Raw genomic sequence first — 72,089 nt, 5'->3', positions numbered from 1 at the left:
CGGAGGCGGATGCTTTGACAGTGGTGGTCACGCGAGACGAAATCGACAGCGCAATCGACAAGGGTGCAGCCACCAGATCGCCGTGCCTTCCGAGACCTCATGGCACAGCGGTGGACGAGTATGTATTGAGAACTGATGACATCTGACCAAGAAATCCCACCCGCCTTTGTTGAGGTCATCATCATTCCGGTCCACAAACCAGCCCGTGGTTCTATGGTCACGAGTTACAGACCGCTCATCCTACTCAATGCCGACTACAATATTTTGGCTCGCTTACTGGCAATGAGTCTCCGAACAATATTCCCTCACATCCTCTCCCCAGAGCAAGCGACACCTGGGGAACAGTTAACATACAGACTGCCACAGAGTAATGCCGCGACTTAATTGCGATGGTGGCGGTCTGCAGACCCCGTTCAGCGGTTGTCGCTACAGACTTCGATAGGGTCTTCGATAAAGTGCGACATCGTTTCCTGTTTTCGATGGAGGCCCGAATGTGCATCCCCCCCTCCGTTCCTCGACGTCTTCCGGCATCTTTACAACAGTGCCAGTTCACGTGTCCAAGTCAATGGATATTTAGCAGGGCCAGTACCCATCTGCTGTTCCATACGGTCAGGGTGCCCCCTCTCTACCCTCCTGTATGCCATTGCCCTTGAGCCCCTCATTGGAGGCCTCACAACCTTGATCTCTGGCCTCACCCTTCGCCAACACACTTTTCGCTGTTGGACATATGCTGGTGATCTCCCCCTCCTCATTCGCTCCAGATCTGAGATTCGAGCAGTCCCCGAATTGATCACATGTGATGGGGCTGCCGCTGGCAGTGCCATGAATGCCGCCAAATCTTCTGTAACGCACATTGGACAGGGCCTCCAGGTAGGTGAAGCGGCATCCCTGCCGCTTGTGCGGACTTTCCTGTACCTGGGCATTACCTTTACCCTCACGGTCTCAAGCACAGCGGCAACGAATTTCCATCGCCTGTTATACGTCATCCGCAAAGACGTCCGCCTTCTCTCCTGCGCCGCCAGGACACACGTCAACGCGTTGAGTTTCTTAATCGTTATGTTGCGTCAAAATTGGTCCACATCACGCAAGTTCTCCATCTGCCGACGGCGATTGGGCGCAACCTTCTGGCGGCCTTTGGCTATTTATCATGACTGGTTTCATGTTTAAAGTCCGTTATGAGACAATTACCCTGTCTCCAGCAGATGGTGGCCTCGGGCTCGTCAGTGTCCATATGCGAGCTGCAGCCTTGTACATGAGTACCATGAGAAGACAGTGGACCGGACGGGGCACATCTCCAATACGCAGATTGCTTGAGTTTTTCCTGCTTGCTTCTACGTCACCACCAGTGTCTGTCGGGCACATCGTGTCCCATTTGTCTCATATTTTGTCCTTTTTCGTCACTAGAGCTCCCAGATACGCGCCCACCCAGGACTAAGGATTTTTGTAGCCTATTATTGCGCCGTGTTTCCCACAATGTGATGGAGACCAAACATCCCTCCATCCAGTGCCCCATATGGCGGACTACCATCCACCAGCCCTTCCTTCCTACGGACGTCCGAGCACTATCACATAGTCAACAAGAAATTTTCCACGAAACAGCGACTGCACAACATTGGCTTGTCAGATTCCCCACTTTGTCTCCTTTGCTAGCAACTGGACACTAATGACCCCGTCTGACATGCGCTTCTTCGCAAGCTGTCTGGCGCTTCGTGCAGCAAATCATTGCCTGCTATCTCCGAGTGCCACCAGACACAATCGAACCTCGAATGTGTCCATACCCGGAGGACAAAAATTTTCGAGCCGCCACACTTCATGTGATTACGTGTGTCAAAGGATGGGCGGTCGCTTATCTCTTTCATAATAAGGGACCTAAATCCCGCCTGCCCACCTATTTACGAATAGCCCATGCAGCTCTCGAAAACACGCCACGTTAACGAACATTAGTTGCTAACTATCTTCGAGAGGTATTTGTTAGACCTCCACTAAGTTGGGTCGGGAGGGGCAGGAGCTGAGGGCAGCTATCCGAGTTTAAGCCGCCTATGATAGATTCTACATCTGACCTCCGCGTGTGGGAGAACGCGTCGTAGATTGCGCGGGTTTTAGTCCGCCGGGCGGATTCGATCCAAGGCCGGCGCGCCTACCCGAATCCAGGAATCAGAGCGTTAGTGCTCTCGGCTACCATGGTGGGTTCTGTCGCTGATGTATGTTCCACATAATTTCATAATAACAGTGAACATTACAAAAACAAAATGCAAAAAATAAACAACAATAACGGCTTCCACTTCTCCCTGTGTCTCCCACTTCCTGTGCTCCACAGGCTCGTTAATGATGAGGGGGACACTGTGGCCAGGCCTTGGGTTCCGATCCCTGCCCACTTTCCCCCTGAGCCCCCACCGGTCCACTGTCCGAAAACCAGCAAAAACAGCGGAGCTCCTTCCTCAAAATCTGGTAAACTGACAACAGGCTTGTACAAAAAATATTCAACTGATGTGGTGAAAAAAAAAGTGATCAGCGCGACGGAATGCCATGCATAGGAGGCCAGGTTCGATTCCCGGCTGGGTCGGAGATTTCCTCCGCTCAGGGACTGGGTGTTGTGTTGTCTTCATCTCATCCCCACCGACGCGCAAGTCGCCGAAGTGAAGTCAACTGAAAAGACTTGCACCAGGCGACTGGTCTACCCGACGGGAGGCCCTGGCCACACGACATTTCATTAAAAGTACATACACATCACTATGTAAAATGCAATGGTCTGTCTGTCTGTCCCTCAGTCAATATGTCTGTCTCTCTTGGTCTCTCTCTTCTTTCTCTGCTCGCACTTCTTTTTACCGGATTTGTTAATGTTCTTGTTTAGGGCACTGTGGACACGGAATATTACTAACATCTAAATGCAAGGGTGAACAACCATCTTGGTACACACTCTCACATAAGATGAACTCACCATACTTTTTTCTCCTGGATACAATACCAATGACTAAGCGACGTATTAGCGCCACAACCAAAAAGTTTGCGAAAAAAATCAAGACACTTTTGTTGCGTATGACTTCGTATACAATAATAAGGAGAGGTGGGCTACAGAGGGGTGTGGTAACTGTAGGAAAGCCGAATAGGAGCAGAAATGATTAGCGAACAGGTACCACAGCGGACAGAAGATTTACGCAACTTGTATTTCGCCAAACGACGGAGATCCATTACAAACGATGCAACAAGAAACGGAGTCCAACTATCAATGTCTGCTAGGAAGAGACTCTCTCAATTACAGCATAAATGACGGAGCAGCGATTAGACAGGGTCTGCATAGCAGCACGTGGTGAAGTGGCCCATAGCGCAAGCAGGGCTGAGCGGCTGCCGCCGTCCGTACTATACTGCGGCAGCAGAGGGCGCTTGCGGTATGGAGCCGTCGGAGGTGTGGCTTAGTGTGCAACCACTATTTGGTCCGCCTGATCCCTTCCGACCACTACCAGGGCCAAGCGGAAACTTGCAATACCTTTACCAACGATAATGACGCTTGGGGTGTGGTATTAATACACGATTGCACGCTTTCAGCTTCCTGTGTTTCGTCTCTGAGGTGACAAGTGAAGAAAACAGGACCATCAACGATTTCCATGCAGAAAGCGTGCCTCCTAAAGTATAATAAAGATATGAAGGTTATTATTACTTTGGTTCCCCATTAGTATTCCACACCAATCTTGGGAATGCCCATCTGTCGGTTAAGGATGTTCTTTCCCATTCATTTACCATCATTAAGGTTTATAAAATTAATTATCTTCTCATATAAATGATTATTATTATCTCCTGTTTGGGATTCCACAGTTCAGCCGTTTATTACTTAATGTCTCAATTTGTTCTTTTAAAGTGTTGTAGATACGTGATGTTACTCCTGTTACCTCACTATTCATAGCTACCACGCTATAATGATCGCCCAGGTGTTCACACACAGTTCTGAGAAGTCTGGAAAGAAAAAATAAGGAAGATTAGGGTTTAACTTTAATCGACGATGAGGTAATTAGAGACAAAGCAAAAGCACAGATTGGTGAGGGATGAAAGAGACAGTGGCCTTGTTCAGGAATTGCTCCAGTATTCGTCATAAATGCTGCAAAGAGACATCGTTTATTTATTTAAATATTTGTTACATTATAGTCTGTTGTCTATAATTTAAACACAATGTGTATTCATTCTGACGCAAATTATTACTATCAACAGCAATTTTTTCCTACACAGCTGCAACTATTGATACAATGAGCATTATTACCTCAACTATCCATCCATCACTGTCACTTTTCCTACTATTAAAGAACATGACATCTACTACCATATATACCAGTGTCTACCTCTATTATTGCCCTACAACTTGTTTCCTTCCTATCTGTTATTAGTAAACATTACAGCAAACTGAAACAAATTATAAACAGTAATAAAATGGTTCAAATGGCTCTGAGCACTATGGGACATAACATCTGAGGTCATCAGTCCCCTAGAACTTAGAACTACTTAAACCTAACTAACCTAAGGACATCACACACACCCATGCCCGAGGCAGGATTCGAACCTGCGACAGTAGCAGTCGCGCGGTTCCGGACTGAAGCGCCTAGAACCGCTCGGGCACCGCGGCCGGCTAAACAGTAATAACACCAGTTATTTTCTGTCACATTACACAATGCTCTCCATCGATCCTCGGCCCGTAGCGACACAGTGCCAGTTCCTTGGGCTTTGCAGATGGCATTCTGATTGGATGTGTCCCTTTGGCATCTGGAGACAAGACAACAAAACCTAACTGTGGATGGCAGGCAAGGTTACATGCAGACACCGTCCTCCCGTATCCGAGATATGTGCTTTAGCCAATGTACCTCCTCGTTCTGTTGAAGAAACAGGAGTACATTATAAAGTATATATCACCATCAACAGAGTTGTAAGAGGCAGACAATCTGAGACTCATAAAGACCTTTTATTTATTTATTTCCCTTTTTCAGGAAGTGTACTCAGTATGAATAGGGCTTTATGAATACAGCTGTCAATGGAGCACCAGCAAAAAATCGTACCATACGACCAGCACCAGTCACCTGATGAACTGTGCCGGGGTGATGCCTCTGCCGTCACGTGACCAGGATGTACCCTACAAGATCTGCTTTCTAGGTCAAATGCGGCACTACGCAGTTGCAGTAAGCACACAGTATGTGTAACACATTTTCCTGCTATCCTCCATTTTATGAAAGCAGATATTTTACCGTCTCAACATGCAGGGCCAGATTTATTTTTTTAACAGGCGGTAATCATCTGTCGATACCTTGATTTCGTCGTAATTGGTGACATGCGACAAGTAGCAACGATTTGATCCATTTTCTAATGAAATAAGTTGAGTGTCCCAAATGCTGCCCTTGCGCTTAACATCACTTACTCTTGTTCTGAAGACATTGCGCAGCTATCTTTGATTTCTTGCGGTCACCTTTGAGCTTAGGGGTGCCACCACACTGGTCGAATTACCTAAAATTTAAATCGCAAATATTGCGTAAATTGAAAGTGTTGCTGACGTGTGATTCTCACAGAGGGGATTGGAATTTTTGTGCAGACATACACTTTTTTAAATGGAACAGTGTCTTTTGACATTAACAGACTAAAAGTAGAGTAAATTTTGTCAGTGGTGTTCGACACTTGTTTGTGTCTTTCAGCCTCGTAGTTGCTGGCCACGACGCTCTTATGTTTGCCTACAGCGTACTTGTGTGTTCCTACAGTGCACAGAGACTCGCTAGCCAGTTAGTGTCTCACAGTCAAACCAGTACGTCGTAAGTGGACAATGAGATTTACCAATTCAGAAAAAGCCGACATGTTCGTGGTATATGGAGAGTGTAGGAAGAATGCACTTCGTTCTTGTAAGGTGAATGCTGCAAGATATACCAATCGGCAAATTATTTGTCAACACCTTCAACCACTTAAGTGAAAGTGGTAGTGTAAAGCATATAGAACGTTACACAAGGAAACAGTTGACGACAGAACAGGCGGAATATAATGTTTCTGTTGCTGCTGCAGTTGATCCGCACGTTAGTTCCAGCGCAGTCGCACGAGGAAGTGGCATGACTCAAGCAAATGTCCTACGCAATCTCCATCGACATAGATTTCATCCCTATCAGATCTCTCTCCATCAAGAGTAGCTTGGAAAAGAATATGAGACTTGTATCAACTTCTGTACATGCACATTAAGAGAGGTTACCCCAGATTATGATGTATCTTGTTTAGTGACGAAGCTACATTTACCAAACTGCCGAAGCATGCACTATTGGTCTCTGGATGTACCCATTGGCTTTATAGGGTGGAATGTCAGCATCAATTGAATGGAAAAGTGTGGTGTGGGTTAGTGAGCCTTCATCTCATAGGCCCGCTTTTAGTAGATGGAACACTGCAAGCCCACAAGTATCGCATCCTGCTGACAGACCATCTTCCACGGATGCTAGAAGACGTACCACTGCAGTCTAGGAAGAACCTGTGCTACCTACGTGCTGGCTGCCCAGCCCGTAGTGCGCGAAGTATCACAGTATGTGTTCATGAACTGTTTCCAAATCGCTGGGCTGGGCCTGCACCTCAACCAGCCCGTTCCTCGGATTTGACGCCTGTAGAATTTTTTCTGTGGGGAAAGTTGAAAGACACTGTCTGCAAGGACACACTAACGACACCCGATAATATGCAACAACGTAATACTGCAGCTTCCTCGGACATCTCCTCTGAAATGCTAGCACGTGTGCAGCGGTCGTAGACTGGAAACGTGACTTGCCACTGCCGGTAGTCATTCTGAACACAACCAATGATTGTCGGTTGTCTCGTTACTGCTCAGAATTCACTTGCGTTGCTCTTTCAGTGTGTGCTACCACAGGTATTGTTCAAGTGTCCGTGTGGGACGTTTCAAAATACGATATTTCGTAAACGAGTCGCACTGGAATCCTACAACAGACACTAGTGAATTGTAATTTACCCTAATTTTTGTTTATTAATGTCAACAGGCACTGTTTCATTTAAAAAATGTATGTTTGCCCAAAAACTACACTAGTAAGTATTAAAATTACAATATGTTGATTGCCTGCCAATATGAGACCCTGGCTGCCAATCCATTCTGTGAAAGCCGCACATCAATAACACTCCCCACTTTCTATTTCCGCAATACCTGCGGTGCAAGTTTTACGTGATTCACCCTGTAAGCGGTGCTACCATCGGGCTGCTTACTAGTCATAAGCAACAAAGAGATCTTTCGAAGATAGTTTATCATTATCTTTCCAACGGCGAACAACCTGGTAAGGGCAACCTAATCTTCCTTCGAGATGGTGTTATATGGAGAATTCAACTGTATAATCCTTTAGATAAGAAGCCTGAACATCTGTTTTATGGGTGAGTGTACTAACTACGTAGTGTGCATAATATCACCTACCAACATGTAACCAATGTCACCTAGTGACGGTATTAATGGCACTAATATCGTAGATCATGTGCTACCTTACCCTTCACTCTTTCAGTTATTTTATGATGGTGATGCTGCGCCCTTTCCCTAGCCTTATTGCCTGAATGTACCAGATGAAACCAGTACCAGAAGTGATAGAAACAACTTGTAAACGGATGGTTGGAGAGAGAGAAGTACTCAGCATCCCCTCAGGAGGAATGATAAATATTCATAGTAATTTGCCGTATGAATAGTAGAACTTCCATTAAAGACTGATAATTCTTTTGTACTTTTTATGTTACAGCAAATTAGTGCTTTACAGTTTATTACAACTCTTGTATTATTCAAAATACAGTACCTTCCTTTCAAACATTTTGGGATATATTTTATGAAAGTATAAAACATCTCTATGTTAGCCATTCTCATTTACTGCACAATTAAAAGATCAATTTTCGAAAAGCCGTAATTGCCTCCCGTTGCGACGTAGAAGTTTCAAATTTGACTCAAAGCTCCCTGCAGCCATCCTTTGTAACGGTGTTGAAACAGCGCCGTACGTGGTCATCCTCGGGCTCGACAGCACTTCAAGACTCCATGCTGTCGACATATGTGAAGAAAAAGCCACAGCTCAGGTCACGTGAGGCGTATTGTGGGTTAATGGTGTCACATTTGCACCATATTAAACCATAATTCTGCTCAGTGCCACAATGGGCGTGACACGTGAAGGGAAGATCGTTGAACCCCCTCCCCTCTTATCCACATATGTCCCTTCTTTTGGCGCCTATGCGCCGGAGGTCAGAGCCACGGCTGGCTGAGAAACACATTTCAGACGCACCGCCGTTCACAATCGACATGAAAAGGCCTTACAAAATGGCTTAACAGGCATCAATGAAACCACTCATTTTGTTGGGGCGTTGATTTCCACACATTTCGCAGTCAAAAACGATAGTTCACAGTGCAATGACCAGTAGTATGATATTCTTGACAGCCTTTGACACTGATGACATCCCCAGGCACGTCAACCTTTCTCTATGAGGCTGGAACCACACTGAACGTGGTCTGACACATGTGGAGTCTAGTGCGGCCGCAAATTTTGCTCTGGTATACGCGCTGCAACTTCCAGAGAGCATTCAAAACCATTCGACGAAATCTGAACTCTATCCGAAGCAGCAAAGGGTTTTTATGATTTATCAGCACTCCTGCTCGCACCCTCTATGATGTGATCATGAAGGGATGCAACATTGACACATGTGTGATTAAAATGGCCACCTAGTTTAGCAACACTCTTGGTCACTTCTGCCCACCTTTGTTAAGCGCTTTCAAAATGTACCTGTACAGAAAGGAAATGTGATGAGAGAGTTAGGTGCCTGGAAGCAGGCTACACTGCAGCTCTTGTGCCAGCTAGTAGGGATGCACAATAAAACACGTGTCAAGGAGTTGCCTGCTTGAAGGCGCAGACCATTCTCGTCACAGTTTGTCTCTGTAAAGATATATTTTTAAAGTGTTCATCAAAGGCGGTCGGGCGTTGTCGAAATGGGAGGTCTTGTAGGGACCTTTTGCCGTTTCAGTAAAGCATCTGTCACTGCCGCACCCCACTGTAATCACATCACAGCATGGTGCGAAACAGGAGGGCCAAAATACCATAAATACCTTTTGGTGCATCACGTTCAGATTTCGTCTAATGGTTTTGAACGATCCCTAGTGGGTCCATTTTGTCCACCAGAGCAAGAAACTGCTCTCTAGAGGCACTCCAAAGATATGTGATCGTGTTCAATAGGGTTGCTGGCTCACGACGTCCTTATAAAGGATTGAATAGTGTGGGGAGTGTCAGCAGTGTCAAAAAGTTCTCAAGAACGTCCTTCTGTTGCTCATCACACTGTTGTCGTCATACCCCGAAATGTGTGGGCATCCATCCCACCCAAAGAAAAGTGCTGGTTTCATTGATGCCCTTCATGCCCCCTCCTAAGGCCTTTTCGTGTCGATTCTGAAAGGCAGTGCGTCTAAAATGTTTTCGTCGGCCACCCATGAGAAAACAGTGTGATTTAGACGGTGAACATCGCGATACTGACGTCCATCGCAGACGAGTGAAAAGAAGTGGAGAAATGTGGGTAAGATGGGACATGACGACCTTCCCACTGCGTGACACTTCCACGGTGGCATTGGACTGAACAGTGGTGAAATTTGGTGACAGTGTGACATCTTTAACCCCCCTTACACTTACCAAGAAACTTCTGAGGTTCGCATGTGTGGACACCTTTGTGTATGAAGCGTCGCCGATCTGAAGGGTGACGTCGCAGAGTGCCAAGCTATTACGGAAGAACCTTCTATGCTCTTTTGAGCTTAATTTCAAACTTTTACATTGCAAAGGGACACAATTACAGCGTTTCTAAAAAGTGATTCTTTAATTAAACTGTGCATTGGAATATAATGATGGAAAACTTTTATAATTTTATGATTGCTGATTATTTGGAACCTAATACTTCAATAACAGATACTCTCAAAATGGTTCAAATGGCTCTGAGCACTATGGAACTTAACATCTGTGGTCATCAGTCCCCTAGAACTTAGAACTACTTAAACCTAACGAACCTAAGGACATCACACACATCCATGCCCGAGGCAGGATTCGAACCTGCGACCGTAGCGGTCGGGCGGTTCCAGACTGAAGTGCCTAGATACTCTCAGTTTTGGCTACTAAGTAATAGTGCAAACAGTATTAAGCTGAGTCAGAAATGGTTTACCGAACGTTTCCATTTTAAGTACTTTCATTTCAGTTGACCGCTACAACCTAGGAACGGATTGAAACGTAAATTATTCCTTAAAACTGTAACGCGATACTTCCGAGTAATATTTTTGCATCTCTCTTGACAGAAGGGAAGCAATACGGTTACCGATATTTGAGATCCTCATCCTCTTCCGTCGTCACCGGGTACTACAAGGCGACAGTCGGCGTCACACGCGTCGCCCCCTGGACTTGCACTTTGTCTGCAGCAGACAGACAAGAAAGGAGCCGGCGCTAGCAACGGTACTGGCGAGGCGAGGCGAGCTGAGGTGATCGCAGTGCAGGCAGAATGCGGAAAGCAGCCGCAGCCGCTTCCCAGGAGCGGCACGCACTACGCACCGCACGCACGTGGCCGTTAGGCCACTGTCTGTGCGCGCTGGCTGCTCCTTATGACGCGCGAGGCCCTCGAGACACCTACCTCAGTGTCCACAGCGGCCGCTCAGTCAGTGGAGACAGAACTCCCTGCGAGATTCGGGAGGAACGTGGCGGGAGGGGAGGCACCTTCCCTGCTGCCACGTGAACTTCGCAGCAACGGCGGACTGTTTACGTTCTCCACGCAGTTCAGTCTGGATCCCGCTGCATACATATCGCAGTAGGTACAGGGTGTTTCAAAAATGACCGGTATATTTGAAACGGCAATACAAACTAAACGAGCAGCGATAGAAATACACCGTTTGTTGCAATATGCTTAGGGCAACAGTACATTTTCAGGCAGACAAACTTTCAAAATTACAGTAGTTACAATTGTCAACAACAGATGGCGCTGCGGTCGGGGAAACTCTATAGTACGATATTTTCCACATATCCACCATGCGTAGCAATAATATGGCGTAGTCTCTGAATGAAATTACCCGAAACCTTTGACAACGTGTCTGGCGGAATGGCTTCACATGCAGATGAGATGTACTGCTTCAGCTGTTCAATTGTTTCTGGATTCTGGCGGTACACCTGGTCTTTCACGTGTCCCCACAGAAAGGAGTCACAGGGGTTCATGTCTGGCGAATAGGGAGGCCAATCCACGCCGCCTCCTGTATGTTTCGGATAGCCCAAAGCAATCACACGATTATCGAAATATTCATTCAGGAAATTAAAGACGTCGGCCGTGGGATGTGGCCGGACACCATCTTGCATAAACCACGAGGTGTTCGCAGTGTCGCCTAAGGCAGTTTGTACCGCCACAAATTCACGAAGAATGTCCAAATAGCGAGATGCAGTAATCGTTTCGGATCTGAAAAATGGGCCAATGATTCCTTTGGAAGAAATGGCGGCCCAGACCAGTACTTTTTGAGGATGCAGGAACGATGGGACTGCAACATGGGGCTTTTCGGTTCCCCATATGAGCCAGTTCTGTTTATTGACGAAGCCGTCCAGGTAAAAATAAGCTTCGTCGGTAAACCAAATGCTGCCCACATGCATATCGCCGTCATCAATACTGTGCACTATATCGTTAGCGAATGTCTCTCGTGCAGCAATAGTAGCGGCGCTGAGGGGTTGCCGCGTTTGAATTTTGTATGGATAGAGGTGTAAACTCTGGCGCATGAGACGATACGTGGACGTTGGCGTCATTTGGACCGCAGCTGCAACACGGCGAACGGAAACCCGAGGCCGCTGTTGGATCACCTGCTGCACTAGCTGCGCATTGCCCTCTGTGGTTGCCATACGCGGTCGCCCTACCTTTCCAGCACGTTCATCCGTCACGTTCCCAGTCCGTTGAAATTTTTCAAACAGATCCTTTATTGTATCGCTTTTCGGTCCTTTGGTTAAATTAAACCTCCGTTGAAAACTTCGTCTTGTTGCAACAACACTGTGTTCTAGGCGGTGGAATTCCAACACCAGAAAAATCCTCTGTTCTAAGGAATAAACCATGTTGTCCACAGCACACTTGCACGTTGTGAACAGCACACGCTTACAGCAGAAAGACGACGTACAGAATGGCGCACCCACAGACTGCGTTGTCTTCTATATTTTTCACATCACTTGCAGCGCCATCTGTTGTTGAAAATTGTAACTACTGTAATTTCGAAAGTTTGTCCGCCTGAAAATGTACTGTTGTCCCAAGCATATTGCAACAAACGGTGTATTTCTATCGCTGCTCGTTTAGTTTTTATTGCCGTTTCAAATATACCGGTCATTTTTGAAACACCCTGTAAATACACGACTAGAGAGTGAAAAACGATGCCACGGAATAATGATTCTCCTACCCTCCGCCGGCCGCAGTGGCCGAGCGGTTCTAGGCGCCGCGCGACCGCTACGCTCGCAGGTTCGAAACCTGCCTCGGGCATGGATGTGTGTGATGTCCTTAGGTTAGTTAGGTTTAAGTAGTTCTGTTCTAGGGGACTGATGACCTCAGAAGTTAAGTCCCATAGTGCTCAGATCCATTTCAGCCCCCTATTCTCTCCTCTGCAGAAATCAAGTTGATCCCGAAAACAGCGATCGTGAGAGACGCAGCTCGCTCTGTCTGTCCACGATAGGCGGCCAGGTACGTGCCCTCTTCCTAGAGTTCCTCTGTAATGGCACAAAAGCTTGGCGTCTTACGACGTCAACCTTCAGCTTGGCGACGCTTCAAACAGCAAGGTGTTGACACATGCGAACCTCAGAAGTTTCCTGGTAAGAGTAACGTGTGTTAATGACATCCATTGACACCAAATTTCTCCACTATTCTGTCCAACTCCACCATTGATGCGTCACACTATGGAAATAATCACACCTCATCTTACACACATTCCTTCTCTTCTTTTGACGCGATGGACTTCAGATACAATTCCGCTCAGCCGCCTAATGAACAAAATACGATCTAGGGCATTGTCAGAACAAATGTGTTACTGGAGTGAAGAGCCTCTAACAACGAGAACACATCCCATCATCAATGGAGAGAAGTCTTCAGACATAAAAGTGACTTTGGGCATACCCTAAGGAAAAATTAGAGGTCCATCACTTTTCACAGTATATATAAATGTCATAATTCACAGCATCGGAAATTCCAGAAAACATTTCGCGAATTTACAATTATATTAATATCTTCAGCTGCTGACGGGCGTTGTTATATATCAACGGAGACAGGTGAAAATGTGTGCCCCGACCGGGACTCTACGCCGGGATCTCCTGCTTACGGGGCAGACGCTCTATCCATCTGAGCCACCGAGGGCACAGAGGAGATCGCGACTGCAGGGAATATCTCGTGCTCGACTCACGCGAGACCCACATTCTCACCTTGTATGTCCACACACTACATTCGTAGCGTCCCACCCCAACAGACTCATTACTCGTGGAAGACATTCTCACCAAGTCCCGTAAGAGTTTGGGGAATATGTGTGCATCCGCACAGAAGTAGATGGTCATGGCCGTTATCGCCAGAACTATATACTTATATGGATATGGCGTCTGTTCTTTCTGACATGTCCGAACTCTTATGGGACTTTGTAAGAATGTCTTCCACGATTAATGAGTGTGTTGGTGTGGGACACTAGGAATGTAATGTGTGGACATACAAGGTGAGAATGTGGGTCTCGCGGGAGGCGTGCGCGAGATAGTCCCTGCAGTCGCACTGTCCTCTGTGCCCTCGGTGGCTCAGATGGAAAGAGCGTCTGCGATGTAAGCAGGAGATCGCGGGTTCGAGTCCCGGTCGGGGCACACATTTTCACCTGTCCCCGTTGATAAATATCAACGCCTGTCAGTCCTTCGGACATGTCCGAAAGAACAGACACCATATCCATATAAGTATACATTTCGCAAATGTTTGTTGTTGTATACAGAGAAGTCACGACGACGTAAAATTGTTCTGAAATGCAGGAGGATCCTCAGAAGATCGACGCTTGGTGCAGGGAGTGGCAATTGACCTTCAACATTAACAAATGTAGCGTGACGCGTATACATAGACAGAGAAACCCAGTACTGTATGATAACACGATTGTACAATAGTCACTGGAAGCAGTTATCTCCATAAAATACCTAGGAGTATGTGTACAGAGTGATTTAAAGTGGAACGACCACATAAAACTAATCGCAGCAAACGCAGAGGGAAGACTCATGAGGAAACGTAAACCATCAACAAAGGAGGGAACTTACTAAGTCTTCGTTCGACCAGTACTTGAATGTTACTCGTCAATATGCGATCCGTACCTAGTAGAATCGATCGGGGAAATGGAGAAGATCCACGGAAGGCGAGCACATTTCTTTACATGTTCATTTAATAATGACGGAAAATCCACAGGCACAATCACAAACTCCAGTAGCAGACACTGCAAGAGAGGCGTTCTGCATCGCGCTGTGGTTTATTGTTTATGTTCCGAGACCGTGAGTTCCTACAAGAGTCATCAAATACAGGGTGTTTATAAATGAATATCGGGGTTTTAACGCTTTATAATATTTATTATTTTAAACTTACAGTTATAAATGCTATGTCAAATGAAAGAGCAACTCAAACAGTTTTACCATGAACCTTATAAATGTTCAATGTGAGCGCCATTTGACACACGGCACACATCAAGTCTACAGCCGAGTTCTTCTCAAACGTTGATAAGTTTGTCTTCAGTGATTGTAGCAACAACTGCTTCACTCCGGGTTCTTAATTCAGGGAGGTCTGGTGGTAGCGGAGGCACGTACACACGATCCTTGATGAAGCCCCAAAGGAAAAAATCTCATGGGGTTAGGTCGGGTGAAGTTGGAGGCCATGCAAAGCAAGCCCTGTCATTGGACCCCTTGGGGCCTATCCAGCGCTTGGGTATAGACTTGATGTGTGCCGTGTGACAAATGGTGCTCATATTGAACATTTATAAGGTTCTTGGTAAAACTGTTTGAGTTGCTCTTTCATTTGACATATAATAAATATTAAAAAGCGTTAAGACCCCGATATTCATTTATAAACACTGTGTATAGTTCTTCATCCTACGTATATCTCGCAAAAAGACTACGAAGGTAAAATTAGGGAGATTCGAGCACACACAGACACTTTCCGGCATCACTCTTCCCGGAGAAATTAGCAACTGGAACAGGAAAGGGCGAAAGTGGCAGTGGTACACAAAACACCCTCCACCATACACCACAAGGAGGCTTGTAGTGTATAGATGTAGATATGGATACCAATTATATCGGATGCTGCATACTACCAGCGTCACAGCACTTTCAAAGAAAGGGTGTTGTGCAAATGCTGATGTGAAAAAAAGGAAATCGGTTCTCGAAATGAGTGTGCAATCATTATGAAGTTTTTTAAGTAGTACTGTCTAGAACAGTTGATGGGTAATAAAAGAATGAAAACGTTATCTAGTTCAATTAATTAATGTTATACAAAGTACTTAACAAATTGATCTTGACAGAAGCACTCGTAAAAACAGCTGTATTATAGCCTCCTTCGGGCGGAATTCAGCGATGTTGTCGTATATGGATAACGTCACTGCAATGTCGGCTCTTATCTTGAGAAGTATTTCCAAGTATAAAAATACTATCAATAAATGACGTCAGTCCCACTTCCCCAGCCCGCCGCTGTGGCCGAGCGGTTCTCTGGAACAGCGCGACCAAATGGCACTGAGCACTATGGGACTTAGCTTCTGAGGTCATCAGTCCCCTAGAACTTAGAACGACTTAAACCTAACTAACCTAAGGACATCACACACATCCATGCCCGAGGCAGGATTCGAACCTACGACCGTAGCGGTCGCGTGGTTACAGAATGTAGATAGCGCGACCGCTACGGTCGCAGATTCGAATTCTGCCTCGGTCATGGATGTGTGTGATGTCCTTAGGTTAGTTAGGTTTAAGTCGTTCTAAGTTCTAGGGGCTGATGACCTCAGATATTAAGTCCTTTAGTGCTCAGAGCCATTTGAACCATTTTGAACCACTTCTCCACTCACGTCTTCCTCTCAAGAACTGAGAATTCAGAGAGGTTCTTGAAATAACACTAACTTTCGGCCAATGTTAAAACTATCCTTCGGAAGGGTGTAGTGCTTAATATTGGAGCAGTGTAAGTACAGATTTCACGTACGAGGGCGCGCTCAAAACTAGGGGCTGCGAATTTTTTATGTCAAAATTCTTAAAACTTTTTAAATAAAACAAAGTTTATTGACAGTTTACATCTTTATTTCTCATGTCTACATCATTATTTCTCAAGAAAATCACACTGGCGAAGAACACATCTGTCCCAACGAGAGACCAGTTTGTTGATACCGTCACTGTAGGGTGCCAGATTTTGGGGACGTACCACAACTCCACCTATGCTGCCATCGCTTCACCCATATCAAAGTGAAGTCTTGGAAGGTGTTCTTTAAGTTTTGGAAGCAGATAAAAATCTGATGGAGCCAAGTCGAGACTGCATGAAGCATGATCAATGGCAGCGAAACCAAGGCGCCGGATTGTTTGCAGTCGCAGTGTTCGAGTATGGTCTGGAATTTTCGTGCTGAAGGAGAGGGTGCTCCATTTGTGGACGATCTCTTCGAAATCGAAACACAATTACAAAATGCTATTTCTCACTCTCCGAGGTAGTTACATTACACACTGCAATGTTACACGCTACAATTCGCAGCCCTTCTGCAAGTATGCGGACATGAAGAATAAAAATGTTGAATGTTAATAAAGTTCGTTTTAAGCGAAAAGCTTTAAGAGTTTTGACATGGAAAAAAATTGGAGGCTTACTTTTCAGTATGCCATCGTACTTGAAATTGTATTTGGCACACTTCCACTAATAAATACTCCATCCTTCTGGAGGACAGTTATAACATTGGCCGAAGAGTGCCAAATGGTTCAAATGGCTCTGAGCACTATGGGACTTAACATCTGAGGTCATCAGTCCCCTAGAACTTAGAACTACTTAAACCTAACTAACCTAAGGACATCACACACATCAATGCCCGAGGCAGGATTCGAACCTGCGACCGTAGCGGTCACGCGGTTCCAGACTGTAGCGCCTTCAACCGCTTGGCCACCCCGGCCGGCAGGAGTGCCTCTACACAACAATGTATGGAAGAGCTCACATACCAAGGTATGGTTACTTGATGACAGAAAACTTATCTATCACTTCTCGCCATCCTAAAGAGTTTTCGGGGGCAGTGCCGACAGGATAAAACACCACCCAACTGTACACTGAGGAACAGGACTGGTGATTCAGGCGAAGATGTACATTTTACAGGGTGCATTCGATAATGCGAGAAGTGTCTTATCGGACATTATGCTACCTGTAGAGAATAGGTCTCTGATGTCGGAGGAAAAGCAACAGAATGACTGGACGATATCTGGATGTATTCTGTATTGTTCAGTGTTCTCTCAACAAAAACCTGTGGCGTATCCTCATCTTCATTACTAAACAGCTAAAACGATTATCCTGCCCCACTCGTTGGCTGTAACTGCTTGCAGGTGCAACAAAAATTTGATTTTCAGTAATTCATATCATTATCGACCGAATTTAAAAATGTGAAATGCTGTCATAATCTACTCATTAAGAAGTATAATCTTATGTTAAGGGTTAAAGACAATAAGTCAAGTATTAAAGTTGGCAAGTGTGTATATGTCTCGAAACAGCCTAACTCACAGCCCGCAAATAACCCAGACTATATCCATCCAGTATTTGAGAATGAGAGCACTAAGTAACTCACAACGATCTTAACATTTAATTACAAGCCTTGTAAAAACTTCTTGTCACTGATTTCTGGGTTTTCTCCTTAACTTCCCCTGAATTGTATCACATGGTACATGAAATTTCCTTATTTTTTGGTAGTCTCCATTATCTCTTTGTAACATACAGTCTAGCTTACATAGCTAAAACCGCGAACTTGTTCTATGATTTTATCACTTACGGTTACTTTCGTTCTCAAATGTGTTTTCCCTTGTAAATGTATTGACTTGGTTTTTATTAGTTATATCTTCGAGTTGGAAGGCTTTCATGGCCACTTCTACAAAAACTGCCCGTTGGCTACTGTCTCGGGTTCTTCGGCCGACGCTTATTTGCTGATTTTTCTGAGTGACTGTCATTGTCAAAGCTTCACCCTTAATTACTGGTGGTGGACTCGAGCCGACCTCGCGGTCACAGATTATATGTACCTGGCGTGCCAACGTCCAAGGGCTTTTCCGTGGGCATTTCAAATGGATGAAATGACTCTAAGCTCTATGAGACTTAACATCTGAGGTCATCAGTCCCCTAGATTTAGAACTACTTAAGCCTAACTAACCTAAGAACATCACACACATCCATGCCCGAGGCAGGATTCGAACTTGCGACTGTAGCAGCAGCGCCGTTCCGGGCTGAAGCGCCTAGAACCGCTCATCCACAGCGGCCGGCATGGTCATTTCTTCGAGTTAAAATCTGTGGCTGCGTTTTCCAGCTAAATTGCTGCCACCGGGAGAAATAGAGCAGTGGTTAGCATATTGGACTCGCATTCTACATCTACATCTACATAGATACTCTGCAAATCAAATTTAAGTGCCTGGCTGAGGGTTCATCGAACCACCTTCACAATTCTCTATTATTCCAATCTCGTATAGCGCGCGGAAAGAATGAACATCTGTATCTTTCCGTAAGAGTTTTGATTTCCCTTATTTTATCGTGGTGATCGTTCCTTCCTATGTAGGTCGGGGTGTACAAAATATTTTCACATCCGAAGGAAAAAGTTGATGATTGGAATTTCGTGAGAAGAATCCGTCGCAACGAGAAACGACTTTCTTTTAATGATTTCCAACCCAAATCCTGCATCATTTCTGTGACACTCTCTCCCATATTTTGCGATAATAGAAAACGTGCTGCCTTTCTTTGAACTTTTTCGATATACTCCGTCAGTCCTATTTGGTAAGGATCCCACACCGCGCAACAGTATTCTAAAGGAGGACGGACAAGCGTAGTGTAGGCAGTCTCCTTAGTAGGTCTGTCACATTTTCTACGTGTCTTGCCAATAACACGCAGTCTTTGGTTAGCCTTCCCCACAACATTTTCTATGTGTTCCTTCCAATTTAAGTCGTTCGTAATTGTAATACCTAGGTATTTAGCGGAATTTATGGATTTTAGAATAGACTGATTTATCGTGTAACCGAAGTTTAACGAGTTCCTTTTAGCACTCATGTGGACGACCTCACCCTTTTAGTTATTTAGGGTCAACTGACACTTTTCGCACCATTCAGATATTTTTTTCTAAATCGTTTTGCAGGTTGTTTTGATCTTCTGATGATTTTATTAGTCATTAGACTTTATTACTCATTAGAGTCCACTGACTGGTGACCCCATGGAAAACCCATCTTGTTGTGAGAACTGGTTATCATACGAGAAATAATGATTAATTTAAGAATGTTGGTTATTTCATTTATGTGGGGTTTGGTAATATCTTTCTGTTGCTTTAATTGCTGTCTGATCATGTTGATGATTTCTGTGGTGGGAGTACTGGTGTACATTGATGTTATGTCGACTGATGTGAGTGTGGATGTTGAAGGTATGTTGATAAGTTTGATCTTTTGTATCGTTCTTCTGTGTTGCGCATGCTTCTGTTATTTGCATCTACATAATGTTTCTGTAAGTATGTGTTTATTTCTCTGACTAGGTGGTACGTAAGTGTATTTCTGAAATTTTTAACTGGGTGTGGCAATGTATCCTGCTTGTGGATTCTTGGTAGGCTATTTAGTGTGAGTGACTTTGGGTTCTTTCGTTTTAGCCATTTCACTGTTTTGTGAATACATGTGAAGTACTGTTTCGAAGTATCTGTGTATTTTTCTGTTCTCTTCGTATTGGGTAGCTGGTTATCTGGTTAGCTCTACTGTGTTGTTGTCTTCTAAAGAAGATGGATCACATCTAAGGACAGTATTTATTTCTAGGCAAACACAGACATAAGAATGGGTTTCAGAAGCCATGTAAGTAATGAAAATCTTGTCAAGTAGCTTTTGGAGCGTACTGTGTATGGACTGGATAGACAGTCAGCAGGGAGATTCTCTTTCTGTTTGCAGTGAGACAGGTGCTAGTGAATATGAAGTTAGTGACTGAGAAGAAACTGACGCTAATGTGCATTCTGCTACATATGATTAGAACTGTTGTCTTGAGGCTGATCTTTTGGGGTCCCAATAGGCTGTAGACAGCAGGGATTCACTTTTCATCAAATTGCTCGACCAACATTGCAACTCGAATTTTTCCAGTTCTTTTTTACAGACGATCTGATTAATGGAACTGGGGCTGCAGGTAACCATTTCGTGGCAGAGAAATCACAGATGTGACTTCGCTCACAAATCATTTAAAATGGCGCTTAAAGAAACATTTTTAATCAGAAGGAGTGAAGGCATCTTTTGGCGTTATACTGACCGTGGCTTTGAATTTGAGGATGGAATTAGGTGGTTATTTTACCAATGAAAGCTACATTGAAACCCGTTCTTCGAAGATGTTTTCACTCGTTCCACCAGCCTTACTTTCCATCCAAAATGAACAGCATCTGGCGCAGGACCGGACTTGCGCATCGTCCAGATAGACCCACTCTTAGGATGTCGTGAGGAAATACTGCGCCGAGAGACTTCGATATACTCTTCGGTAGACAAAGAATATCGTTCGCTGTCTAAGCTTACAACGTTTGATGTAATTGAAATATGTCAAACAGCTAAAATATTTTAAGCAGCGCTCTCGGGTAATTTGAAAATGCACGTAGAGTATATCTACGTTGCATTTCGGAGGTACTGTGTACAAAGATGAAAAACTAACTTCAGGGAAGCTTTTGTTTTTCCTATAGAAAAAAAAAACTAGACGAATTACATGCGTATGTTCTGGCTGCTCTCAGAATTAGGGTGTCAGGTAGTATGCAACTAATCAGCGGAAAGGTCGTTTTCAGGTTTGAAAGGAATTAAAAATTACTTGTGGACTACTATTTTGCAAGACAGAATTAACACAGTACCTGTACCCCAAAATAGAAAGTGAAATTGTAAGCAAGGTCAAATCTAGTGCTATTACTAATACATCTGATGAACAGAAGTATTCACGAAAAGATTTCTGTTTGTAATGCCAACTTTTTAGATTAATATTTACACTAATCATTGATTATCAACAAACGTCTACTTCTTTTCTTCCCCTTGTGTGAATGAAGAGAAACAGTTGTATGTCTATTAACTTTTTTTTTTTTTTTGGTATTCAATGAAAGTGACGTGAGCTCTATTTTTATTCGATGTGTAGAACTTCACATTTTTAAACAGAATATTTAAAAAAAGTCTTCAATAGTCGATATTTTACACCATAGAGGTTCTGAGTACAAGCAACGTGATCTTTGTTCGTCTGTGGCATTGTCGTTTTCAGAAACATTGAGTGAGTCAGTCGAGTATTGGTCACGCTACTGAGCGGTCTGGAAGTAGATAGCAGAGCACAGAAATGCAATATAGAGGACGCTGAATTTTCGTAATATGATTTAGTAAAGACTGATTCGCGAAATGTGAAATTTTTCATGTAATATCACACTTAATTTGTGATGAGTTTGTGAAAGGAAAATTTTTAGTGGTTTCTCTTTATTGGTTCGAGTCAGTTAGTTCGATTGTTGAGAGGTTGTTTGTTACATAAAATTATCCGTTCACATGCCTTGCACTCAGATTTGAAGATATACCGCTCCTTTACCACTTCAGAACCTAATTTTATGGCAGAGTCATATATTTAATAAGAAATGATTTTTGTAAAGATGGTTGCAGCTGTCAATGAATGAGTTTCATTATTCACAATACAGTTTTTGAATGTTCCTGTCTTCTACATCATTGAGTAAATGCAGTATCTTCCACCGCCTTCTCACGAAAATTTTGTTTTGAAACTGTATGTCACCGCATTGGACTTCGCGAAATACAGTGGCTATAACTGAAGCATGACCAGCTTTAAATAGTGGCTGGTCCTTGCACTGAGCTGCTCAAGGCTTTCTTTTCTTTAGCTAGTTTGCTATTGCGCTGCATTTTTTATTTTCATCACTCTCTATCAGTACCGAATTTCCGCTTCCGCAAGCAAGCTAAGAAAACTTTTTAGGGACAGTTTAACGCCATAGATAGGACACAGAAATATCATTCACAGTCAAGCATTGTATTTCAGATCTGTTTTCAGGTTCAGTCTAGTTTACATCAGATGTCATTTACTTTGTCGCACAGCCTTATTCTTGCAGTGCAGGGCTACAACTGCGTGTGCATCATTTAAAATTTGGTATTTTATTTAGTAAGTTTCGGTACATTATATTTAAGGGCATTTTTGTAGAAGCATTCTCGATAGTTATTCTTTGTAATTTTGTGTAAATTTTTTATTCTGCTACTTTGGTGTGATGGAACTGCAAGCCATTGTAGCACTGCACTGCATGACACAGAATTTCACAGGACGGTTTCTTTAGAACGTAGTTTTAGGCTTCGTAATTTATTTTATCAAAAATTAATTGTAACACAGTTATTCAATATCCGACATTTGACGATTCTTTTACCCGATACCGTTTACGTAACCGTACCACTTCTATTTTTCATGTTAACATTACAACGCAGATATGTACGAAAACTAAGAATAAGAAATCAGTTTTGTTTGCAATGCACAACAAAGAACCCAACAAGTTACGCAGTGTGACTTGTCTTGTTTTTACTTTAAGGTAAAAATGGGAACTGCGTCCCCCTGCTACGTACTTCTTCCTATACCAAAACCCGACGTCACGTAAGTTGTTCCTTGCCTAGCTTCGATATACGAGGCGGTGCTGTCAAGTAAAGCCTCCGAATTTTTTAATACTGTCTCAATATCGGTTGAGGTATTGTTTGACACGCATATTACTCGGTCGACTTTCCCGCTTCGCTGATGCAAGTTAGAACCCTCTGCTGCTAGAGGGCTCCTTGTGGCGTGCAACGTGGCGGTGTGTTCCGTAACTGCGCTGATTAGCCACAACATTACGACCACCTACGTAATAGCTGGTTTGTCCACCTTTGGCACGAATAACAACAACGACGCGTCATAGCCACGGAAGCACTGAGGCGTTGGCTGGTCACTGGAGGGAGATGGTACCACATATGTACACGCAAGGAGTGGAGGGATTGGCAACTGACCTTTAACACAGACAAATGTAATGTATTGCGAATACATGGAAAGAAGGATCCTTTATTGTATGATTATATGATAGCGGAACAAACACTGGTAGCAGTTACTTCTGTAAAATATCTGGGAGTATGCGTGAGGAACGATTTGAAGTGGAATGATCATATAAAATTAATTGTTGGTAAGGCGGGTACCAGGTTGAGAATCATTGGGAGAGTCCTTAGAAAATGTAGTCCATCAACAAAGGAGGTGGCTTACAAAACACTCGTTCGACCTATACTTGAGTATTGCTCATCAGTGTGGGATCCGTACCAGATCGGGCTGACGGAGGAGATAGAGAAGATCCAAAATAGAGCGGCGCGTTTCGTCACAGGGTTATTTGGTAACCGTGATAGCGTTACGGAGATGTTTAACAAACTCAAGTGGCAGACTCTGCAAGAGAGGCGCTCTGCATCGCGGTGTAGCTTGCTCGCCAGGTTTCGAGAGGGTGTGTTTCTGGATGAGGTATCGAATATATTGCTTCCCCCTACTTATACCTCCCGAGGAGATCACGAATGTAAAATTAGAGAGATTCGGGCGCGCACGGAGGCTTTGCGGCAGTCGTTCTTCCCGCAAACCATACGCGAGTGGAACAGAAAACGGAGGTAATGACAGTGGCACGTAAAGTGCCCTCCACCACACACCGTTGGGTGGCTTGCGGAGTATAAATGTAGATGTAGAAGTCACCTAATTCCTTTAAATTCCGGGGAGGGGGGCGCTGAGCTCTGACGCCACAATCAGTAACATCCCAGATGTGTTCGATCGGGTTCAGATCTGGCGATCTGATCATTATGTTCCTCGAACCACTCCACCACGCTCCTGGCCTTGTGACATAACGCATTATCTTGTTGAAAAATGTCACTGCCGTCGGAAAACATGACCGTCATAAATGGGTGTACGTTGTCCGCAGCCAGTGCACGATACGCCTTGACCGTCATGGTTCCTCGCACGTGTTCCAGTGGAGCCATTGATTCCCACGTGAATATTCCCCACAGCATAATGGAACCGCCGCTAGCTTCTCTCCGTCCCGCTGTACAGGTGTCAAGGAGCTTCTCCCCTGGAAGACGAAGGATTCGCGCCCTCCCATCGGTATGGTGGAGGAGGTATCGGGATTCATCAGACCATGCAACGCTCTGTCACTGCGCCAACGTCCAGTGCCGATGATCACGTGCCATTTCAGTCATAGTTGCCGATGTCGTGGTGACAACATTGGCACATGCACGGGTCGACGGTTGTGCAGGCCCATCGTTAGGAGTGTTCGGTGCACTGACTGTTCAGACACACTTGTACTCTGCCCATCATTAAAGTCTGATGTTAGTTCCACCACAGTTCGAAGCCTGTCCTGATTTATCAGTCTGCCCAGCCTACGACGTCCGACATCTGTATGGAAAGTTAGCTGCCCACCTCCACTACGTCGGGACGTGGTTTCACATTGGTTTCGCCACGGATTGAAGACACTCACTACAGCACTCCTCGAACGCCCGACAAGTTGCGCAGTTTCCGAAATGCTAGTGCCAAGCCTCCGAGTCATCACAATCTGCCCTCGGTCAGGCTCAAATAGATGGCGAGCCTTCTTCATCCTACACGTGGACAGTACGCTACATGCACCGTGCGTGCGTCTGATCAGCAGTCATTCTTTGCCATGGCGCCAGACGACGCTGGTATAGTTTGGACGGGTTGATATCGATAGTAGTCGGTGGTCATTATGTTCTGGATGATCACTGCATATCGGCGCGTGACAGACCCTCAAAAAACTGAAAGCACCAACTCGAAGAGTTCGTTTACACACGGAGCACCTTCTCATTCAGCAGTAGAATACCAGACCACACACGACCGCTGCATCAATACGACGCCCTGGGCTCACTCCCTTCGATCATCCTCCATACAGCCCCAATTTAGACCCATCCAATTTTCATCTGATTCAAATGTAAAGAACGCCTTCGAGGACTTCACTTTGACAGTGATGGAGCAGTGCAAGCAGAGGTGCGGTTGTAGCTCCGTTAAAAAAGTGAAACATTCTACAGTATCAACAAACTGATCTATCTTTGGCAGAAATGGGTCCGTCACCAAGGTGACTATGTCGAGAAATAAATATGCACACATGACGAATAAAGATGTATAATGTTAATAAAGTTTGTTTTATTTAAAAAGCTGTAAGATTTTTCACATAAAAAATTCTGAGGTATTACTTTTGGGCACACCCTCAAGTTTTCCTTCTCACACACAAAAGATAACTGTAAGCAGAAGGATAAATTTTAAGCGCGCGGTCTGTGAGATCTTTCAGTTATTGATTACCTCCTATTTCCCGGTGTTCTCGCAGTCTACGATTCACTTTTATACAATGCTGTCCTGCAAAAATACATTCTCACAAATTTCTTCCTCAAATCAAGAGCGATGTTAGGAGGGGGGAGGGAGGGGGAGGAGTGGAAGATCATCAGTTTTCTGACTGGTTTGTTGCGGCCATCACGGCTTCCCTTCCTGCGCTAACATCCTCATCTTAGAGTAGCACTTGCATCAGATGTCCTCAGTTGTTGGTTGGATATAGTCCAATCCCTGTCTTCTCCTGGAGGTTTTACCCTTTAGAGCTTCGTCACGTCTCACAGACGTTATGCCTTCATGTCTTAACCCATGTCCTATCATCTTGTCCCCTCTTCTTTTAAGCGTTCTTCATGTTTTCCTTCCAACACTGCAGAGAACCACTTCACTACTTATTTAATCAGTCCACTTTACTTTCAACGTTATCCTACGGCACCACATGTCAAATGTTTCGATTTTCTTCTTTTCAGGTGTCCTCACAATCAAAGATTCACTTTCGTACAAGGCTGTGCTGCAAACGTACATTCTCACAAGTTTCTTCCTCAAAGTAAGGGCGATGTTCGATACTAGCAAACTTCTCTCGACCTGGAATGCTCTCTGGAAGTCTGCCTTTTATGTACTGCTTGATTCGTCCGTCATGTGTTATTTTACTTCGAACGTAGCAGTATTGCTTCACTTCATCTACTTCGTGGTCACCAATTTTGATGTGTAGTTTATTACTAACCTCATTTCTACTACCGCTCGTTACCTTTATCTTCCTTCGGTTTACCCTCTCTCCATATTGTGTACTCATTAGACTACTTGCTCCGTTCAACTACTGTGGTAATTCTTGTCTTTCACTGATGATAGCAATGCCATTCGTATATCTTATCGTTAACATCATTTCGCTTTTAATTTTCAACCCTTTACATTTCTTTTAATGCTTCTTCGATGTGTAGACTGAGCAGTATGGACAAATCATTGCACTCCTATCTTACACTCGCTTTAGTCCCAACAATTCCATCTTGACCTCCAGTGTGTTCTTCTATCGGTTTTGGTATAAACTGTGTGTTATTTGTCTTTCCCTGTAGTTTACACCTATTTTTCTGAGAATTTTGAATATCTTGCACCATTCTACGTTGTGGAGCACATTTTCTTGGCCGACAAATCCTATGAATATGTTTTGATATTTATTAATTCTTGCTTGCATTATCAAGCACGACGTCAGAGCTGCCTCATTGGTGCCGTAACTTCTCATAAATCCAAACTGGTCGTCTGCCAGTTCCTCATTTTTATTTCCCATTCTTCTGCACATTACTCTTGTCAGCAACAAGGATGCTTGTACCGTTAAGCTGACAGTGCGATAGTTGTCTCACATTCTGTCTTTGGTATTGTGTGCATGATGCTTCTCCGAAAGTCTGATGGTATGTCTCTGGTCTCATAGATTGTATAGAGCGATCACAAAGTCCCGTTACCCCCTATCGCGTGTCTTCATATTCACAGATGGTTGCATTGTATTAATGTGCGATCATGGCAGACGACAACATTGACATAGTGTAATTATTCTTTTTATTATTTATTCAAAATGATTCAAATGGCTCTAAGCACTATGGAACTTAACATCTGAGGTCATCAGTACCCTAGACTTAGAAATACTTAAAACCAACTAGCCTAAGGACATCACACACATCCATGCCCGAGGCAGTATTCGAACCTACAATCGTAGCACCAGCGCGGTTCCGGACTGAAGCGCCTAGAACCTCTCGGCCACAGCGGCCTGCATTATTTATTTCAGAGTGTCCCTGTGTACACCATAGTTTTCACAGGAGTGTATGATTCTGCTCCATATACGATGCGGAATTCTCTCAACATTTCCGGCATGATGGCAGTAAATGCATATCGAACAGCATGCTTTAGTTCGTCATCTGTCTCGTAAGGCGTGGCAGCAGCCTTCTCTTTAATGAACCCACATAATGCATTATTGCAAGATGACAGATCAGCACTTTTAGGTGGCCACTCCAAGATGCAGGCAAGTGGACAGAAGCATGTCCAATCCATTTATCAGAAAATACCTCACTGAAACATCCCTTAACGGCAGTAGCATAATGGGCTTGTGCTCCACCCTGCTGGACCAACACACGACTGAGCAGTCCCCGATTTTGCAGATATGGAAAAACAAATCACGTAACACGATGATCTACGCAGTGTGATTTATGGCACTGACAAAGATATAAGGCCCTCACAAGGGGTTTAAAACATTGCGTGTAAGTTTTCTTTACTCCAGAAGTAAATGTTCCTCGCTTTCGCACTGCGATTGCACACTCGTCCGAGAAAAACACTTCCATCCTTGAAGGGAGAGTTGTAAGGAGATCGACCATTCACTCACAAGCCTCATGACGTTTCTACATGTCATTATCACTGAATTAGTTCACAAACGACAGTTGAAATGCCTTTAATTCAAATAATTCTTGAAATGTTTTTGTAATGTCAAGTATGGAGCTCCTAACTTCTGTTACCGCTTACGAATGGACGTTATGGCGTACGTTCGGCAGACGCTGCAGTCTCCACACGCCTTTAGAGTCGCATTGGTGGCCGTCCAAAGCCGCGCTTATCTTTCATGCAACCAGTTTCAAAGAGCTCAGTCTCTCACCATAAAATTGCCATAAAATTGCTGGTTTTGGTCGAGAAGGTTTCTGGAACGTTATAGTGAAATACTGAATATCTCTCGTTGATTTTTCTGTATTTGGTTGCTCGTTGGCCCACGTGCTCATTAGCATCCGTTCCACCATTGTGAAAGTTGACTCATCAGGCATGATTTAGATGTACAGGGTGATTATAATTAAAGTTAAACTTTCAAAGTGCTATAGAAATAACACAACACGTCAGAATGACGTCAAATTGCAACAGAATATTATCGGAGAAGGGGGAAAACGTATGGCAGAAGAAAAATAAATAGTTACAAAATATAGAACTAAATGGCGCTGTAAGCATCATAATTTAATAGTGGTTGACAACAAATGACAAGTGAATCATACAACAATGCCTAAGGTATACGTTTGACGTTAAACAAACTGTACTATTCAGTGTGTATGGGTGTACAGATGTGATACTGTTAGTTACATAATCCCATCCATCACGGCAAGGTCATGTCACATCGGATGCGAAAAATCGGTTTTTAATTGTCCTGAGGCCAAAAACTGCATAAAAATCATTATTCACATCTGTTTTTAAGTGTCCTGAGACCAAGAACCGCATAAAAACATCACTCCCATCGGTTCTTAATCTTCCTGAGGCCAAAAGCCGCATAAAAATCACAAATAAAAATCAAATAGGATTATTGATTTCCATGTGACCGTCGCAAAACATGTACAGTATGCTGTCCACCGTTTCCTGCAACAAGTTGAAACCGAGAAACAGCATGTTCCGCAACTGATCAAAGTGTTTCTAGGGTCACGTTCAGAATGTGATTGCGCAGTGCGTGCCTTCAATGCAGCTATGTTTGCAATCGGAACACTAAACACAACATCTTTCAGATAGCCCCACAGCCAGATGTAACACGGATTAAGATCAGGTGATTGGGACGGCCAGGCTGTAGGGAAATGGCGGCTCATAATTGTAGAATTTCCGAACTGGCGCTTCAGCAGCTGCTTAACTGGATTTGCAATGTGCGGAGGTGCGCCATATTACATAAAAATGATCCCATCCTCACATCCACGCTGTTGGAAAGACGGAAAGACGTGGTTGCGCAAAAGACACTCATAGCGCTTACCAGTGACGGCACAGGTAACAGGACCGGAAGCACCTGTCTCTTCGGGAGGACGACGGTTCAATCCCGCGTGCGGTCATCCTGATTTAGGTTTTCCGTGATTTCCCTAAATCACTCCAGGCAAATGCTGAGATGATTCCTTTGAAAGGGCACGGCCGAATTCCTTCCCCATCCTTTCCTAATCAGATGAGACCGATGACCTTGCTGTTTGACCTCTTCCCCCAAACAACCCAACCCAACCAACCTGTCTCTTCGGAAAAATATGGCCCTTTGAGAAATGATGCCGTAAACCGGCACCACGCAGTTACCTTTTCAGGATGAAGGGGTACTGGTTCATTTGCGTGTGGATTTTCCGTCGCTCGTATTCGACAGTTCTGTGTATTCACATATCCTGTCAGATGGAAGTGGGCTCCGTCTGTCCACAAAATCTTCCACGTCCATGCGTGCAAGAAATTCTAAAACAAAGGTCTGTCTTGTTGGAATATCAATAGGAAGCAACTTGTGCGCATGGGTAATTTTGAATGGATAGCACAGAAGGATGTTTCGTAGGTTCAAAAATGGCTCTAAGCACTATGGGACTTAACATTTGAGGTCATCAGTGCACTAGAGTTAGAAGTACTTGAACCTAACTATCCTAAGGACATCACACACATCCATCTCGAGACAGGATTCGAACCTGCGACCGTAGCAGCAGAGCGGCTCTGGACTGAAGCGCCTACAACCGCTGGGCCACAGCGATGTTTCGTAGGATTTTATGCACCGTGCTCACGGGTATGACCAGTGTTCCGGCAATTCTCCGTGGACTACACGTTTGCATACCAACACTCGTCTCCTCCTGCACTGCTGTAGCCACTGCTTCCACTGAAGTCGAATCAATTCGTTTCCTCACGCTACCAGGTTGCTCACCAAAAAGAACGCGTCTTTTCGAATTTCCAAATCCTTTTTTCTCCAGACCCACGGCAGTCATCGCACCAACGCCATTTTTGAAACCCTTAAGTGTCCGGAACTTCTGCAGAGCGACGTGTGCACAGTCATCATTCTTGCAATACAGCTTTACAGGCAGAGCACGATCCTGAATTGGAACAGTCATGGCGAATGTCGTAGACGCGAAAGGAGGAAACGCCGTGTACCCGGGGTGCTTATACCGATTTCAGTCGGTTAAGTGCATTATAGGTGTTTCATTTACGTATTCTGACACATACAGCGCTATCTATTGACCAATTTTTACACTATTTTCTTCTGACATACCTTTTCCCCATACTCCGATGATACTCTGTTGCAATTTGACGTCATTGTGACTAGTGGTGTCATTTCTGCAGCGGTTTAAAAATTGAACTTTAATTACAGTCACCCTGTATATTAGCAGCCGCAACAATAAGAAACAACAATTGGTCAACATTTATGTAATACGCATGCGGCTGGTTTTACGTTAGCCTGTTTTTCCCTCCGGTTATGTTCCATGTTTTTACCTTCAGTGCGGCATTGCTAGGGGATGCTGTGGATACTTCTATCACTACAGTCTTCTATGCATTAATCCAAAGTCCAGTCTAACTGGCATTTTTGCTAAGGCACCGCCAGTTTCCGCCATGTCTTCCTCTGATTCCGCTACGTCGTCTGCAAATCCCAATATCTATATAATTCCATTTATCTTCACATCTTTGCCTTCTCTTTACATTTTCGGAATTACATTCTGCCGCGATAGCTAGCCGTGCGGTCTAAGGCGTCTTGTCACGGTTCGCGCGGGATTAGCCGAGCGGTCTCAGGCGCTGCAGTCATGGACTGTGCGGCTGATCTCGGCGGAGGTTCGAGTCCTCCTTTGGGTATGGATGAGTGTGTTTGTCCTTAGGATAATTTAGTAGTGTGTAAGCTTAGGGACTGATGACCTTAGGAGTTAAGTCCCATAAGATTTCACACACATTTGAACATTTTTTTGTAATACACAGGGGTTAAAGGGACTGTACGATCGCTCCGTACACAACAGCTTGAATAGTTTTTAGGTTGCCACTTCATTTAATGCTTTCAGAAATTCCGAAGGATTGTTGGCTATGTGTTGTGTACATAGTTCCACGTAGTCACAACTTTGCCACTAGAGCGCGCCCGGCTAAGCACAACAGCGCAGGCGCAGCGCTCATCCGTCTCCACACTACGAGATGGCGCTGCCTTAGAGACGGACCAAATTCTGCTTCCGCCGATCCGCGTATTAATATGTAACGCAGCCAATGAGATTGCTGCCGACGTAGAACCTTTTCTCCACACGGATCAAACTTGCGGAGTGATACATGAACGTACGAGGTATTATAACGAGTGTACAGACCTCCGATTAGTCAGTCTGCATTTGTCTGCACCAGTCTGTACCAGTCTACATTAGTCTGAACGAGTCTATAGTCAAGTTTCAGTCTGGGTCTAATATGATTATCATATTCCTGTACATAGCCATGAAGATAAATGCATAGACACTTTGTCAAGTATTAGAGATATGTGAGAATAAGATTAACGTACCAAGACCAAAGGAACTTCAGATTGTCAATTGTAGACAGCATCCAGAATCAAGTTTCGTAATGTCTATGCTTTTTATTCTTTTAATAAATGTGTGTGAATATTAATCAAGTTCTGTTTAAAGTTGGTCACGGTCAATCTGCTACTCTAAGCGTGCAAGTGGCATCGTCTGACCTAATGGCAGAAGATAAACACGCCACGATATGACCACGAGACATATTGCTGACACTCGCCTACTTCGTTAGAGCGACAAGTCAAATAATCTGATAGTGTGTGTACCGAAGGTCTTAAGTACGCACAGCACACTATGCCTTCTGCCTTATTTATTCTCAGAGTAATACTGAATCTTAATTTCGTAGGAAAACAAAAATATTTATAAAAACTAGACACGTCGGAAGCCGGTAACAAACGACAGGAGGGAGTGACCGAGTCAAAAGAGGCGCCTAAAAGTGTCTGGCCTAAGGCACCGACGTCCATATATCCACCCCTGATCTGAGGAACAAAGGATAAAAAAGTGCTTAAGGGGCTCCGGAAAGGCTCAAAAATCATGAAAAGTTCAATTTTTACTTTTTTACGTTTTCTGAATCTGTAGACTATTACCTTTTAATAGATATATAATTTATTCAATTCCGAAGACTACAACTATTTTTAAATTTTTTTTGAAATTTGTTCTAAATGGGCGTGACCCACTGTGGCGCTGTTAAACTGCTGTCAAATGGTGTTATTATTAACGTCCGTGTTCATCAGGTACATTTTAGTGATGTGAGATAAAGTATGTGTTGTGGCTAACCTGTGATGCTTCAATATATATCGCTGGTGTGAGTGTCGATTGTTTCATGTTTATTTACTCTGTCGTTATCTCGAAAATATTCGTAATTAATTCTGTTTCTTGAGTCTCTGTTTTGTTGAAGTATAATAATGAGTAAAAGTAAAGTTATTAGAAATCCTCTGAAGGCTTTTAAGAAAAGGAGAAATGTTGGAAAGCCAAAGGTATTTAGAAATATGGGAATGAAGATAGGTTCTAACATGGTACGAGCGATGCTTGCTTTAGACAAGGAACGCCTTCGGGCTGCAGACAGGGCTGTAAAGAGTCTAGAAATACAAGCAAGAGTAAACAGGAGGAGGAACAAGAGGAAGCTGGAGGAGGAGTTTGCAGAGGATGAAGATAATCCATCCTATGGCACTAAAAAGTTAATCCAATCTTTGTCGCTCGATTCCCAAAACTTTTATTTTCTCATACTAATTACATGTTTTCTAAGGATCTTCCAAACATATTTGTTTCAGACTTTCAGTAAATGTTACACAGTACCTTCTGCATAATTTACCACAGCCTTTTTCCAAAAAACTGTATATTTTTGAATATATAAATAAAAAATTGCAAAAAAAGTTTTGAATTTTCATTACAATTGAAAAAAAATCATCTTTAATAACTGAACTAAAATTTTGTAAAATTCCTGTGTTAAGTTGTAGCCCATATTCCAGTAAATAATCTGTAAAAAGTTCAACTTCCTACCTCAAATACTTTGTGAGGAAAGATGTAATTTATAAGCGTTATTTTAACATTGCAAGTATAGGGCGTTCCGGAGCCCCTTAAAACGTTCGCCGGAATTTGGCTACGGTGCTGCGAGAGCAGTGCAATGCAATTAGGATCCGCTCGCGCTCGTGTGCCGGAGAGCCCCCGGTCCTGGGCCGGCAGACGGAACAGAGACGCCAGCCCGCTGTCAGACGGCGCAGCGCGCGGGCGGCCGCTGCGACAAGTGCGGAACACCTCCGGCGGCGCATTCCGCGCATCGCCGCTGCACTGGCCCGGGCGGGCTTCAACCGCCGCTCCTGTGTGGTCCTTTCTTGCAGGCTGCACTTCCCAGAGGCTCGCTGCCGCCGTAATTGGCCCTTCTTTACTCGCGCCACAATGCATTTTTACCGAGTGCCGCGCGCAAAAAGGTCGGTGACAGTTACCATGTCGGGAAGAAATTCGAGCGGTCAATTCCACCGCTCGGCGACCAGTGTTTTGCGCTGCGCGCAGCAGGCATGCGTACGCACGCGGGCCATTGCCGCTTCTTGCCGGACGCGCCGGGGATTAATGCATTAAGTCGGCACTCGGTGCTCGCTGCGCACCGCCAGGCGGAAGAGCGTCCGCGAAATGGTGCCGCCTTCTCGCGCTAACGGGACGCCGACGTTGCTCCTGGGGTCTCGTACCACGAGTTCCCACCCTTGCCCGCACCGACGTAGGGAAAGATAAACTGCGATTGCGTGGGTGACACCATCGGGACAATGACCGCTGTAAAAGCCGCTATCATTGATTAAGCAACGCTACAAGCTTGCCGTCACAAATAGGAGATAACCGTTTGTGCTATATCTCGTTCAAACTATGACCTTCCTTCAGTATCAATATCGGTAGTAAACGTAGATCTTGAACACTAAGATATCGTAGTTGATGTACGAGGACGTTTACTGGTAGCCAGCATCACCGAAATTATGCACGCATTAATTATATTTACACCAATGATGTTCAAGAAAGGCAACGGCCTTGCCGCAGTGGATACACTGGTTCCCGTGAAATCATCGAAGTTAAACGCTGTTGGGCGTGGCCGGCACTTGGATGGGTGACCATCCAGCCACCATGCGCTGTTGCCATTTTTCGGGGTACGCTCAGCATCGTGATGCCAATTGAGGAGCTACGCGACAGAATAGTAGCGGCTTCGGTCAAGAAACCATCATAACGACCGGGAGAGCGGTGTGCTGACCCCATGCCCTCCTATCCGCATCCTCCGCTGAGGATGACACGGCGGTCGGATGGTTCTGGTAGGCCACTCCTGGCCTGCAGACGGAGTGCTTTTTTTATGTTGAAGAAAACCACCAACGGCCAGCGCTTTGCTTTTCTCTTCTCTCTCTGTAGCATCGTGTCTTCTGGCCCATGGCGTCAACATCGTCCTTTATGCCATTGTATATCTTTATAACTTCAGGCTTCTTTACTTGTGATGATGCACCCGTTGGATAGTCATGAAGACAGCTAAGAACGGTAACAACTTTGATTTTCTTAGGAGCATAAGAAGCTACCATCACATCTGATTGAAAAGCAAATAATGTAGAATATACTTCCCGTTCCTTAGGTGTACTAAAACCGTCAGATAGTTCATCTTTCTTTTTTCGGATAGTACCGGCTTGGATCAGATCTTTTGACAACAAATAAAGAGCTAAATCGAGAGATATAAAAAAAAGTTATGGCAGGTGATATTACGACCAGACTTTTCAAGGTCAGTCACCAAGGTTTTCGCAACATTCTCTCCAAGTCGCACCGCTCCGGGTTCTTCCTCTATCCCCAAATACACTTTTATCTTCCAGCAGCAGCTCGCTGCATTATCACAAATTGTCCAGAACTTTATTTCGTATCTACCAGGTTTTGATGGATGCATTGTCGAAATGGACAGCGACGTCGAAATGGGACCGACTGTTCATCCACGGTCTTGCACCACCCTGGAATGCAGGCTTTCCTAAGAGTAATCATCTCAAAAACTTCTTTAATTGATTCCAATTTGTCATTCGACCTACGTTCACATCGGACTGCTGAACTATCAAAGAGAAGCACCTTCACAATAGCAAGGAAGCGGTTGCGAGACATAATTTCATTGAACAGTGGTCGGCCATTCTCAGCACACCAAAGCTGGCTGATATCTTCATTTCTTAACTTGTAAGCTCCAATCAAGACCGGATCAGCAAGAATTTTTTTTTTCATTTAATACATATCTATATCTTCACAGTCCTCGCAAACGCTTAGACTTTCCTTGATGGTCCACATAAACACTTTGTCAATGAGGAGTACACGAAAAAACAACATAAGACAACATTCACCATTATCACAGATCTTAATCGAATAACTTGTAGGTCCCTGGTCTTTTTTCAATTCATCCTTTCTACTCCACCTACCAGAAATTCCAGCTTGAAGAAAACTCATCACGAGGAAACGTAAGTCACACTCAACAGAATTTGTACTAAATTGTTCTTCTCCATCTTCATAAGGCGATTATTCATAATCATCATCTTCGTATAGTCTTGTGTTTTTAGCAAGATTTACCTCATTATCATCATAACCGGACGAGTCACATTCACTGGGTGGATTGCTCCAACAATTCCCTTATTTCCTTCTCTGATAGTCCTCTCGTCTTTAACATTTTCAGTTTGTAGAACAGACAACTGTTATGAAATACTGCACCAAAATAAACATGTACGTACCACAAGGAGGACTGTTGAACGACGAAAAGAATAACAGCACGAGTCAACAATGGCAAATGACGTAACAGACGTTGCGTAGTCAGACATCTGGTTGAGGAAAAGTTGCTTTTGATTCCACTGGCCTGCGAGGTCCGTACGGGAGGAAACGTGCACCAAAGTTTAACAGAAAGCCGTAAGTAAATATTTAAATTTTTTTTCGGAAATTCTGACTACCTTCGCAAATTAAGAGAAGTCATTAAATTTCATTTAAATAAAATGTATAGGTGCTAATATAGTAGGTATTAAACATCACGGGTGGGCTAGGGGGCTCAGTGTTAGGTAAAGGGTTACGTTTTGGAAAGACCGAGTTTTTTCACACACGTTGAGGTTAGTCCCACGTTTCCTTCAATAAGAGCACGGACAATCCAACGTCGCACATTAGTCATGTCTGTACAATCATCACCGTACACAGCTTTAATTCTTCTGTGGATTCCAAATGGAGGCACGTTTTCTTCGGCTAGAAACTCGTTTACAGCACGCTGTTAACTCACACAATGGCACAGTTAGCTACACACCACTTTCTTACGTGCTACAATTCGGAACCCATTAGCGCCAGAGGGCTGTAACTTGCGTCAGTGAATCGAGAAGGTCGTCCAAGTACTATGCCAGAGATGTAATACCTCAACCGATACTGAGAGAAGAGTAAAAATTTTCGGAGGTATTACTTTTCAGCACACCGTCTTACATAGAATGTAAAGCTGTAAATAGCCCAAATGGAAGAGGGTTTATTATTGTATAGATATTCTTTTTACATCATTCAATTTCTAACTAATATTTCCCCACTACTTAAGTTTAATTAGTTGCATAGCTGGATCCAAAACGTACCTATAAACATTCAAATACGCAACGCCAATACCTGTCCAACTGTCATAATTTTGCACAGTTTATGCTAGGGAAATACAGTATTACACGTCTTAATAAGTTTGCTTTGCTACAAACATTTCGACATTGGCGCACAACACGCAACACAAATGTATGCACTTTCTGCTGGGAGTGAGTTATTGCCTTCTTAACCACAAACCCTCGTACAACATTAACTAAATGTAACACCTGTTCAAGCACTTTCACCTGCTTACTTGTCCTCCCCGATAGCTTAATGGTCAGCGTGATGGACTGCCGTCCTAAGGGGCCCGCGTTCGATTCCCAGCTGGATCGGGGATTTTCTCCGTTCAGGGACTGGGTGTTGTGTTGTCTTCATCATCATTTCGTCTCCATCCGGCGCTCAGGTCACCCAATGTGGCGTCGAATGTAATAAGACCTGCACCAAGGCGGCCGGACCTGCCCCGTCAGGGGCCTCCCGGCCAATTACGCCAAACGCTCATTTCCATTACCTGCTTACTTAACTGAAGACCTCAGCCACGTTTTTTCGTCTGCATGTGAAGGCTAATCTCAGGTACCACTGTAGGGATGTTGATATAGTTTTCACTAATAGATTGACGTTTTCAAGACAATATAATCTATTATCGCTACGCCAGACAAGTCGTCCGGCTGTAAATACTTTGCGGCAGAGCTTACTTTCAGAAATTTTAGATGCCGGAGCACACCTCTTCAGATAGAACCTCCCATCTGCGCCATAAAAATCACAAGTTTCTATTTTTGAAAATTTGTGATAAAACGTACAATGAGAAATCATTGTTTACAACACACTCTTCTAAAAGTCTGTTTTTAAAGTATGGTTTCTTACAATCACAACAATAAAACCACAAGAGCAAATATAAGCAGGAGCAACCGTCGGTCCCTGTAGCAGTATCATTTTGATCGCTAGTTCTGCTCGACATACCGCGAAAGTCGGTAGTCTTCGCCATAACGTCATGCTTTCCACAGATGCCAGCCGCAGTCGCATTGTAACTACTCGGTGAAGAGAGAGTTTCTTGGGTGTAAACTTGTATTCCTAGGTTGTAGAAAAACTCACCATAAATTTTCTAGAAACTTAAATTTTCTGATTGAAATATTTCGTTAACTAACATGTTATTCTAGTTAGACAGTACCTTTCCAAAATACCTCCCCATTTCCTTAAAGAAAAGTTTCCCTTAAATTCAAAAAACTATATATATATTTGCGATGCACTTCCTCCAAGCTATGGCGAAAAATAAGAGCAGATGCAGTTTTATTGAGGTAAGAATTTGAGTTTAATCAGGGCCTAAAGATAGACATTTCGGTCTATTTGTGTTTTCATTGTCACTGAGATTTCATTTTTTTTATTCAATTCATATCATTTAAAATAATTACGGGGAGGTTACACTTGGCTCTATGTCCATTGACATTTAAAATATTTTCAATAGCATTTTTCTTGGGAGGTTACACTTGGCGACCCTGCCAGGATCGTATTTCGTTGAGAATCTTCTGAAAAGTAGTCAGAAATCTGCTCTTATTTGCTTTAATATAATTAGCATTTGGCGCAACGCTTTTACTAATTTTGTGAATTTCTGTCTTCAGATCATCGGCAATTCTTTGCTCTGTTGTATTTGTGTTTGTTGCTTTTTGCATTGTGCTTATTTCTTTTGTGAATAATTGTGATTATAGTAAAAATGCCGCGAAAGACTGTGAATAGTGTATCGCGAGGTATTATGAATGAATTTACAGACTTAAACAATTTCAGCGATAGTAATTGTGATACGCAGAGTAATGATGACAATCCTGCGTTCACTGACAATCAGTGCGTTCCAACCACTAATAATGATTATTATCTTAATGATGAGCAAGCGAAATCAATTGTCTCCTCTGTTAATTTGACGACAATTGATGATGCGGGGAGCCCTATTGTAATGAGCGCTGCCCAGCTTAACACACCCGGTTTGGAAAATTCAAATAACGTACAGACAAATTTTTCTAATGAAAATGGACAGTGCACACAAAGTAGGACAGATTTATTTAATTCCGATTTTGTGAATAACAGTGCACATCCGACAGGCGAACCTTTTCAAGAATCACAGAATAACCAAATGGTTACACAAAACGTGACAATTGCAGGTATGTCATCAAACAGCACAGAGAATAGAGCTGGTAATATTGGCTTGGAGCAAATGATGGCACTATTGCTACAACAAAATAATAAAAATTTCAAACAGTTTAATGAAAAACAAGACAAACGTAGTGAACAGGTCAAACAACAGAGTGAAAAACAAGACAAACTTAGTGAAAAATTAGACAACAATTCGAGACAGCTTAGTGAACAGATTAGAGCCGTTGCCGCGCAGTGTCATGATACTAAGGAACAGTTACGCAAGGAAATTGAGGCTTGTTCAAGAAAAAGTAGCGAAGAAATTAGGTCTGTTGCTCAGGAATTAAGGGAAATGCAGACTGCTGCAACAGAAACACTCAGAGAGGAAATTAGCGGAGTCGCTAAACAATGCTCTGAAAAAGCTACACAATTACGCGACGAGTTTAAAGCAATGACAGCAGAACTATCGCGCACAGTGGATGAAAATATTGACGCGAAATTCGAGCAACAGAATACACAGATTGACGAACGTTTTAATCTTCACATACAAAACAGTGATACGCGTTTCCGCAAATTTATTCAGGATCAAAATAAAGTAAAACGTGAAGTAATGGAAACAATCACTACGCAGAGGCAGGAAGACAAACGTAAATTGTTCGCGAAAGTGAAGACATACACTCCTGGAAATGGAAAAAAGAACACATTGACACCGGTGTGTCAGACCCACCATACTTGCTCCGGACACTGCGAGAGGGCTGTACAACCAATGATCACACGCACGGCACAGCGGACACACCAGGAACCGCGGTGTTGGCCGTCGAATGGCGCTAGCTGCGCAGCGTTTGTGCACCGCCGCCGTCAGTGTCAGCCAGTTTGCCGTGGCATACGGAGCTCCATCGCAGTCTTTAACACTGGTAGCATGCCGCGACAGCGTGGACGTGAACCGTATGTGCAGTTGACGGACTTTGAGCGAGGGCGTATAGTGGGCATGCGGGAGGCCGGGTGGACGTACCGCCGAATTGCTCAACACGTGGGGCGTGAGGTCTCCACAGTACATCGATGTTGTCGCCAGTGGTCGGCGGAAGGTGCACGTGCCCGTCGACCTGGGACCGGACCGCAGCGACGCACGGATGCACGCCAAGACCGTAGGATCCTACGCAGTGCCGTAGGGGACCGCACCGCCACTTCCCAGCAAATTAGGGACACTGTTGCTCCTGGGGTATCGGCGAGGACCATTCGCAACCGTCTCCATGAAGCTGGGCTACGGTCCCGCACACCGTTAGGCCGTCTTCCGCTCACGCCCCAACATCGTGCAGCCCGCCTCCAGTGGTGTCGCGACAGGCGTGAATGGAGGGACGAATGGAGACGTGTCGTCTTCAGCGATGAGAGTCGCTTCTGCCTTGGTGCCAATGATGGTCGTATGCGTGTTTGGCGCCGTGCAGGTGAGCGCCACAATCAGGACTGCATACGACCGAGGCACACGGGGCCAACACCCGGCATCATGGTGTGGGGAGCGATCTCCTACACTGGCCGTACACCACTGGTGATCGTCGAGGGGACACTGAATAGTGCACGGTACATCCAAACCGTCATCGAACCCATCGTTCTACCATTCCTAGACCGGCAAGGGAACTTGCTGTTCCAACAGGACAATGCACGTCCGCATGTATCCCGTGCCACCCAACGTGCTCTAGAAGGTGTAAGTCAACTACCCTGGCCAGCAAGATCTCCGGATCTGTCCCCCATTGAGCATGTTTGGGACTGGATGAAGCGTCGTCTCACGCGGTCTGCACGTCCAGCACGAACGCTGGTCCAACTGAGGCGCCAGGTGGAAATGGCATGGCAAGCCGTTCCACAGGACTACATCCAGCATCTCTACGATCGTCTCCATGGGAGAATAGCAGCCTGCATTGCTGCGAAAGGTGGATATACAGTGTACTAGTGCCGACATTGTGCATGCTCTGTTGCCTGTGTCTATGTGCCTGTGGTTCTGTCAGTGTGATCATGTGATGTATCTGACCCCAGGAATGTGTCAATAAAGTTTCCCCTTCCTGGGACAATGAATTCACGGTGTTCTTATTTCAATTTCCAGGAGTGTATGTAGACAACAATATTGCTACAGTGACCGACGAAATTAATACCATCAAACAGTTGAACATAGAATTACGTGATGAAATTTCTGATCTTAAATCAAAAACAGATACACACACAGTAGATATTCAAACAGTGACAGACAGATTCGAACAATTAGAACTAACACAGGATTGCGAGTCATCAAAGCTGATGTTAAAAAACTGAACGAAACTACACGTAAGTTGCAAAAACAGATTAATGCGTCTGATTCTAAAACCGATGATCAGGTAAAAATACTGACTGAAAAATGTGATGAACTGGCCAGTCGTATTGACGTTATTGAAACTACTAATGACAATAAATCAGACGATATTTCACCGGTTTCATTTAACCAAACACCTGAATTCCAAAATCTACAACAGACAATCAATGAAATCGATTCATCTAATAACACATTGCATAGAAAATTGTAGAGTTTACAGCAAGAGGTAGCAGAGATAAAAAATATTTCAGCTAATAACACAGCACAGCAGACGCCACTTAGCGAACATTTGTCAGATTCACGCAGTGCGTATAATTCGAGTAATCCACAGAGAGTACGGGACTTAGATTCCGAACAACCACAGTTCAACAGATTCTCTTACAATCCAGAACCTGCTCCATCATACAGAGACGATAATTTTGATTACAAGCATTTTCTGTCAGTGAGAAAATTTAAAGTATTTAAGAACGATAGGACACAGATTCACCCCCTGGATTGGATACAACAATTTAGCTTTGCCTTTCCACCGACGTAGCCCGTAACACACAAACTTGAATTTATTTGCAGTTTTTTGGAAGGCGAGCCGGCAACTCGTATGAGACCGATCGCGAGGCAATGTTAATCAGTAGAAGAATTTCAGAATGCTTTTCTGTCAGCGTATTGGTCGAAGACGACACAGCGCGGAATTAAAGATCAGTTAATTAGTTTACCAAATTATGAGAACACAAATTTTCCCAGTGTGACGCAATTTTTTGAGCACATGGTCCAACAAAACCAGTACTTAAGTGAACCATATAGTGAATCTGCACTCATTCAATTATGTATTTCTAAATTGCCACGATCATTAAGAGTGTCACTTTTAACGGGTCACCAAAAAGAAAATATTTCGGCATTCAGGGATCTGCTGCAGCTTTTAGAAGTGCAGCAATCAGATTATTCTTTCGTAAACAAAAATTTTTCGTATAACAACCAAGGCCAACAAATGTACAGCAATTATGATCAGACACGTAATTTCAATAGGAGAGGTAACAGACGCTTTAGGACCGACAACCTCCAAAACTTTAATAACAGGCAAGATTCTAATTATCAATATCGTCAGAATTTTCAGCAACAGGAGACATATTTTGGTAACAATAGAAGCTTTCCACCGCAACAGCATGAAAGTCAACCGGTTAGAATACCTAACCAACAATGGAATGCACAAGGTCAACCAAACTTTAATGTTTCGCCGCGTGCATGTATAGTCCCTGGTACAACAAATAGTAACGCACGGCAGCAAAGAAACAACTACGTACAGAAAACACAGTATTTCAATTCCTATCGCAATGCACCGTATAGGAATGACTATCATGACAGACGAAAACCGATGAGCACAATTATCAGAGTACATATAATAACAGTCGGTCTTACCAACAGCAAAATCATCCGCAAGAACATGTTCTCATGAATGAACCCGACAGTAGATTTCATCCGGAGCGTAATACGTCTGGAAGAAGTAATAGAACAGTTCAAATAGTCGAAATGCCACAGAATCGTCCTGAAAATAATAACACGTCAGATAGAATCTGACTAGATACTGTACAGGTCGCATCTTCCAATAACACAAGCACAACTTTAGACACGCAGAATGTTGTTCACGAAAATGTAATTACTTTTGACGACATCAGAGACACTCTTTTACAGGAAAGACCAGTTGTTCAAAAAACCATTTCACACCCTGTCATCGAAATTAAAATTGGTTCATCGAAATTTTCAGCAGTAATCGATTCTGGGTCACCTATGTCAGTCATTAATGAAGAAACTTTTAACGAGTGTAACAAAGATAATACCTATCCTACATTACCACTAGGCAAAATGAAAGTGAAAGGAGCAGTATCGAGTAAAGGAGTAGACGTTAAATTACAGACACATTTATCATTTTGTATTGCAGGTCACACATTTCACTCAAATTTTTGGATTGTTCCTTTATTGACAACAGACGTTATTTTAGGTACTAATTTTCTCGTACAACACGACGCAGTGGTTGATTTTCAGAATTCCTATTTAATGCTAAAGAATGAAGATGTACAATTGGCTTTAGAATTTCAGCACTCTTTATCTGCGGAAGAACAGACAATTAATCGCACAGAGGTCATTTCCGTATCACGAAATATAGACAATAATTCCACATGGTTCACAGATACGTATGTGCATAACTGTAATACTCCAGACGAAGCTGACTATGATGTAATACAGATGATTTCTGATAAGGTTAAACAGAGTTGTGCAAATACAGACGACGAACGCACGCAACTACACAAAATTCTTTTACAGCAAGCTCCAGTTTTTGACAACATTCCTGGTACTATGTCCGGTTTTATGTATGAATTTCAAGTCAAACCGAATGATACATTTAAAGCAAAGCATTATCCCATTCCATATATCCATAGAGAACAAGTTAAGAAAGAATTGCAGGATATGCTTGACCAAGGAATTATTGAACCAGCAGTTAGTCCGTACATAAACCCGCTACATATTGTTAAGAAAAAAGATGGCTCACTCCGCCTTGTACTTGATTCGCGTCACATTAATGATATAATTATTAATGAAACAGATCGACCACAGACACTGGAAGAACTACTACAGAAATTTCACGGTACTGCAATTTATTCTACATTAGATCTGAAATCGGGATTTTGGCAAATTCAACTTCATCCGAATTGCAGAAAGTATACAGCTTTTCTCTGTTTTGGCGACTGTTATCAATTTTGTAAATTACCATTCGGTTTAACTATTTCATCTGCAGCTTTTATTCGCGGTTTGAACACAATACTTCCGACTGAACTTAAAGACAGAATCACGACGTACGTAGACGACATTCTTATTGCAGAAGCTACCTGGTCTGAACACAATATGATTTTAGAACGACTGTTGCAAACTTTTCATGCGCAAGGACTTACAGTTAATCTTAGTAAATCGCATTTTGGCAAAACTTCTATAAAATTTCTTGGACACGTAATTTCAGCAGAGGGCATTGCGCCTGATCCAGAAAAACTTCAAGCTCTACGTGACATTACTGTTCCTACAACGAAGAAGCAATTACGCAGCTTTTTGGGGTTAATTAACTTTTTTCGTAAATTTATTCATCACTCTGCTTTAGACACACCTAGATTATGTCAATTGACAGGTAAAAACACGATTTGGTCATGAGATAAGCAAGCACATTATGAATTTGTGAACCTGAAACATGCTTTATTGAATGCTCCACTTTTATCGCACCCAGATCTTACCAAAAATTTCTCCATTGCCACCGACAGTTCTAACACCGCTTTAGGCGTACATATTTTCCAGGAAATTGAAGAAGATGGTTCTACAGTAATTAAAAACATCGCATTTGCAAGCCGCATTTTGTCACCTGCTGAACGAAATTATTCTGTTACAGAACTGGAAACGTTATGTGTTGTTTGGGCTTTTACGAGATTTAGGCATTTTCTTTATCGAAGACACACCACCGTTTACACAGATCACAGAGCGATACAATTTTTACTTTCGGCTAAATTTACACACGACAGACTCAGCAGATGGAAACTTTATTTACAGGAATTTAATTTTACAATAGTTCACAATCCCGGAACACAAAATGTTGTAGCAGACGCATTATCCCGTTCTCTTAGCATCAATCAGCAAGACGTCGCAACCAACTTCTGCAAAGCAAATTTCAGCGTCATGTTTATTCAACAAGTCGCATTTGAAAATTTTATTTCGTCGTCATTACAGGACATAGCAAAGGAGCAAAGTAAAGACAATGTGTGGAAAGAAATTAAACACCTCTGGCAAGATAAGAATAATGTTACGATTAGAAACCATTACACTGTACGCAATAACATTCTGTTTCGACGCTCTCATCCTGACAGTAGCAATTGGTTATTATGCATTCCTGATGAACTTGTTAACAAATTAATCTGGTACACTCATTTAAGTTATGCACATTACGGAGCAAGAAAATGTTTTCTTATGCTGAGACAGAACTGTTATTTTAATAACATGGAGAAACGTATACGACGAGTTTTAGCGTCATGCAAAATTTGCCAGAAAGCTAAGTCAGACACCACTTCACATATTCCTCCGTTTCACGGTACTGCAATTTATTCTACATTAGATCTGTACCTATTAAATTAAGACATATGGCCGCTGTAGACATTTTTGGTCCGATTCCGAGAACTAATAGAGGTTTTTGGTACATCTTTGTCGCTAACTTCAAAATTTGTTACTTTCACTCCGTTACGCAAAGCTACTGCCAAAACTGTTTCGAAAACATTTGTAAAGCATTTACTATTTCATGTAGGGCATGTGATGAAAGTAATTTCTGACAATGGACCACAATTTCAATCTGCTATATGGACACGTATGTTACGAGCTAGAAACATTTCTCCGATCTATATATCCAAGTACCTTGCTTCTTCGAACCCTTGTGAGCGATTAATGAAAGAAATTGGTAAACTGTGTAGAATATACTGCCATAAAAAACATATTGATTGGGACACACACATACACTCATTCCAGGATGTAATTAACTCCATACCAAATGAATCCACTATGCTATCTCCGTCTGTTATAATGAAAAATGTTGAACCACCTAACAAGATTAAAGAATTAATAAATTTTCCTGGATCTCATCGACTACGACACCGTGAAATAATTGACATTGCACTGAACAACATCAAACGTGCCGCAGAGCGCCGGAGAAGACAGCAAAAACAGGTTTGTACACGCCGAGACTTTCACGTGGGACAGAAGATATTAGTACGTACACACTATTTATCCAGCAGAATAAAAGGTAAGTGCAGTAAATTTGAACTTCTATACGCAGGTCCATATCGGATTCGCAGCATTCATCACCCCAATATAGTACACGTCGAAACTTTGAGAACGAGAAAAAGTAAAGGCAATCACCATGTCTCAAATATTAAACCTTTTATTCAGTGAACATACTTTATGATTTATCACACTGTAATGCCATTTCCTAATTTTTTTGACCGATTATGCAATTACATTCACATGAACACCTACTGATGATTATCGTATTTTTTCTTGGCAAGTGCCCGGCAAGGTAAGGTTAGCAGGTCGCTCCTCTTGTCGATTACACATTAGACCGTGCATATTTTTCCAGATGAACTTACACATTTTATGACCACCTATGCAATTATATTTATGTGATTACCTATTGTATTTTTTCTTGGCAAGTGCTCGGCAAGGTAAGGTTAGCAGGTCGCTCTTCTTGTCGTTACACATCAGACCGTGCATATTTTTCCAGACGAACTTACACATTTTATGACCACTTATGCAATTATATTTATGTGATTACCTACTGATGACTGTCGTATTTTTCTTGGCAAGTGCCCGGCAAGGTAAGGTTAGCAGGTCGCTTTTCTTGTCGTTACACATCAGACCGTGCACATTTTCCATTTTTTTGTATGTATGATTGTTTTCCTGTTTTGTTTGTATGCACTATGTTTGTATGCTTTAAGATATCTCAACATCGTGACTACTTTACTTTCTTTTTTTTGCTGCTGCACTGTGATATTCTGTGTACATTTTTGCCTTTGAACACTATCTATGTTTTTCACATATTACGTTTTCTGTCATGTTATGCTGTATGCTTAATTATGTTACCATAAACCAGTCATTATTTAGTGGGTATATGATGTAAATGCAAGACATTAATTTTTGTTCATCATTTTCAGAAAGAAATAACGTGTAAAGGAAATAAATTAAACAGAAATGGGAATTTCACCTACGGAATAAACGAAAGAGGATACAAAAACCTTATGAAGAAGAGTAAATGGATCAGAATTAACAAGCATTAACAAGAATATACAATTCACATCGCAGAATAGCAGTCTTAACTAATTTTTTTTTCTTTCAAAATACGAGGCGATTGATGCAGGCTGTCAGACAGAACTACACATCTTAGTTTTAGTGATGAAATATGATAGAGATAAGGAATAATTGTATAATGAATAATGAAGTGATATTTTTTTGCAGATGATAATGAGTGATGATGAATAATGATGAAGAATATGATAATATGGATAATGAAGTTTTTCTTTACAGGTGATGATAATGATGGAGTTATGGATAATGAAGTGATGGATAATGAAATTTTTTTCTTTGCAGATGAGGATGATGTTGAAGTTTATGTATTTATGCTATGTAGTTATTTAAGTATTTGTTGCAGTTTGCTTTGACAGCAGGTGTTATATTGCATAGTATGATGAATGAAGGTTTTGGAAAGGACAGCTATGGAACATATTTCTTTATACACATTTCACTACCTGTTAATTCGAAGTTCACTACTTTTCAGCATAGTATACGTTTCTTCTTTCAGCTCAATAATCCATTTTGTATTTTTTCCAGCAGAAGCTTTTCATGATACTTACTAAACCGGTTACTTATTATACCTGTACTAGCACTTACATATTTTTTACCCATTTGTGTCTCTCATTTATAAATGTGATCACATATACCGCCTTGTTTCATAACCTTGCTACAGCTGACTCATGACGAATGACGTTACCTATCCTCATTTGCAGCAATACGTCAAAAGCAAATATTGTTATGCCTCAGCAATTAATTATCGATCCCAACGCAATGCATTGCTAGAAAAAAAATCTATTACCAGTCCCAAATAATGCTACTAGTTTAAGAGAATTCTGAATAATACTGATTAGCTCTGAATAGTATGTTACTTCAGTATTGACTTCTTAATGATACAAAAAATATATATATAAATTAAAATAATGCTTTGTAACTGGCTAATAACTCCACTGCTTATTGTAATGAGACTACTTATAATGCCCTTGATTATTAATGCCATGACTATAATTAACTGATTTTTAATAATGACTTCTTAGTGTGTAACACCAGTTTTAAATAATGCTACTCATCTGAGAGAGTTCTGAATAATACTGAATGATGAAAAATGTTTTGTACTATTTAATACCTGCTGGACACTAAGTGCCAATAATTAATGTAACTAAATAAATTGTTAATAATTATGCCATTAATTAGCTTCTGTTTTCAATTATGACTTCTTATGATAATACTGAATGATGATAAATCTTTTGTACTATTCAATACTTGCTGGCCACTGAGTGCCAATAATTAGTGTATCTAGATTAATTATGTTAATACTATGCCATTCATTAGCTCCTGTTTTCAATGATGACGTCTCATGTTTTGTAACTGGCCAATGACTGCCAATAATTAGTGTAATGTTTTGTACTATTCAATACTTGCTGGCCACTGAGTGCCAACAATTAGTATAACTCAATGAATTATGTTAAGGCTATGCCAATAATTGACTCTCCTTTTCAATGATGACTTCTGATGAACATTATTCTGTCATACTAAATATGCTTTGTAACTGGCCAAGGACTGCCACTGTTTATTGTAATACGATTACCCATGATACCAATAACTTAATTTTATGAACATTTTTCTGTAATACTACATTCATGGTACAGAAATGTCCAATAGTTGGGCTATGAATGCCGCAAACTACTAATGTAATTACTAATGACGACTTGTATGTGACTTAATGTCCTTCACCTTCTGAGCTAACTACCCTGAATTACTGTAATATCCATTTGTCCTGTCCATCCTCATGATCATGGAGCACTATATTTGGTTTTTGCACTAATTCTACGTTGGTGTGCTTTGTAAGAGCGTGGTGTTGACACGACATGCTGTCCACCACCGTGAGCGATGGAGACGTTATTATGGTCCCACTATTTGGTGTACCTGAGGTACTGCTAAAATGATAACTGGGAATATTACTACGACATTTCAGTGTCTTGGATACGCTGATAAATACTTCTGGGAAAAGAACTGCAAATTGTCTCACTTGGTGTTGTATTTCTGTGGAAAGATATGGACTTTCAGTGCAGCTGCGTGCAACCTAAGTGCTACAACCATGACGCAATCCTTCCTATTCCTTCCCTAATTATTGTAAAATGAAAAAGTCATATACAGTGCGTGTGCACTTCTTTTCTTTTGTTAATGAGATCAGTTATTACTAAAGACTTCTATAGTGCATGTGGACTTTATTACACTCCTTGATTTGTTTGTTTGTTGTAGAAAAATATCTTCTGTACTACAGTGCGTGTGCACTTATGTAATATGTTTTGTACTATTGTATATATTTTTGTCTTTGTCTGAAATATTTTGTACTCGGTGCATGTGCACCATATATATCTCATATTGTAAAATTAATTAGTTAAGAAAAAATTTTGCCGCGCTTGGCAAGTCCAAATGACTCACCATCGCTGCCAAATATTTGCCCCCCCCCCCCCTCCCCAGTGGAGGGTTATGAAACGCGTACGTTTCATAGGAAGCGATGGCGAGCCACAGAATCTCTGACCAGAGAGCATGCAGTCAGCTCAGTTGCGAGGCTGTCAGTGCTAGTAGCGCGAGAGTTCAGTTTGTTTGCAGTGCAGTTGCATGTTGGGAGTCGGTAGTTGCAGTTGCGAGTTAGCTTGTGTGACGAGTAGGCGGGCGTCGACATGGCATTCTGGTCGAGATTCAGGACGAGGTATATTGTTAAATAAGGTAATGAAGCAGCTTTGCGCTCAGCTAATAATGTATTGTAATGGATCTTAAGTGTAATTAATTTGTTCAAGAATCGCCCCAATAATAATTTTGTTTTTAAAGCAACCATTTTTAACAAAGAATCCTTTTTTGAAATAATATTTCCCTTGCATTTCCTTAAAGAAAAGTTTCCCTTAAATTCAAATATATATATATATATTTGCGATGCATTTCCTCCAAGCTATGGCGAAAAATAAGAGCAGATGCAGTTTTATTGAGGTAAGAATTTGAGTTTAATCAGGGCCTAAAGATAGACATTTCGGTCTATTTGTGTTTTCATTGTCACTGAGATTTCATTTTTTTTATTGAATTCATATCATTTAAAAATAATTACGGGGAGGTTACACTTGGCTCTATGTCCATTGACATTTAAAATATTTTTAATAGCATTTTTCTTGGGAGGTTACAACATCTATGCCCGAGGGAGGACTCGAACCTCCGCCGGAACCATACTCGCTAGTTGCTTCTAAAACGATTTGTTTCATTACATATAAGATGGAAGCCCGTATAGTAATCCACAATGTAAATTCTTGTTACATTTTGCATGTTCAGGACGCCCATTTTCTTTTTCTTTCGCTTCTACTGTCTGTTTTCTGTGGTAAAGACGTATGCAAATGAGTTGCGCTTACCTCGTGACGTATGAAGGCTGCGAGAGATGCTACAATCTCTGCCTTTGCCGATTTTGCCAAGATGGCGTGAAGCTTTTCTTCATTTTATGCGTCTGCAGTAAGATAATCATTGCCTCGAATCAAGCAGCTTTTCTGAAAAGTACAAATAAATTCATAATAGTATCCAGGTGCGATTAATGTGTCCAGTGTGCACTCAATCGACAATTTTCGGCCACATTTTGTAGCAACGTATTATGCGTATTTGTAGGGACGCCATCTTTCATTAAACAGGAAATAACATTAAAGCAATTATAACTGCCTTCACAAAGACATGATTTAGTAATCAACCTCCGATGCCGTAGTGAATCGGAACTCCCATGTATAAATCAGCTTCAAACTTCTGATTAATTTACAACTGAGTTTACGTGTTAAATATTTAAAGGATGTAAGCGAGAGGAAGTTTAAAAAAAGGTTTGAAATTATGTTTAAAATTTGTTGGAAGTCACCAGGGCCAAGGGCGCCCGTAATCAGAGGAAGGGAGGGGTGCGTCCCGCTCTCAGGGAAAGGAAAAAATATAATGTATTCAGGCTTATTTTATCAGGAAAATGATTTAAATGTTGGTATTACGCAAGCTTTTAACAGCGTCGGATCTGGAACGTTATTATGACTTCTTACAAGTCACCATACCTCTTTCAAAATATTAAAAATGCTCCAAACCCCCAGGGCTTGTGCACCCCTCCCCTCGATCGACAAACTATCGTATGAACGCCCTTCGCTAAGAGCGCTCGCTATTAAACACTGTATAACACTCCTGTCTGCTACTACTGTACCATAACCTCAATGCCAGAAACAGGTTGTGACAAAATTAATTTGTAAAAGCAACTATGGCACAAAGCAACAGACCAGTGTTACCCTCTGAGAGGAATTTTGTTATGTTGACTGTGTTGTTCCTAACGGAGGTGGCTTATCGGAAATGAAAGTCAGAATTACGTTAATATTGGATAGTGACAAACAAAATTTTGCCTAGCTATACTGTTTATAGAATAACGGAAACGGTCGCCAGCCTAATTAGGCAAGAGAAAGATTAACATTCTCGTTTATGAAAGTAGATATAAGTAACTATAATGGACAAACACAACCTAGACTTAGCCACACGCGAGTGCAATGAACTCTGACACACATATGTTTTAAGATTGAAGCTAACAACTGGAGCAGCACAAACTATTTGCTAAATTATAACATATACCGAAACGCACTATTACTTTCAGGGTTTACACAAAGTGAATGGTCTTTATAACATTACTCTTAATATGCACTTCTAATACACAACAGAGACAAACACTTAGCGATCATGAACATATAGTTTTCTATTATTGCAGTTTCCCACTTTTTACTACAGCGAAACACAATGTTGACAAAATTGCAAGAAACTGACTCACCTTTTAGAATTTACTACAGGCAACAATGTGATCATTTACTTTATAAGCCTCAGTCTTAAGAACTTTTAATTTTGAAGTTGGCAACAGCACTTTAATAAGCAGTTTTACTAGGAAAATTATTTTCAGCAAGCATCATTGACTTTAACTCACTCTATTGCCACATTAACTTTAACTTTCTCTTTACTATGTTCAAGAGGCATTAATTAGTTAAACTCTAGGCTTTAATTTCTTTTAGTAAGGACACTCGGATATCACTTTAGCTCAAACGGAGAGGAACCTGAGAGGTGTTATGATGAGGAGAAAAATCAGGGCAGGTACAAAAATTCAGATATAAATTACCTTATATTTGAGCACACTAACACTTCCATTAAGCTGATCCTTCACTGTACATCATTGTAGTATTCCGATGTAATGATTGCGCAATGTGGTGGCAACTGCATGTTGGTAGGTGGAATTGTAGGCATAATTGCTGGACTCTTGGTGGCGATGATAGATACAAACACCAGAATAGTTCCAGCTATTTATCCATCCATCCGAGGCATTGGAAAGTAGCAGGAAAAGCCTCTCTCGGAACCAGCGCAATATGCATCTGTTACATGGCAGTGCACGGACTCGTAGTTCGTCTCCGACTCGTAGCTCGTCTCCGACTGCTGGCTCGTCCCCGACTGACTATCAGTTCCACCTTTTCCACCTAGGCCAACCACAATTTGCGCACGCTACACAGTTCCGTTCTCGAGGGGAACCACTACACCATTTACATACAAACTAACAAAGAACCCTAAGTGAAGGTCAGCAGTTTACATAACAGCAAACAAATACATTAAATAAAACAGAACATTTTCACATATTGACACTTCTACAAAAAATTATTCACACAAAATTACAATTATATACAGTAAGTTTTGTTCCCTCCAAATGGGACAAAGAATTTTAAATTACAGATACACTACTTTGCATAGAATCAAATCACGACATCAAAGGTTTGACAAAGAAAAGAGTACACAATTTTATGTTATCGATTCAAACACATTTACAGATACTCAATGTTATAACATTAAATAAAGGGAAAGTAAAATAAATCCGTATAGCATAAGAGCCATGGTGTTACAACTGGATGAGTAAAATCTAGATATTTTGCGGTACGTTTTAAGCAAAAGCCAGGTATTCACGCTTCTATTTATTAGGTCACATTTCCCGAACTATGTGTCATACAGTGTTATAACTTTGCAAGTAGGTTCAGTAGTATATTTGGATAATGTAATATAGATCATTAGCAGCTCATATATCGGGTCGTCTTTCCTCATAAACTGCTTGTAGAAACTCAGCAACTTCCGTCATTTGAAATCATACGTAATTTTCTCCACCTTTATACATCTTTTTCACTATTAGTCCTCGATTCGTTCAAACCTTCATTTTTTATGCAGCAGATGTCTGGAAAATCTCACGACATTAGCACATTCTAACAACAGTCGCGACACTACGTCTCATTTTTATTACCCCCGCGACAGCAGCCTCCCGAGCGGCCAGCAAGCGACATTTCTGAATACGATATCGGATGAATGCGAATACTAACGTCTACTGATTTTCAGCACAGTTTTTACAATAGGAAGTGTAGATATTGCCATAAAAATCTGCAATAACTAAAAAATTACAGCACATTTATGATTATTTAGTGTCCTAACGGTCCTGGAAGATATAAAACGGTGCATTATAGGACAGTTTCTTATTTACGATTTTCTTGTAGCGTGCACACATATACTGAATCATGTCGTTTTCTTTTAATAACAAATGCTGCTAGTAAACATAAGGTGACCTGACCTTTTGCAGGAAGACGTCGTACATCTCTCCAACAAAGCGGAGTTTTTTCCGCTACACCTTCAGCCAAGTCTGGGAATTACCTAAGGAACCTATATGGAACGTAATGCTCACATTATTTAAAGTATCAAATAAGCCATCGCGGCTGTAGCTTAAGGGAAAACCATACATACGTGATAATAAATCCTCAAAAGCAATACAACTTTTTTCCAACATAGGAGAAACCTGTTCCACAATTTTTGCTAAATCTGAGGCATAAACGGCAAGAATGTTGAACACATTACATTTACAAAAATATTCGTGTATTGGAAACCCAAGTGAATTGTAAGGAAGGGCGAATCATTGCACTCCATACAAATTTTTTAAACGTCAAGGAAAGCGCCTATGACAAAAACAACAGACGACAACAGAAATATATGCTTGTTATGCATATAATGTTTATAATGTTTTTATATTCTCTTGCACTCAGCGCAGTAAGTTGCCGATATAGGCAGATTTTAAAGCATTTCGTCATGAATGAGCTTATGCCACTCAATCAGTATGATTCGGCTGTTTTTACACTATTTCACAATAACTCACGTCTCTTGATAACTTAGTAACGCATGGAACGCAAACATGTAACAGCTATTCCAGTAATAAAGTAGAAAATAAGTAAAAACAAATATTATCCTTATCTCGCATTGTCAAACGGCATCAACTTTCGCTCCAGAGAGTATCGTGACTGTACTTAATAGGCTGTGACATTGTTCTCTCTGTACTTACTGTCCTTGAATTGATTTTACACAGATAGTAATCTCTTGGGGTGAAATACTTATGCAATAAAAATACATGTATAGCGCATACATACATTGAAATTTACATATTTTAGGTAACACAGATAACACTCGTGAACGGAAAAGAAAGAAAAAAATACATGAATAAACACGCCAGAAAAGTTGCGTCATAACACGCGCTTGTCCTCCTCCGATCTTACGAATGACTTACTGAGCTTGTTACAGGGAGACGTGCATATTTTCCGTCAACAAACACTGCTGCAGGTGGAACAAATGATGAGTGACAGACAAAACTGCAAGCAAAGACCGATGTTCAAATCTTGGACTTTTCGATCCGTAGTCTGACGCTTAACTACCGACGATGAGCCACTAAGCCACACTACTCGTGTGGAAAGTTAATTAGTAAATATATTCGCGAAAGAGTTATTGGGGTATTTCTTGATGGTATCCAGTTAACCTATCAGAAAACAGTAAACGATGTCAACATAATCTCGGATGAGTATCTAAAATCGAAAGAACAAAATGTCATGCCATGCAGGAAATATTTCTCTTCGTTAAATGCAACTCAATAGTTTAGAAACATGTCTCTATATAAGACAAAAGAAAAAGTAGTCCTGCCTCCCGTCCTATTATTACGTTGCAATTAATATGGCAGAAATAGAGGGAACTCCGCACAACTGGATCCAGTCATCAATTCTTGCATTTGTAACATTCGGTTGTTTGATAACGTCAGTCTTTCTTAAGCTCAAGATAGACGCGACTCAATTAGGTGAGGCGATTTTCACACGCCATGTGTCCTTCTTCAGTTTCTTAGTAACTGGTTCTCTCCTCGCATATCAAACACTTATCATTGTTCCATAACTACATTTCAAGATCTGATACATCCCTAACGTCTTCTGCACCTTGACATAACGCTTAATCATCCTCGAATTCAGCCGTACGACTCTAGAACGAACTACGGAGTAACCTACGTTTGATCCGAAACAATAGCGCATTCAAGAAGATACCAGAGCTTCAACTGTTAACGTCGACATGTCTTCCCCGTAAACATATCTCAGCTCTGTCAGTGAAACAGTATTTCTGCTTATTTCTCAACTGTATCTCGGCCTTCCTCATTCTTTTATATAGTAGGCACGAGTTATTTCGAAATCGGATAGACGGAAAACTCACTTAACCGGTCCCAGCAGTTAAGTCCCTGCCGAATTAAACCGCAAAATCTACCGGTTACATCGAATTTCTGGTAATTCGTACCAGAAGCTGGAATGTGGTCCCCACATTACGTATTGCATATCTTACTCTTTGTATAAACCGCTTAAGTATGTACAAATGTAGTGCTGCGCTCTACGATGTTTTCCGTTATGAATATCACATAATTTTTCTCTACAATGTACGGTACCGTAATTTCGCAACAATAGCCCGATCGCTTGCTTGCTGCTCACTTGTCACATCCATGGCGCGAGACACACAGTGGGAGGGGGGAGGGGGGGGGGCAAGAGAGTGGTTGGTCACCAGACTACTGGACGCAACGTGCGACCTGAGGGGGTCCAGTGTGTGAACTGTAAATGTACATTTTCCTTTCGCTGCGTCACCCGCAACACACCGAAACAAAAATGCGCTCATGCTGTGACACTAAAGCAAAAGCACCAAATTCTACATATTGCCTCTTGCAACAAACCTGGCACATAGCAAAATGTCAGGTTTTCCATAAATTAAGAAAATAATTTTTGGCAACAATAAAATATTATTAAACAAACACAAACCAGTTTATCAGCATTAATGAGGATGGATATAAAACCACGATCAAATGGCCTTTTGGTCATTTTTAGCATGAATTCCAAAGAACTGCCCTTTGTTTCAGTTACGCCTTTTTTAGTGTCTTGATCAGACATATAGCTGCGAATTATTTTGAATTCTGACACTTTTCCACAACAAAACATATAATTATGTCTCTTTTGATGTTCAGTTTATGCTTATTAATAATAATTTATTTCTAATGTAGCCACACTTTGTAGAGGGTAAGCTTTGAACAATAAGTTTTTGGTGTCCATTGCTATATACACATCACTTTCTAGAAATTGGCGAAACTTTTCACAATCTCAGAAGTGTAAGTCAAATGACAGTATCATTTAGCTTTATATATATCTAACAGTTATTAGACACTAAAATTATTGAACTATAATGAACAGTTCTCCTTGCTCTTAGGCAGACGATCTGATTAGAGAACGGAAACAGTCATTGTACAAGCAGACAAATGAGTACAACGCAATATTATTTACATATTTATTAACAGTTAACGCATACTGGCAACCTTCCTAACCTGCTCTGAGGACTTCGGTAGCCTGATTTTCAAGTTATGTACATTAAATCTCTTGAATTCTACAGCTTTCTAACATGTCTTATTCAAGAATGCATCGCGACATTATCTTTTGACATTTAATACCTTAATGTCAGGCTGCTTCACATTCCTTATTCCTGTGTCGACGTTAAAATTCGTACCCGATTCTTCCTGCAGAGCTTCCCCTAGCACAAAAATCTTTGTTAGTCAGTTGATGAATACGATATGGTGGTTTTGCCATATAGATTAATGTAGAATACAGTTCTGCCACATAGACTGCACTACATTCCAAATGCCTTTTCACCAGCTTCTCAACTACGTTGCGCACATTGTTAACTTCATTCTGTGAATGCCTTTGTATCAAAAATTTATTAGTGTTACTATGGAAATTGTGTTTATGTACAGCACATCAACACACTGCGAGAAGATACAGTACTTATTCGTTTGGTTAGTTAGCTGAATAGAAGATGAACTCCTTATTCTCATAGTTACCATCTCTATCAACTAGCAATTTTATATAGTGTAGTATACCACTTTCAGTTTCCGCAACACTTCGCCCCCCTTCTGTTCCGGACCAGAAAAAGCATTTGACTTGTTCTGGGTAGAGATCAAACAAACAAAAATATGTAACAGTTTATTTTACTCTTATAATAAAACACTGACGCCATACCTTCAGGAAAGGGCATAACAGCTTGAAAGTTATACACAGAACCTTAGGTTTTATCTTCACGGGACAGCTGTTTCTCTTCTTGATGTTGGTTATAAAGGTCAAGCGAAGTTTTATTGCACTCGTCATCTTAATTTTTAAAAGTTTCGCGTATGTCACACTGGTCTTTTTTCGGTACATAAAAAGACATGTTAAATTCACAATTGAATATGCGAGTAAACATCACTGCATTATCAAATGGTAAACACTGCATCCACGACTCTTTTTGTACTCCCGATAGAGGTCTGCTAAACATTTACCACTCTCAATGAATTCGCAAGTGGTCTGAGCCCCTAAATAGCGCGATTCATCTCTGGGTATAGCATTATTAAAACTCCTTACAGGGTTTTCTATTTATTTCAGCCTCTGCTGTTGGATACTTGTCTTGTTTTCCTCATTTGTCAGTCTCAACAAATCCGGTTTCTGATTTCTTTGGGAAAGGCGTTCGTACGGGTTGGTCGTATGTATCAAAAGTCGTCTCGAAAAAGTTTTCCAAACCTAATACCCGTACTATTCACTTCATAATAAAATGCTGAATTAAATCTTCTCAGTTCTTGTGTGGTTGAGTAATCGATTCTTGGATTCGGCAGGCACAGTGTGAGGAGATAATTTCAGTTGCTTCTATAAATTCGCATGATTCAAATAGTTGTCAAAAATTTATTCTTGTGCTTTGTTATCAACTTTTTTCCAATACTATAGTCTACAACTCGCTCCATATGGTCGACGCACTTTTCTTGCCGGAAATTGTGTTTTTGTCTTTGAAGATAACACATATGCTCTTTCAGAATTTCTCATTATTTTAATCTTTCTATCTGCACAATGTTAGGGCTTCTGTTTCGTTTTCCTTTCTTTCTGCTTCTAAATTTCTATTTCTCTTGGAAAGTTATTTGCACACCTATTCCTTCGCAGAAACTTCCAGTAAAATTTTGACACTCTACTGAATCACCTCTAATACAGCAATATCGTCACTGTGTACTGGAGAAATGCAGTATTGCTATTTTCATTTCATTTTTGTCACACGCTTATGGATAGGACACTCTCATCAACATCTAACAGCATAAATGTCACATTTATTTCACGATTGGTAGCAGCAATAGCTGATCCAATTTCATTATTAATGAGGCGTTTATGTGACAATGTACTTCATGGGGTATTTTATTATTTCATCACTTGGATCTTTTTCTTCGGCTTCTTTTCATTGGATACATTCCAGATTAGCAGAATGTCTATCCTCTGTACTATCGCAAAATATGACAGGTGAACGCTATGATGGTGACATCATTATTCTGCATAAAAATGGAACACAAAAGGAAATGTACGAGTATATTCTTAAAATAATCCTAACATGTTTCTACAAAACTGCCACAAATGAGAAGTTAAAAATAATTCTTCTAAAGTGAAATGACTCAAAGGATCAACAATACGTTTTTGCAAATAATACAATTTACAATATAATCAACAGAATCGATTTTACCTGGGGAGCTAACGACGATTAAATTACAAAAATAACGTAGTTTTGTAGGTTCGATGTGGCTGAAGTGGAGAAAAGACTAAAACACAAGTTGCAGGCCACATTGAGATCACGAAGTCTACTGTCTCGTCTATAACAAGTTTAATACGGAAAACAGGGCAACCCTGGCAAGCTGGTCATTTAGAGGCAACAACAAGCGAATAAACCAGCTAGACATGAAGTGGTGGATTCGCTGTTTGAATGGTTCCAACACATGCGCTCACAAAAAATTCCATTGTCTGGCCCCATGTTTGGAGAAAAGGCTCGTGAAATCGTCCATTAAGAAAGAATTCCTGTGCTTGTGCGTTCCGAGGGAGGGCGTTTTCAGAAGGAGCATTAAATTAGTGCTGTCACTGTGTGTGCGGAATCACATAGAGTAAATGACGAAGATGTCAATCAGTGGGCACGGGAATTTCAATCCAACCTCTCTCATTTTATCACCCAAGAGACGTATTTAATATGGACTAAGCCGGCGTTTCGCACAACTTGAAGCGTGAAGAAACGCTATGTGTCGATCGCGAAAACTGCCATGGAGGAAAACGTAGCAATGAGAGACTGACGGTGATCTTGTGCCTTAATTCAGATGGTTCTGAAAACTTCAGACCATTATTGACTGGAAAGTACGATAATCTATGTTGTTTGAAAAAGTCAGCATATTTAATCTACCATGGCACTACGAGAATAACAATGAAGCTTGGATGTCCATATCCCCCTTCTGCAACTGGCTCTTGAAGGTTCAACAACAAATGGCTGCGAGGAAGAGAATAATTTTGCTGACTTTGCACCACTTCTTAACACTTCAGTTCTTAAGGCTGCTATCAGTGCAATGGAACTGTAACGAATAGTTCCACACTGGACAGTACTACAGACAGTCCATAACATATCTGCTGTTTGGGATGAAGCTACGACTGACACCTGAAACTATCTGTTATAAGGAGGCTTGGACAAAGCTGATATCGCCGCTGGAACTGAAGAGGAAACTTATTATTCAGCACCTGTACATACCCATAATGCGAATACAACTTTGGATGCTTATGCTCCTCTTCTGTAGGCTTAAGCCCGGTTGGTGTCCCCTTGCACTGTCAGTGTGGAAGCATGGACGCAGGCAGACGACAACGTCTGTGCTTCTGAAGAACCAGTCATCAGTTCTGCTGATGATGCAAAAGAAAATGACAATGCTTTACTGTCATCGTCTGAGAAGGAACATGAAGATATGATTGCGCCGCCCCTCGCAGAATCTGCAGCTGTAATTGCTGTTCTCGATAGCTTTGCTGCCATTTCTGATGTCTCCATGACATTTCAAGCTGCTCTGAATGTGGAATCTTCGGAAAGTGCCGTAATATAACGACCAAAAGTCCGATAAACAATAATTAACTTTCTTAATGAATATAGAGAAGTAAAATGTGTAATAGATAAGAATTGTTGTAAACTGAAACAGGTGTTCTGATTACAACGTAGTGTGTTAAAGCACAGTACATTAAAGTGTTTCTTAAGATAATCGTTTGTTGTATTACATGACGCACTAATACAATCGGTCAGTATTATTCCACAATATGTATGTGGTAGTACTGTTTGAGAAAGCCGGCCGTGGTGGCCAAGCGGTTAAAGGCGCTACAGTCTGGAACCCCGCGGCCGCTACGATCGCAGGTTCGAATCCTGCCTCGGGCATGGGATGTGTGTGATGTCCTTAGGTTAGTTAGGTTTAAGTAGTTCTAAGTTCTAGGGGACTGATGACCTTAGAAGTTAAGTCCCATAGTGCTCAGAGCCATTTGAACTGTTTGAGAAAAAAGTGATGGCACATGACAATGTGTGCTTAGACTTGATCACTTAAACAAATTCCAGAAATACTGATGTACATAAACAGTGTAGTTAGTTTTATTTTTCTTAGAGGTCATAGAAATAGCGCGCCCTCATTCGTCGGTAGCCATAAATAAAGAGAAAATGAGCTCAGAAGTCGTATGTTTTTACAAACAAAAAACTCGTTAATTCTAAAATAATGTCAAACCAAATGGGCTATTTTTTCGTTCCTTGAAACAAGATTCTACTGTATTTCTGTTTTTTAATTTTTTTTATTTTTCCTTTCCATAAACATATAACTTTAATCTATTATTTTGCTGTTCACCATTCCAGATGTGATGCCTTGTGTGCAACTACCATGCAATTTCTATTAATATGCCACCATAGCTACTCGAAACTGACAAACTATTAATCATTTAACACAGTGTTAATAATGTTGACACTACTGTGGTACAACACAGTCACTAGTCTTCTTCTTCTCCTTGTTATTGCTATTATTATTATTTTTATATAGCGTACATGTTGCAATGTTAATTTATTAAGGATGGGTGGTTAAATATAAGAGAAGGCGCAATAGTCCTAAGTTGCCAGGTGAGATAAACGCATAAATAAATAAAACAAAATTCTAACAGTACAGGATTAATGGCAGTATACTCAGTTAAACTGGTCAGATTCTTTCAAGCTACCGCGCGCAGTCAAAATACATAATTCATTTTATTCATACAGTTCAGAATAACGTCAAATTCGGAAAGGAAATTGCGCCAAATACAGAATGCCCCACTCGGAAGGGGCCCCACAAGCAAACGTTTGCTTAAAGTACACTTAAAGGCTTTGCAAACAAAACAAAAAAAAAGAAAAAGAAAAATCAGGGAAAAAATGAAATGAACACGTCATACCTGTTTATGGAGAAATAAAAATGAATAACAAAAGATGCTGGAAGCGACCGTCCTCGACTTTTAAACACAGTTGAACACAACACTTCGTACTCTGGGGTGAATGTTGCTGTCACAACCTCTGGTGTCACTACCTGGATTTTACGGACAATGTTCTCTCGTAAATCTTCCAAGAATCGTGATTTGTTCCTGTAGACCTTGCCTTTTAAGCCACCCCAGAGGAAAAAGCTAGGTGATGTTAAATTAGGTGACCGTGGGGGCCACAGTCCTTTCGAAATCACTCTGCTAGGGAAAAATGATTCGGCCTCAACCACGGCATGTAGCGCCAGCGTGTTGGTACTGCTCTCCATCTTGTTTATTAGCTTCTGTATGCAGCATTTAAATGGTACATGCTGGTCACCAAACCGTTCAACGAACACTCGCTGACATGTCTTAATGGAACCAGTAATTCAATACTGTTTTGCAAAAAACACGCGCTCTTCGACATAATATTGATACACTATCACCAAACACTGAACACAGAGCTCCAGCCACAACGACGCGCGGAACCACACTGTTGCGTCAAACAATGTTGCAGAGTGGAATGTTGCCACGTCAATCGTCACAAATTACACGGTGCAGTTTCAGCGGAATTGCTACACATGTTTGTGGAATCTCTTTCAAGTGGAAAACACTGTACTTTCGAACCCTCTTTGAGATCCAAACTGTGAAACTGAAGTAAAAACATCGAACTGTTCCTTAAGAGTCAAACTACATCTAATTTGGCATTCGAATTTCTTTTTCAGTTTCAGCAACAATAGAAATTCCTTTATGGATCGGCTGAAGTAGTTTCGACCTTTAGCCTCACGATAATTTCTTTTTTCTTTTTTTAATATAACAGTCGTAACACCAAACCTGGTTGCTGACGAAGGAATAATCTGTTCGGCTTAAAACGAATCGCTGTTATTACACTGTATGTTGTATGTTTATTTCTGGACTAGTAGCACTAACAATTCTACATTAGCTGAAAGTTAAAGAATTAGAAATTTGGCATCAGCAGCCTCAGGCAAGCTAAATGATTGTAATATTTGTATTATGTCTTTGAGCAGCGTAAAATTTTTTATTGTTGTCCCAAACAACTTAGATATTAAGAATGACGATTTACGTACTTTTAATCGATACTCCCTAGAGGGCCTTTTAACTAACGAGAAATGACTTAGATTGTAAATCGCAACTTTTCTAACACTGCTAGTGTTTTAAGAAAGCCGAATTTCACATTGTCGATGACAACACTGTCTTTTATATAAGTTTAAGAATCCGAAATACGGATGTAGTAAAGATCCAAATAAATCACATTCACTTTCTACAGGGAAACATGAAATTAAATAAAACCGTAACTATCAAGACTTTTCACTTCAATGGGACATTATTAAGACTACGACAACAACTCTAAATAACGAGCGTAAAGAAAATCACACTATGATAAAGCAATGGAGCAATTAATCAGTTGATTAAAAGCAGATCGTTAATTTAATTGTGTCACTTAAAAAGATCTAAATTTACTCTTTGTGAATTTAATGATGGTCAGTGTTGTAATTAAGTGAACATAGGATGAAGTGTTACAGTTCTGATGACGAAAATTAACTTGTGCAACTCCAGGGACTACATCTTGAAAACTGTAAAGTTATCCATTATGAACACTGTTCAGCATCGTGATTGTATATTAAACGAATTCTATTATATGAAAATGGGTCGGCCGGGAAGCATTCTGAGATGGTCTGCGTATTTTCAGTAAACGCTGTGTTGGATGGCGCAGTGGTTAACATAACTGCTTACTAAGTAGGAGATCCTTGGTTCAAGTCGCAGTCCAACACATTTTCACTCGGCGCCGCCAATTACACATAAAGTCCCGATGCAGCTGACATCATCAGTTCCTTCTCTTTCCTTTCCTTTCTCCCCTCTCTATCTGCAACTACATAAAACAAAATGCAGTCACAGGTTGCTGCTACCACTCATTCTGAAGAACAACTTCATTTTCATGAAACATTTTTCGAGCCATTGCAGGATTATTTTCAGACAAGATAGCCATTAGTGCACTATAATAATTATTAGAGCACGACGCTGAGATTTTAAATTTGTTCCGTACTAAGCATAGTCGGTTTTGGCGCTAAAATCCCACTGTTTTCATGGCTGTTACCAGTCCCACTTCCACTTTCATTCCTATGCATGGTAATGGATGCATGGTTATAAGCTGTTAACTGGATTCATTGGAAGAAACCTAAGGAAATACAGTCCGAAAGCAAAGGAAGTAGGTTACAGTACAGTTGATCGGCCACTGCTTGAATACTGCTCAACGGTGTGGGATCCGTACCAGATAGGGTTGATAGAAGAGATAGAGAAGATCCAACGGAGAGCAGCGCGCTTCGTTACAGGATCATTTAGTAATCGCGAAAGCGTTACGGAGGTGACAAACTCCAGCGGTAGACTCTGCAGGAGAGACGCGCAGTAGCTCGGTACGGGCTTCTGTTGAAGTTTCGAGAACATACCTTCACCGAGGAGTCAAGCAGTGCTTTGCTCTCTCCTACGTATATCTCGCGAAGAGACCATGAGGATAAAATGAGAGAGATAGAGCCGACACAGAGGCATACCGACAATCTTTCTTTCCATGAAGAATACAAGACTGGAATAGAAGGAAGAACCGATAGAGGTGCTCAAGGTACCCTCCGCCACTCACCGTCAGGTGGCTCGTGGAGTATGGATGTAGATGTAGCCGATTTCTCGAATCTTTTCCTTAGTTGTGAGGTGTCGATTGCAACTAGGTCAATCTTCTTTCAGGACGAAAGTACTTATCATTCGCTCAGGCCTGATCCAGAATTCTAGAGGCAGTTACTACTCTTGGTTGGTGGATGGTGTAAAAACCCGTATCTACATCAGTGAACCAAGTAGACAGAATCAGGCACGTCTCATTCTTCCACTCTTACTAACAGCATCTTCTCTATGGGCATAAATGCGCTGCGCGCCTTACTTCGCGTTAACAATACTTGTACGCTCCAACTAAAAATCTCCTAGTGCTGTGTGGTCAAAAGTGTCCGGACATCCCTATGTAAAGGAGAATTGATCACTAGATGTCACGACAGGCGGATCCGCAAGTATAAAAGGAGGAGGGATGTATTGTGCTGTCAGTCGAGAAGCAGTGATAGCAGAATGAGTGGGTCAGGAGAGGTCATATGTTGGGTTGTAACCTGACTAACAAACTCAACAGCGCATTTCATTCCGTCTAAACTTGCCAAAGTCAACTGTTGTTTATGCTATTATGTACTGGAAAGGCGAAGGAACAACCACAATTAAAACAAGATCAAGAAGATCTCATTTAGCGACTGACAAGGGATCGTCGAACACAACGGAGGTTGACTGTAAAAAAAGTCGCTTGATATTAGCCGGGAGGGTCACTCACGAGTTCCTAAGGGCTACCAATAGTCCAGTTAACACAAAGACACTGCTTGGGGAGTTAAAAACAGTGGCGTACAGTGGTCCAGGAGCGCTGACAAGAGAGACATTTCTGTAGGCAGTGCTAAGCGACGACTAAAGTAGTGTAAAGTGCGACACAATAGGAAGTACATGGCTGGAAATGAGAGGAACACGTCGATGCCATTTCTATATTTTTCTCAGGTTCTGTGGTTTAGCCTGAGTGATGACTGGCTCTGAGCACCATGGGACTTAACATCTATGGTCATCAGTCCCCTAGAACTTAGAGCTACTTAAACCTAACTAACCTAAGGACAGCACACAACACCCAGCCATCACGAGGCAGAGAAAATCCCTGACCCCGCCGGGAATCGAACCCGGGAAACCGGGCGCGGGAAGCGAGAACGCTACCGCACGACCACGAGATGCGGGCGGAGAGATGACTGCTACCTCACAAAAATAAGAGTAATTCACAGATTAGTGAATTAAAAAACAGATTTTACGTGACATTTTAACTAACATAATAAGGTTCTTAATTGATGCGTTCAACGTAAAATTAATAATGTGGGTTTATCACTCGCAGCCGGCCGAAGTGGCCGTGCGGTTAAAGGCGCTGCAGTCTGGAACCGCAAGACCGCTACGGTCGCAGGTTCGAATCCTGCCTCGGGCATGGATGTTTGTGATGTCCTTAGGTTAGTTAGGTTTAACTAGTTCTAAGTTCTAGGGGACTAATGACCTCAGCAGTTGAGTCCCATAGTGCTCAGAGCCATTTTTTTTATCACTCGCAGTTTTATTTTCCAACGAAAGCCGCTTTAAAATGAGGCCTACAGCATAGAGTACGTCATTGTCAAGGCAGTGCTGTGCGACTGTATATAACCACTTTTTTTTCTTTCATGAGAGAGTATATGCAGAGGGATGGGAGACCTAGAACGTCGAGCAGTTTGAACAACGTCGCAGATCGTTTTAAGAGCCCTTTTCTGGGCGAGGACTATTCTTTGTGAATGCATAGTATTCACCCTAAAATATAATACAAAAGGGCATACTAGAGTGAAAATGTGTAACGTAGAAAATATTTAACGCTTTAGTGTCAAGGGGCATGTATTATAGATTATTCATATACTGAAAACAGCATCGGTCACTTTCTGTGATAATTCAACAAGGTTTTTCATCTATCTTTAGTTCAAAATTTTATATGTCACTTATTTTCAATTAACATGTGCTAATAAAATGGCCCTACGTGGCTTCTGTGTTAGAAACAGAATTTGTCTGTTTTATTGCAGTTAATGTGTAACGTTGTCTTCGTAAGCTATTTTCCAATCATCTGTCAAGTGGTACATCATAAATATAAGGTATGACACACCTAACGTTTACTACCGAAATATATTTTGACTCGAAAAAGATATTGGTAATATGTTCCCATCTGACTGATTATCACAAAAGAGTTCATGAAATAATAAACGTGTTTTCGTAACAATGAGGTAAAAACGTCAAGTCTGATTCTGAAAATACAATAATGCTCTTCTGTGGCTTTGGAATACCGTTTGCGATGGCACAAATTCAGTGGAATAACAACAGTGGCAAGAATAAGAAAATTCTAATTCCAACAGCATTTTATTTCTTAATTTCTTGTCAGCCTTACGCAAAAGACGTTCCAACGATATCTTCTGTTCTGTACACAACAAGAGGTGCGTTCCGTTAGGAGATACACTGCTATTTTCATCTCACTGAAACAGCAACAGTTGGCTCTTTTGGGTGTTGTCATAGTGTGATACTGACCGAAGTTATAGCATTGTTGTCTTCATCCACATGAACATATTCTCAGTTGGAATACAATGAATTTTCTTGAGACTGAGAAGCGTATGTCCACGAATCAGCATAGTTTTAGAAAGCATCGCTCGCGGGAAACTCAGCTTCCCCTTTTCTTACATGTTATACTAACAAGGGAACCTCCCCATCGCACCCCCCTCAGATTTAGTTATAAGTTGGCACAGTGGATAGGCCTTGAAAAACTGAACACAGATCAATCGAGAAAAAAAGGAAGAAGTTATGTGGAACTATGAAAAAATAAGCAAAATATACAAACTGAGTAGTCCATGCGCAACATAGGCAACATCATGGCTAGTTTGAACACAGGAGCGCCGTGGTCCAGTGGTTAGCGTGAGCGGCTGCGGAACGAGAAGTCCTTGGTTCAAGTTCTCCCTCGAGTGAAAAGTTTAATTTTTTATTTTCAGACAATTATCAAAGTTCAGGCACTCACACATAATCAAATTCGCTCTCCAATATTCCAGGACATGTTCAGATTTCCTTGGACATATGCTGGATTTGATGGTCTACACACGTAAAAATTTGAAAACGTTAAAAACATAAGTTCTGACAGAGCACAGGGAAACCTTTGCGACTGTGAAACTGTTGCATTCATTTGTTGCAGTTTATGTGACAAACTCTTATGTTTTCATCACTTTTTGGGAGTGATTATCACATCCACAAGAAAACCTATATCGGGGAAGGTAGAAGAATCTTTTTACCGATTCGCCAAGTGTATAAGTTAGGTGGGTCGACAACATATTGCTGTCATGTGACGCACATGCCGTCACCAGTGTCGTATAGAATATATCAGACGTGTTTTCCTGTGGAGGAATCGGTTGACCTATGACCTTGCGATCAAATGTTTTCGGTTCCCATTGGAGAGGCACGTCCTTTCGTCTACTAATCGCACGGTTTTGTGGTGCGGTCGCGAAACACAGACACTAAACTTATTACAGTGAACAGAAGCGTCAATGAACGAATGGGCAGATCATAACCTTGCGAAAAGAAAGAAAGTAAACTTTTCACTCGAGGGAAGACTTGAACCAAGGACTTAGCTGCTCAAGCTAACCGCGGGACGACGGCGCTCCTGTGTTCACACTCGCCATGATGTTGCCTATCTTACGCATGGACTACTCAGTTTGTATATTTTGCTTATTTTTTCATAGTTCCACGCAACTTCTTCCTGTTTTCTCGATTGATCTGTGTTCAGTTTTTCAAGGCCTATCCACTGTGCCAACTTATAACTCAACCTGAGAGGGTGCGATGGAGAGGTTCCCTTGTAAGAAGCATGGTGAAGGGCAACAGGCAGATTCCATATTTCTAGATTTCCAGAAAACATTTGACAAGGTGCTCCACTGGAGACTGTTAATTAAGGTCCGAGCGTACGGTTTAGGCTCGCAGGTGTCGGAGTTGCTGGAAGACTTCTTCAGTAAAAGTACCCAGTATGTTGTTCAAGACGGCAAGTATTCATCGGAGATAAGGGAACCGTCAGGGGTGCTCCAGGGAAGTGTGACAGGGCCGTTGTTGTTCTCTATCCACATAAATGATTTGGCGGACTGGGTGGGCAGCAATATGCAGTTGTTTGCGAATTATGCGGCACTGTACGGTAAAGTGTCGAATTTGATTGACTGTAGGAAGATACGAGCCGACTTAGACAAAATTTTCATTTGTTACCAATGAATGGCAGCTAGCCCAAAATGTGGAAAAATGTAAGTTAATGCGGATGAGCGGGAAGAAGAAACCTGTAATTTTCGGTTACAGTATTGCTAGTGTCCTGCTTGACACAGTCCAGTCGTTTAAATATCTGGGCGTAACGTTTGCAAAGCGGTATGAAATTCAGAGGCGGGCTGCTAGATTTGTAACCGGTAGGTTCGAACAACACGTGAGTGTTATGGAGATGGTTCGGGAACTCAAATGGGAACAACTGGAGGAAATGCGACGTTCTTTTCGAGAAACAATATTGAAAAAAAATGTAGAGTACCAGCATTTGAAGCTGACTGAAGAATGCTTCTACTGCCGCCGACATACATTGCGCTTAATGACATAAGATTTGAAAAATTAGGGCTCATACGGAGGCATTTATACAGTCTTTTATCCCTCGCTACATTTGCGAGTGGAACGGAAAATGACATGGCTAGTAGTGACACAGAGTACCCTCCGCCACGCACCGTACGGTGGCTTGCGGAGTATTTATGTGGATGTAGATCTAGATGTAGGTGTTTAATAATATCACAACAAAATGATGGTGAAGATAGATATTCGCAAAACGTTTACAGGCATCGTTCAGCAACAACAGGGACCATCAGATTGCGATAAGGTTTGCTGATATTCGGGAAAAAAATATTTGTTTATCCATTTATTTTATGTGTAATATTAATGGCCTCTCTTAGACCAAACAAGAGACAGTCATATACGTCATACCCTGACTTACAACGTGTGTAGTACATAATAATTATAATATTAATAATAATACTACTTGTAATATAGTACATGAACGTAAAAAAGATCTAAAGAAAATGTGTACACAACCAGAAGATAGAACATCGAAATATTTTCAGAATAGCTACAGTGATATATGTGATTTCCCGACCCGAGAAACGAGCAACTAGTGCGAAATGTTCAGCTGTACGACTTGCTAACGCAGTGCATTCATGAAAAACGCCTGATTTAAACGAAAGAAATTAACAATTATCATAATGGATGTAAACTTGTCATGGCCCTTAAATCGCCAAATAATGAAATAATAGTAATAATAATAATAATAATGATAAACCACAAAACCAGCATGGCAACACAGGCTACAGATCAGAATAGAAAAACTGAGAAAAGACATCGGACAGCTAACACAATTTATAAGAAATGAAATGTCAGAAAAAAAACTAAAAAGGTTAGGTAAAATCTCACAACAAGAAGCGATAGAGCAATTAGATGAAAAGAAGCAGAAATTACAAGCATTGGCCAAACGACTTAGAAGATACAAAAAAAGTGAAAATAGAAGGAAACAAAACCAAACATTCAACACAAACCAAAAGAAATTTTACCAGACAATAGATAACACGCACATTAAAATAGACAATCCACCAAACATAACAGACATGGAACACTTCTGGAGCAACATATGGTCAAACCCGGTACAACATAACAGGCATGCACGGTGGATACAAGCAGAAACAGACACATACAAGACGATACCGCAAATGCCTGAAGCGATAATTTTGCAACATGAAGTCACCCAAGCAATTAATTCTACTCACAATTGGAAAGCCCCTGGAAAAGATAAAATAGCAAATTTCTGGCTAAACAAGTTCACCTCAACACATTCACATCTAACTAAATTATTTAACAGTTACATTGCAGACCCATACACATTCCCTGATACACTTACACATGGAATAACTTATCTGAAACCTAAAGATCAAGCAGACACAGCCAACCCAGCTAAATATCGCCCCATAACATGCCTACCAACAATATACAAAATATTAACTTCAGTCATTACACAGAAATTAATGACACATACAACACAGAACAAAATTATAAATGAAGAACAAAAAGGCTGTTGCAAAGGAGCACGAGGATGTAAAGAGCAAAAATGGTTCAAATGGTTCTGAGCACTATGGGACTTAACTGCTGAGGTCATCAGTCCCCTAGAACTTAGAACTACTTAAACGTAACTAACCTAAGGACAACACACACATCCATGCCCGAGGCAGGATTCGAACCTGCGACCGTAGCGGTCGCGTGGTTCCGGACTGTAGCGCCTAGAACCACTCGGCCACACCGGCTGGCTGTAAAGAGCAACTGTTAATAGATGCAGAGGTGACATATCAAGCTAAAACTAAACACAGGTCGCTACACTATGCATACATTGATTACCAAAAAGCTTTTGATAGTGTACCCAACTCATGGTTACTACAAATATTGGAAATATACAAAGTAGATCCTAAATTGATACAGTTCCTAAACATAGTAATGAAAAATTGGAATACCACACTTAATATCCAAACAAATTCAAATAATATCACATCACAGCCAATACAGATTAAGTGTGGAATATATCAAGGAGACTCATTAAGTCCTTTCTGGTTCTGCCTTGCTCTGAACCCACTATCCAACATGCTAAATAATACAAATTATGAATACAATATTACTGGAACATAGCCACACAAAATCACACATTTGCTATACATGGATGGTCTAAAACTGCTGGCAGCAACAAATCAACAACTCAACCAATTACTAAAGGTAACAGAAGTATTCAGCAATGATATAAATATGGCTTCGGGAACAGACAAATGTAAGAAAAATAGCATTGTCAAGGGAAAACACACTAAACAAGAAGATTACATATTGGATAACCACAGCGACTGCATAGAAGCGATGGAAAAAACAGATACCTATAAATATCTAGGATACAGACAAAAAATAGGAATAGATCATACAAATATTAAAGGAGAACTAAAAGAAAAATATAGACAAAGACTAACAAAAATACTGAAAACAGAATTGACAGCAAGAAACAAGACAAAAGCTATAAATACTTATGCTATACCAATTTTGACCTACTCATTTGGAATAGTGAAATGGAGTAACACAGACCTAGAAGCACTCAATACACTTACACGAGCACAATGCCACAAATATAGAATACATCACATACATTCAGCAACAGAAAGATTCACATTAAGCAGAAAGGAAGGAGGAAGGGGATTTATCGATATAAAAAACCTACATTATAGACAGGTAGACAATTTAAGGAAATTCTTTCTAGAACGAGCAGAAACTAGCAAAATACACAAAGCAATCACTCATATAAATACATCGGCTACACCACTGCAATTTCATAACCACTTCTACAACCCTTTAGATCACATAACATCAACAGATACGAAGAAAGTAAATTGGAAAAAGAAAACACTACATGGCAAGCACCTGTATCATCTAACACAGCCACACATCGATCAAGACGCATCCAACACATGGCTAAGAAAAGGCAATATATACAGTGAGATGGAAGGATTCATGATT

Source organism: Schistocerca cancellata, chromosome 5, assembly GCF_023864275.1.
Source record: "Schistocerca cancellata isolate TAMUIC-IGC-003103 chromosome 5, iqSchCanc2.1, whole genome shotgun sequence".
In the NCBI taxonomy this organism is placed as follows: Eukaryota; Metazoa; Arthropoda; class Insecta; order Orthoptera; family Acrididae; genus Schistocerca; species Schistocerca cancellata.
This window is presented reverse-complemented; position numbering follows the sequence as displayed.